Source organism: Lactuca serriola, chromosome 4, assembly GCF_051521515.1.
Source record: "Lactuca serriola cultivar US96UC23 chromosome 4, Lser_US96UC23_V15, whole genome shotgun sequence".
Classification (NCBI taxonomy): Eukaryota; Viridiplantae; Streptophyta; class Magnoliopsida; order Asterales; family Asteraceae; genus Lactuca; species Lactuca serriola.
Window position 1 is genome coordinate 167,539,067 of NC_136411.1, and position 72,089 is coordinate 167,611,155.

General features: G+C 36.1%; 3 protein-coding genes and 1 long non-coding RNA gene across 9 annotated transcripts; 2 read left to right on the top strand and 2 right to left on the bottom strand.

The window, feature by feature from the left end:
• The first annotated feature begins 22,473 nt into the window (after window positions 1-22,473).
• On the top strand, window positions 22,474-23,712 carry LOC145102901 (uncharacterized). The gene is made up of 2 exons (XM_079040413.1): window positions 22,474-22,729; window positions 23,246-23,712. Exons 1-2 carry the CDS (start codon window positions 22,591-22,593, stop codon window positions 23,524-23,526), a joined length of 420 nt encoding a protein of 139 aa, XP_078896539.1. The 5' UTR covers window positions 22,474-22,590; the 3' UTR covers window positions 23,527-23,712.
• Window positions 23,690-25,786, bottom strand: LOC145102900 (calcineurin B-like protein 10). Its single transcript, XM_079040412.1, has 9 exons — window positions 25,536-25,786; window positions 25,202-25,376; window positions 25,023-25,105; window positions 24,701-24,760; window positions 24,484-24,592; window positions 24,354-24,406; window positions 24,198-24,278; window positions 23,987-24,099; window positions 23,690-23,879 (listed from the first exon to the last, which is right to left on the bottom strand). Exons 1-9 carry the CDS (start codon window positions 25,563-25,565, stop codon window positions 23,825-23,827), a joined length of 759 nt encoding a protein of 252 aa, XP_078896538.1. The 5' UTR covers window positions 25,566-25,786; the 3' UTR covers window positions 23,690-23,824.
• Window positions 25,787-44,094: 18,308 nt separating this feature from the next.
• On the top strand, window positions 44,095-45,580 carry LOC145102902 (PRA1 family protein F3-like). Of its 4 annotated transcripts, none has more exons than XM_079040417.1 (2): window positions 44,095-44,768; window positions 45,367-45,580. In XM_079040417.1, the coding sequence occupies exon 1, from the start codon at window positions 44,220-44,222 to the stop codon at window positions 44,763-44,765; it is 546 nt and encodes a 181-aa protein (XP_078896543.1). In that variant the 5' UTR covers window positions 44,095-44,219; the 3' UTR covers window positions 44,766-44,768; window positions 45,367-45,580. The 4 variants fall into 4 exon arrangements, with proteins under 4 accessions (XP_078896543.1, XP_078896541.1, XP_078896542.1 ...); XM_079040415.1 differs by lacking the exon at window positions 45,367-45,580 and adding an exon at window positions 45,195-45,331; XM_079040416.1 differs by lacking the exon at window positions 45,367-45,580 and adding an exon at window positions 45,220-45,331.
• Window positions 45,581-48,902: 3,322 nt separating this feature from the next.
• On the bottom strand, window positions 48,903-50,921 carry LOC145102903 (uncharacterized). 3 transcript variants are annotated; one of them, XR_013706296.1, is made up of 4 exons: window positions 50,524-50,921; window positions 50,008-50,164; window positions 49,751-49,915; window positions 48,903-49,082 (listed from the first exon to the last, which is right to left on the bottom strand). It is a non-coding gene; the product is annotated as an uncharacterized LOC145102903 (long non-coding RNA). The 3 variants fall into 3 exon arrangements; XR_013706295.1 differs by lacking the exon at window positions 48,903-49,082 and adding an exon at window positions 49,208-49,410; XR_013706294.1 differs by lacking the exon at window positions 48,903-49,082 and having other exon boundaries at window positions 49,208-49,915; window positions 50,524-50,920.
• Window positions 50,922-72,089: the final 21,168 nt, after the last annotated feature.

Genomic DNA, 72,089 nt, shown 5'->3' on the forward strand with positions numbered 1-72,089 from the left:
GTTTTTCTTGCAAGGGTAATATATACAAATCTAGTTTCTCATCATTGCATAATCTATTATTAAGTGTCAATTGTTTTAGTTTATTCCTTTCAAATTCTTCGTCCATCCTTGTTTTCATGATGTTTCATGGATGTTATCTTTCATATCCTCGGTTTTTCAGATACATTAAATGTAATACCTGAGTTTTGATTGTGTTTTTCCTTCCATGATTAGTGGTTTTAAAGTCTAAGAAAAAGGTGGAAGTAAGAAGTGAAGCGAGATGCACAAAATGGAATTAATCATAAAAATTCGTCTGAGGCGTGGGGTGCCCCTTATAGGCGTGACACGTCCCTACGGATTGGGCTTAGGCCTTATGCCTCGAGATATGGTCGTATTTAAGAGCCTTAATCTCTAGGGTTTCGTCATTTTAAACATCCATCACCCTAGCACGCCTCCAATGAAACCATAGCCCCTTTTGAAGTGCTTAGAGCTCATCCTTTCTCCTAAACTCAATTCGGTGCTCTTATGGTGATCATGAGTAATGGGAGCATGCAAGCTTGGGCAAGGAAGCATTGATCTTGAAGAAGTCAGCCTTCTCTACACTTATGGACCTTATTAACCTCTAAATATTTAAGTTTTATTATGTTTCCTCTATAGATCTAAAAGTTGGTTGGGTTTCTGGTCCTTTTTAGTGAGTTTTGGTTCCTTTGAGGTTTGTTTATTGGATTTTGAGAAACTCAAGAGCTTTTTAATGATATTTAGGATCAAATTTGGTCGTTGGATGGAGTAAAATGTGAATGCAAGAGCTCTCTTTGCTCCATGCATTATCATAAGTGCATTTTGGTAACTTTTGTGAATTAGGGTTTTAGATCTTGTTTGTTTGGCCCATCCGAATGGATAAAGTTGGAAACTTTATCCATTAATACATCAAGGAGTTTCAGATTTGAAAATTATGGCTTCTGACTTTATAGATTCAGTTGTTTAATAAGTTTTTTGGGCTCAAACGCAAAGCGCCTCTGAGTTTTTCCTGATTTTGTGACTAAATTGTCTTGTAGTAAGCGATGAGCGCCTAGGAGGGGCGCAGAGTTCCCTTGACCATTTCCTTTGACTTTTTGATTTTTATCAAGTTTGACTTTGGGGATTTTGGGTTTTAAACTTAGTTTTGACCTTTGTTTGGTGTTTAGATGGTTCGTGAGTCCGTTCTATGCAAGTATTTGTGTATGTAGTAGTGGTTCTTCAGTTCCTGTTTAGGTGAGTCTTCTCACTATATTACTTATGTTATGATTGGATCCTATTTGTGTTGGATGCATGTGTAATACTATGACATGATTGAATGCTTAACTATACTAGTATGGTTTGCTTGTTTGCTTGTATGTTTATATGCTTTGTTGGGCTGATGACAAGACCGAAATAGGTCGTGAGTCATATAGGCCTGGTTGGGATGATGACAAAAGCAAAACAAGTCTTGAGTCAAACAGACCTGATTGTGATGATAATAAGACTGGAACAAACCTCGGGCTAAACATGCCCAATATTGGTATGTATATTATATTAAATGTTTTTCAGGTGGTTCGTGGGAAGGGCACTGTGTGACTGTACATTCACATTGAAGATATAATGTTATTCGATTTTTGTTGGTTTTTGTAATTTAACTTTGTTTAACCCTTACATTTTGAAACAAATGAATGATGTGGTATGTTTTCAAAAAGGGATTTAGATTATTTATTCTGATTTTAAAATGAAATTTTGTATTTGAAATTTAGGATGTTACACATAGGCTTAATGTCAATCAATGTCAATGATTGAATGTCTTTTAGAGAATAAGGGCTTTCTATAACTCATGAACAATGTCAAGTTAAGAGTTGAAACATATTTTTAACATCAAGTTTTAACGTGTTCAACGGGTTATGAGTTAGTTTACGAGTTCTGTAACTATCACAAAGTTTGAACTTTTAGGATTAATTACAAAAAATAAAAACATACATGATCAAAATTCTTGATTATATCAACGTATTTTAAAATGTTACTGATATCAGGAACCTCATGTCAATTTATTCACGATTATAGCAATGTAATTTGGATCTTACTTCTAATAAAACAAAATGTGTTTACTAAAATTTCAATTAATAATAAGAATTCAAGGTTTTTTAGAACTACACGTTAGATTAAAAAAATGAATAAGACTAACAAGAAACTAGCACAACATTTCAAATCATCAATTGTTATAACTTATAATGATAAAAAAAATTAAAGGAAGTTTATATAATACATAAAATGTTGACAAAACTGCAAAAATGGTCCATGTGGTTTCTCATTTTATGTGGTTATGGTCCAAACGTTTGAAAAGTTGCAGATTTGGTCTTCTTCAACAAGTTTTGTTATGGTTTTGGTCCCTCATCCGTTAAGTTACTTAAAATGACAATTTTACCCCCAGGGACCATTTTCACACTTTTGTCTTTTACTATACTATAAGAACCATTTTTGCATATATTCTTTTTTATTTTAATGAAGTATTATATATTAATAGATATTATTTTTAATATATAATATTATATATTAATAAAAATTTTTTTATTGGATTATTAATTTATTTTAGTTGATTTTTTAAAAAAAAATTATTGGAGTAATTCTTTTTTATTAAATTATTATATATCAACATATATAGTTTTTAATATATAATATTTATATCATAATAAATATTATATTATTGGATTATTAATTTTTTTTAGTTAATTTTAGTAATTTTTAATTATTTTTTATTGTACTAATATTTATAATTTATTATTTTCTTCATATACTAAATGTTGTTTTATTGGATTATTAATTTATTTTAGTTAATTATTTATTTTTTTTAATTTTTTTGTTGAAGTAATTCTTTTTTATTGAATTATTATATATCAGTATATATAGTTTTTAATATATAATACTTATATCATAATAAATATTATATTATGGAATTATTACATATTACGAAACATTATTTTATTGGATTATTAATTTCTTTTAGTTGACTATTTTTATAATTTCTTTTTGTTGGAGCAATTCATTTTTATTAGATTATTATATATCAACAAATATTATTTTTAATATATAATATTTACATCATAATAAATAATACATTATTGGATTATTAATTTTTGTAATTTGTTTTTTTTTTTTGAATTATTAATTTATTGAAATATTACTTTTAATTTATTATTTTTTTAATATAATAAATATTATCTTATTGGATTATTATTTTATTTTGAATGTATACTATTAATTGTTTTTAATTTTATTAGTTTCACCACAAAGTCATTGAAATATGTAAAAGTGTCGATTATCAACGTCAAAAATTAACAGGACTACCTCCAAACACCTTCATCGGAGGTTTAATAGATATCATACCCTATTTCACCTAGCGTTGTTGGTAGCCACCTGCTACAACCTCTTCATAATCCACTGGAACCCTTCATATCCCACATAATGCACAACAAACCCCGAAAACAATTATAAGTGGTGGTGGTGACCGAGTGATGGTGGTGGTATTTTCCCAATGGTTTCTCATTATAAGCTAGATTGAAATGAAAATGTTTCGCAACGATCCTAACGATTTCGATGATGAGAGACCACGATTTTGCGTATCACATGACTTTGTGGTGGAACCAATAAAATTAACAAGAACTATTATTATAATCCGATAAAATAATATTTAGTATATGAAGAAAATAATAAATTAAAAGTAATAATCCAACAAAAAATAGTTTAAAAAAAAAAAGAAATTATAAAAATTAACTAAAAGATAATAATAATCCAATAATATAATATTTATTATGATATAAATATTATATATTAAAAACTATATGTATTGATATATAATAATTCAATAAAAAATAATTACTAATTCGGTTAGCCTTCTACCGTTAAATGAAGGGTATTACTGTCATTTAACTATCCAAATACCTTTTATGAGGTTTTCTTTTATTTTATTTAAAAAAAATGACATTTAATATCCAAGGTCTCTTTTTTTTCTCTCTCTATTTCTCTCTCTCTCTCTCTCTCTCTCTCTCTCTCTCTCTCTCGTGTCTTCTTCCACCTGCACCCCCAACCCATCTCCACTTACTTTCTTCCTAGATGCAACAATCTCTCTACCCAATTCCGATCCCAAACCTTTGAAGCTTCGTCTACCTCCTAATCCTCCAATAACGAAATCCACCTTCTTCGTCTTCTCCATCAAGGTCTGCTACCAGGCTCCGACAAGTGAGATTGAGGTGTCAATGGTGGTTGCCCCCCAATCACTGTCGTATGACTAGATCTACGTCGTTGAGCGTCGATCGGATCATACTAGTCAATGATTTCATTTTCCCTTTTTTTCACGAATCATAACAAACAACAACTTGTATCATTGAATATAAAAGAAAACTATTTCCACTCACTAATAGGTGTGTGAGTGTGAAATTTCCAATCGCTTCTTGTGTTGTTTCTTCAGACTCTTTTCTGTTCACTTTCGTTCATCATTCTACTTTCATGTTCCTTTTCATAATTTGTCGCATGTAGATTGGATTTTGTTATAAGGAGGCTGTGATGATTTCGTTTTTTGTAGTTGATATGAGCATCAGATTGGGAAATGGTGAAATTTCATCCCATATCTTAGCGGGGCAACCGTTGTTGCAGCCATGGTGGTGTTGGCCCTTAATTTCTAGCCATCAAGGATATGTGGCAAGAGAAAGGCTTAATAGAAAGATTTCAGGGAGAGAGGAGGCCGTACAAGCAGTTTTCAGTCTTCTTCATATCCCGTTGATACTGGTTTGTATTTGATTACAGGGAATACGTTTTCAAAAAAAATGAGAGAGAGATTCCATATATGGGTTTGATTTCCTTGCTCTGTATTTGATTCCAAATCTGAGTATTTGTATCTTTGTGTTTATCATCAATTGGAGATATAAGTCATACCCTTTTCCCATCGTCTTCATGATGCCATATCACAGCCAACACCACCACCTGTAATCGATTACAATGGGAAAAGGGAAGATGGAGTTCCGATATAGGGCTAGGGAGAAACAAGTGGAGAACGAAATTTTGTTTTAGTGAAATTTTTTTGGATAATTTGGTTAGATAACAAAGGAAACTTTATTGAGAATTTCTATGGTTAAAGCACATATAGTTGGAGAGAGAGAGAGAGAGACCCCTTGAATATTAAATTTAATTTTTTTTCATAAAATAAGTGAAACCCTCATAAAAGGTCCCTGGATAGGTAAATGACAGAAATACCCTTCATTTATCGGTAGAAGGCTAACAGGGTTAGCAAAAAGGACCAAATATCAAGTTTTGAAAGCACATGGACTATCTATGATGTTTTTAAACCACGATGATTAAACTTCAAATCTGGAAAAATCACAGGGACCATTTATGATGTTTTTTCTTATTTCTATTAATTATTTAATGAAATTTCATTTATAAAATACAAATTTTATAACCACAATATAATATTTTCAATAGTTTTATTTTATTACATAATAATTTTTTTTTTTCGTATTTTACGTATATAAATGATAAAGTGATACAGTTGTATTTATATATTCATATTAAAATATTATTTGTGTTTAAAAATAAACTAGTTAAATAAAAATAATTTATAAAATATTATAGATAGACGGGGTGTATATAAATAATAAAATTTATAAAAAAAAACTATTTAAATAAGCTTAATCATTAAAATGGATTTTTGTTTAAAGTTCTAAATTAATAAAATAATAATATAACATTTATTTTGAATTATAAGATAGTTTAACTATAAAAAATTAGAGCCAGTAATAATCGATCCAATATGTTAACAAAATCTAAAATTAACAGGTTGGGTTAGGTAAAAATTATCAACTCGTTTTTTACTCCGTCAATTCATTTAACTTTAATATATATTTAATTTAATATTTATTTAAATTTTATCGTGTATTAATCAAAGTATTAATTTATAATTTATAATGTTGTACTATTGTTTATGTTTAAAAAAATTGAAATCCTAATTCTCATCAATTTTCTTAGCACCAACATATTAGCCACTCTCCAAAATCATTTCGCAAATTAAACATAAAAAACACCATTTTTACACAGAAATTCGATTTTGACACTGTGTTATTTTTTGTGTCAATTTTGACACTGTGTTTTCCAATTCGTTACAATTCTGACCACTTGACCGGTTAACCAGGTTACATGCTGACATGGCATGATGACGTGTCAGTTTTGATGACGTGGCATACTGACATGATATGCTGACGTGTCAAAATTGATTTTTTTTTCCACAAAAAACACTAAGTTTTCACTTTTTTTCGATTTTGACACTAAGTTTAATTTTTTATTTCAATTTTGACACTATGTTTTTTTTGTTCCAATCGAACATCATTTATCAATTTTTGTTCAATTTTGTCTATTTTCCATTTGAAACCGTATAAATATATTTTTTTATTACATTTTAAACCGTATAAACATATTTTTTTCGTTTAAAAACCACATTTTTATTTAAATACAAGGTGTTTTTTTTCTTACATTCAAAGCATTAGTTATATCATGAGAATCAAACTAACCATAAGCTTCTAATAAACCTTCAAACATATTTTAAAGTTGCATATTAATATAAAATATAATTTTTATATAGCTAATACATATTTATACATAAAAATATGGTTTGAGTGTAAAAAAAAATGTATTTATACAAAACTATGGTTTTTAAATGAAAAAAAAAACATATTTATACGGTTTAAATGTATTAAAAAAATATTTATACGGTTTCAAATAGAAAATTGTCAACATTGAACAAAATTGAAAAAAATGATATTCGATTTGGAACAAAAAAACATAGTGTCAAAGTTGAAAGAAAAAATTAAACGTAGTGTCAAAATCGAAAAAAAATGAAAACTTAGTGTTTTTTGTGAGAAAAAAATTCAATTTTGACACGTCAGTATATCATGTCAGCATGCCACGTCATCAAAACTGACACGTCATCATGCCACGTCAGCATGCAACCTGGTTAACCGGTCAAGTTGTTAGAATTGTAACAAATTGGAAAACACAGTGTCAAAATTGACAGAAAAAAAAACACAGTGTCAAAATCGAATTTCTGTGTAAAAAGAGTGTTTTTTGTGTCATTTACCCTTTTTAATGCTATTTAAAGAGTTTATATGTATTTGTGAATTATGATGGTACACTTGTCATACTTTGAAACTTTATATACGTTTGAAACTAATTTAAGTGGTGTAATATTTAATTGTATATATATTTTTTAATTTTAAATGGATTAACCCAAATTCAATCGATTTATGTAATAGATTGGGTCGGATACTATATAGATGACAACCTGTTTATATAAAAGATTGGGTTGGATAGGAAATATCAACCTATTCAAAGAGACTGAAAACTTAAAACCAATTAATAAATAAATTGAACCTAAATCCAACTCAGCTCGGCCTATTATCAGCTCTATTAAAAATGCTATAATTTTGGGTAAATTACATGGATGGTCCCTGTGGTTTGGGGTAATTTGTATGTTTGGTCCCTAACAACTTTTTTTAACTCGTACCATCCCTGTGTTTTGGTTTTGTTACGTCATTGGTCCCTGAATGACATAAAAAGACTATTCTACCCTTATATATATATATATATATATATATATATATATATATATATATATATATATATATATATATATATATATATATATATATATATATATATATATATATATATCTTTTTTAATTTTCTATTATTTTTGTTTATAATTTTTAAATTAAAAAAAATAAATTAATTAACCCCCTCCGTACCCCACTCCCACTTAATACCCCCTTCATTCACATGAAGCTTTCCCCCTTTCTTTCATCGTTAACTACACTCGCCGTCGCACCTCATACCTCGTTGGAATATTGTCGGGATCTGTGACATCCCCAATCTCATGGCCAGAAAAGACCGATTTGTTTATGCTTTGTTTTTAAAATTAGAGTAATCGTTTAAAGAAAATTGTTGCGGAATTTGTCCCCAAAATAAAAAAAATATGACAAGAATTTATCAAAGCATTTCTTAAAGAAAAGTATTTTCATTATATTACAAAATCTCGGGATGTCATGTTTCGATACAGACACATAAGCATAAACAGAACTTACATTTATTTACACTAATGATTTACATCTCCTTTATTCTCTCAGTGAATTATGTCTTCGTATTGATACCTGTGATACAAAGAAAACTGAGTGGGTCAGGCTTGGGAGCCTGGTGAGCATATAGGGTTTTTAACCCACAATAATACATTTATTATATTCAATTATCAACAATCAACCCAAATACCCATCCCCATTATCTTCTTTATTTATTAAGGTTTTACCCTAAGAATCGATTATACTTTCTTCATTCATTCCTAAGGGTTTACCTAAGGAACTGGCACACAGTCCATTTGCTACCACGGTTTATACAACAGACACTACGTCGCATAGTCACCAGGGTTCATACAATTGGCACTACGTCTCATAGTCACCAGAGTTTACACCAAAAGGCACTACGTCTCATAGTCACTAGAGTTTACACAATAGGCACTACGTCTCATAGTCACTTGGGTTTACACAAAAGGCACGAAGTCACATTGTCACCAAGGTTTATCAAATAGGCACGAAGTCGCATCGTCACCAAGGCTTACTTAATAGGCACGAAGTCGCATCGTCACCAACAATTTCATCTACCCATGTTCTACCCAACATTTTTGTAGATATAAATACAAACACAATTTAAATCATTTAACACCCGTATAAAAACATCAATTCCAAATCCATCTCAAATAGATAATTAATATATAACAAATAGCACGTATTTTATAAAATACTTCATATTTATGTGTAAGATGAAAGTGACTGTACACTCACTTGATCAGAAGATGATCGGGCAGCACTACGGCTTGCAGAAGTAGTGTTTCTCCGTAGATCTGGAAGATCTTCACAAAAACCGGCTCCTCGCGGGCAGCGCTTCGGCTCGGGAATAACGCTCTTCGGGATCCTTGGGGCTTCGGATCTTGCTTCGGGGCTCGAAAATATTACCGAGGCTTCGGGGTATAAACGGCACGCAAAACGAGGCAAAAAATAGAGAGAAGAAAGTGTTTGAACAAGAGAAAATGGTTGATTTCGAGTTCTATTTATAGGCTGAGGGTCTAGGATTACGCGGGGCGTAATCTCAAATTACGCGGGGCGTACTCAGTACGCTGGGCGTACTCGAGTTACGCAGGGCGTACTTTGACGTCATTGCGTGCGTCGACTGGTGGCGCTCGAGTATTGGTCAGACAAGTTGCATCTGACTGAGTACGCTGGGCGTACTCAAATTACGCTGGGCGTAATTGACTCGTCGAACTTCTAAATTGCGTAACTTTCGCATACAAGCTCCGTTTTCGACGTTCTTTATATCCACGCGAAGGTGAGACTACGCTCTACAACTTTCGTTTAGACTCTGTTGACTAATTTTGACTTTATTTTTATTATATTATTTTTAGTAGGCCGGGACTGGAAAACTCCGTTATAAATTCATAGCTTCTTCATCCGACGTCCGTTTTCGCCTATCTTTTTATCGTTTCACTACAATTGACGAGATCTTCGATTCTCGTTTAGATTGTTTTGGCTAAAAACCGCTCGATCTCAAATCGAGTATTCGGGCTGCATACTGCTAAGCTGAAACTTAGAAAAATCATAACTTCCTCATACGAAGTCAGATTTGGACGTTCTTTTTATGCACGCTCACGGTTTAACGAACTCTACAACTTTCGTTTGGATCACTAAGACTAAATATCGCTCTAACATAAATTCACTTTTTACGTCGCGTTGTGTCGTGCTGGTTCTTGTAACATCCCCCTCTGGCACGTATCACAATATTGTCCGCTTTGGGCCACTCGGCACGAGGACTTCCCAGGGGGTCACCCATCCTGGTACTACTCCCGCCCGAGCACGCTTAACTGCAGAGTTCTTATGGGATCTGCTGCCCTCACGGCTTTAAAACGCGTTGTGACAAGGAAGGTATCCACACCCCTTATAAGGAGTGTTTAGTTCTCCTTCCAAGCCGATGTGGGATCAGATCTAACCCACTTTCACCCCCATTATAGGGTTCGACGTCCCCGTCGAACACATCGACCCGTAACCTGGCTCTGATACCATTTGTAACATCCCCCTCTGGCACGTATCACAATATTGTCCGCTTTGGGCCACTCGGCACGAGGACTTCCCAAGGGGTCACCCATCCTGGTACTACTCCCGCCCGAGCACGCTTAACTGCAGAGTTCTTATGGGATCTGCTGCCCTCACGGCTTTAAAACGCGTTGTGACAAGGAAGGTATCCACACCCCTTATAAGGAGTGTTTAGTTCTCCTTCCAAGCCGATGTGGGATCAGATCTAACCCACTTTACTGTGACATCCCCAAAATCTCGGCCAGAAAAGACCGATTTTCATTTATGCTTTTAAATATTTTCAGAGTAAATCCTTTTGATTTGAAAGAGTTGCGGAATTTGTTCCCAAAACAAAACATGATAAAATAATATTTATCAAAGCATTTCATCAAGAGATGCATTTCATTATATAATCAAAACTCGGGATGTCATGTTCCGATACAGACCATAAAGCATAAACGATAAACATTACAAGTCATTCAACAAATATATACATATACAGACTTGTAAACAAAACAACAAGATGATCCATCCATCTTACGCCCTTGTGCCACTTCCTGTAATACAAATAAAACTGAGTGGGTCAGGCTTGGGAGCCTGGTGAGCATATAGGGTTTTCAACCCACAATAAATAAGTTATATTTAATTTCACCAACCAATCACTATCCCGATTACCCATTCCCGTTATCCTCACTTTACGTCCCTAAAACAACAACTATCTCAAGGGACCTAATCTAGGATTTTCATCGGGACGGACATCACTGCGAAGGGGTTTCCTCAACAATAGATATCCTAAAGGCAACCATGAGGGGGATAGAGTACACCGGTGAACACATCGTTCACAACACCTACAGGTTATGAACCTGCTAGTGTTCCACTGGACTGTCTAGAAAGAGTCTGTGGTCGTTATCCATACTCCGCTGAATAACTAGATCAACAACAACAACAACATCGAGGCCTCTCATCTGTTTATTACACACCAACTATCAACTCATGTTCTACCCAACATATTAGTAGATAAAAATATATATATTTTCATACGTAGTTTAAAGAAAACCTGTATAGCATGCTTTAATCAACACATATGTCACATAACAGATGAGGCACACACACATAACACATATCTCGTGAAGAAATAAGCAGATCTATAAGATAGAAGAGAGTGAATACTCATTCACACATAACACAACCAAATATATACACATATCACGTATCATTATATAAAATACTTCGTATTATTGTATTAGAAGAAATAACTACACACTCACTTGATCAGAAGACGATCCGACAGCACTACGGCTTATAGAAGTAGTATTCCTCAGCAGATCTGGAAGATCTCCTCGAAAATCGAACTTCTCGCGGGCAGAGCTTCGACTCGGGAACCGCACTTTTCGGGATCTTCGGGATCTCGGGACTTGCCTCGGGGCTAGAGTATGATACCGGGACTTCGGGGTAGCTTCGGCACGAAAAACGATGCAAAAGACTAGAGAGAAGAGAAGAAAATGAACAAGAAATGAGGCTGTCTTCGGATCCTTTATATAGAGGCTGGAACCTCGGAGTACGCGGGGCGTACTGCGTTACGCGGGGCGTACTGCCCAAAACGTCATTGCTTACGTATCCGAAGTGCTCGAGTGCGAGTGTCGACATCCCTCGGAGTACGCTGGGCGTACTCGAGTACGCGGGGCGTACCTCGGATCAGATCGGTGACTCCTTCGGATAATGCTTCCGAATTTCCAATTAAATTTAAATACAAAATATTAAATAAACTTCGGAAATTCATATCTTCTTCATACGAACTCCGTTTTCGACGTTCTTTATATCCACGGAAAGGTGAGACCATGCTCTACGACTTTCGTTTAGACTCCGTCGGCTAATTTTGACTTTATTTTTTATTAATTATTTTTAATAGGCCGCGACAGAAACTTTCGTTATAAATTCATAACTTCTTCGTTTGACGTCCGTTCTCGCCTAACTTTTTATCGCTTTGATACCAACAACGAGACCTTCGATCCTCGTTTAGATTGCTTCGGCTAAAAACTGCTCGATCTCAAATCGAGTATTTCGGGCTGCACACCGCTAAGCCGGAACTTCGATAAATCATAACTTCCTCATACGAAGTCAGATTTGGGCGTTCTATATATATTCGGAAACCTCGTTCCGACTACTACAACATTAACCAAAGATATTAAGTTTATTTTTACACTTAAATTTTGACGCTTATTTTTATTCTTAATTAATCAAACCACATAATTAAGCAATTAAGCACAAAACACATAATACTCAAATAATACACTTTTATTATTTCAAAACGGGTTACAAAGGTTAACCTAGACTATTATATTGCTAAAAACGGCAAGCCCGGAAACACAGGCGTTACAATTCTCTCCACCTTAGAATGATTCCGTCCCCGGAATCACACATCAACAAACAAATGCGGATAGCGACCCATCATGTCACTCTCCGTCTCCCAGGTGAGATTCGGCCCATTCGTGTGTTTCCATCGGACAAGCACTAACCCAACCATCTTGCGTCGCAATTTCTTAGTCTTTCGGTCAACAATTGCCTCTGGTTCTTCAATCAACCTTTTGTTCTCATCAATTCTCAATTCAGAAATTGGAATTATGTCGGGAACTTCTCCCGTGAACTTCCTCAAATAACACACATGAAAAGTGTTATGAATTCCATTCAGTTCTTCTGGTAGTTCGAGCTTGTAAGCTTGGTTCCCAATCCTCTGAAGAACTTTAAACGGTCCAATAAACCTTGGACTTAACTTTCCCCTTTTACCAAATCTTATAAGTCCCTTCCACGGCGAGACTTTAAGCAAAACCGAATCTCCAACTTCAAAAGTCATCGGTCTTCGCTTTTTGTCAGCATAGCTCTTTTGACGATCCTGAGCCGCTAACATTCTTTCCCTAATTATTTTCAACTTTTCAGCAGTTTGATGAACCAACTCCGGTCCCATAAACTGCTTTTCCCCAGCCTCAAGCCAACACGACGGCGTACGACACTTCTGTCCATACAAAGCTTGGTAAGGTGCCATCTTAATGCTCGAGTGGAAACTATTATTATAGGAAAATTCTACCAACGGTAAATGTTCATCCCAATTACCTAGGAATTCCAGAGTACATGCTCTCAGCATATCTTCAAGTGTTTGTATCGTTCGTTCGCTCTGACCATCAGTCTGCGGATGGTAAGCTGTACTTAAACACAACTTGGTACCCAATTCCTCTTGTAGACTTTTCCAAAACCTCGATGTGAAACGGCTATCACGATCTGACACAATCGTTAACGGAACATCGTGAAGCCTCACAATTTCCTTCACGTAAGAATTCGCAAGCTTCTCCATAGACCATTTCTCCCTGTCCGCTATGAAATGCGCACTCTTAGTGAATCGATCAACGACCACCCAAATCATGTCGTGACCATTCTTTGTTCTGGGCAGTTTAGTGACAAAATCCATAGCAATGTCTTCCCAATTACCCATAGGCACAGGCAAAGGTTCTAAACTCCCGTACGGTTTCTGATGTTATGTCTTGACTCTCGCACAAGTCACACACTCGGCCACATACTTTGCAACATCAAGCTTCATCGTCGGCCACCAGTAGTAGGGTTTCAGGTCCCTATACATTTTAGTGCTACCCGGATGAATCGAGTACATGGTCTTGTGAGCTTCTTCCATCAGAAGATCTCTGACTCCTCCTGTCTTAGGTATCCAAATCCGATCTTGGAACACCTTCAGTCCATGACTGTTTACACCGAACACCAACGTTTTGCCCAAACGTTCCTCCTTTCTGTCATTCTTCTCAGCAGCTTCGCTCTGAGCTTTCTTTATACTTTCCAAAATAGTTGAGACAACTTCAATTCTCAACGCTCTTGGCCTTTTCCTTTCGGGATTGACTTTCCGACTGAGAGCATCAGCAACAACATTAGCTTTACCGGGGTGGTAAAGTATCTCGCAGTCATAGTCTTTAAGTAATTCTAGCCAGCGTCGTTGCCTCATATTCAATTCTTTCTGATTAAAGAGGTATTGGAGACTCTTATGATCAGTGAAAAGTTTGCACTTCGTGCCATAGAGGTAATGCCTCCATATTTTCAGAGCGAAAACTACCGCTGCCAACTCCAAATCATGAGTCGGGTAGTTCTTTTCATGCTCTTTCAGCTGTCGAGACGCATATGCTATCACCTTTTCTCTTTGGGTCAAAACACAACCCAAACCAACACCAGACGCATCGCTATAGACAGCGAAGTCTTCAACTCCATCGGGTAGAGAAAGTATCGGTGCCTCGCATAGCTTCTCCTTTAGCTTCTCAAATGCTTCCTGATGCTTCTCACCCCAAGCATAAGTAGCTCCTTTGTGGGTCAAAGCTGACAATGGACTAGCGATCGAAGAAAAGCCTTGGATAAACCTTCGGTAATATCCGGCTAATCCTAAAAAGCTTCGAATCTCCGTGGGACTTTTCGGTTGTTCCCACTTCGTCACAGCTTCGATCTTCGCTGGATCAACCATTATCCCTTCTTGGTTGACCACGTGACCCAAGAATTGGACTTCACGAATCCAAAAATCACATTTGGAGAACTTAGCATACAACTTCTCCTTCTTCAAGACTTCTAACACTTCTCGCAAGTGTCTGCCATGCTCCTCCTGGCTTTTCGAGTAAATCAGAATGTCGTCTATGAACACTATCACAGATTTATCAAGGAACGGGTTACAAACCCTATTCATCAAATCCATGAACGCTGCTGGAGCATTGGTTAGTCCAAACGACATAACCAAAAACTCGTAGTGTCCATATCTAGTTCTGAATGCAGTCTTCTCGATATCTTGCTCTCTTACTTTTAGCTGATGATATCCTGACCTAAGATCGATCTTCGAGAAATAGCTCGAACCTTGCAATTGATCAAACAGGTCATCAATCCTCGGCAACGGATATCTATTCTTTATTGTTGCCTTGTTCAGCTCTCTGTAATCGATGCACATTCTCATACTTCCATCTTTCTTCTTTACAAATAACACCGGAGCTCCCCAGGGCGATGAACTAGGTCTAATGAAACCTTTGTCCAACAACTCCTGAAGTTGCATCATTAGCTCCTTCATCTCCGTCGGTGCTAATCGATAAGGTGCTTTCGCAATTGGCGTTGTTCCTGGCAACAAGTCAATACGAAATTCCACTTGTCGATCAGGCGGTAATCCAGGAAGATCTTCGGGAAATACTTCCGGATAATCACACACCACTGGAATATTCTGCATCACCTTCTTTTCCTTCTTAGCATCAATCACAAATGCTAAATATGATGTACATCCCTTGGTCAAACACTTTCTGGCTTTCATTAGAGAAATGATTCCAGAATTCACTCTGCGTTTATCTCCATACACCATAAACGAATCTTTTCCAGGCGGGTTTACTTTGACTATTTTTTTCTTGCATAAAATTTCGGCATCATTGACGCTAAGCCAATCCATTCCCAATACGATGTCGAAACCATTAAGTTCGATAGGCAATAATTCCTCGTGGAACTTATTCCCATTCAGATCAATTAAGATGTTTTTCATGCGATAGCTAACAGGTACAAACTTGCCACTAGCAACTTCGACTAATAAAGCATTATCTAGTCTAACAACAGGCAAAGCTAGCTTTCTACCAAATTCATGCGATATAAAGGAGTAGTTGGCTCCAGAATCAAATAAAATTTGGGCAGGCAATTCGTTAACGAGAAAGGTACCTGAAGCGACATCAGCTTCATCTTTAGCAGCTTCCAGTGTCATCTGGAATGCTCTCGCCTTTGGCTTTGGCGGAATGTTGGGTCTAGCTGCCTCCTTCTTTTTCGGGCAGTCCCTCGACATATGACCCTCCTCACCACAACCATAGCAAACTTTCTTTGTGAGGGTACACTCATTGGCATAGTGCCCTGGCTTTCCACACTTGTAGCATGTGTTCGCCACCTCACATCTTCCATGATGCTTCTTCTTACATTTGTCGCACCATTTCGCTTCACCTCCACCTCCCCTCGAACCAGACTTCGAGAACTTGTTTTTCTTGTTGGACCCTGAAGTTCCATCGAACTTCCTCTTTTCTCCAACATCTATTCTTTCCAGACCCTTTTCCTTCTGCTGGGCCTCCACATTCTTAGCTGCACGAACAGCCGTTTTCAGAGTAGTTGCCATTTTGACTGTCGGACCAAAGTCAGCAGGCAGTCCGTTAGCAAACCTCTCAATCTTGGAGAGTTCCGTTGGCACTAGGTACGGAAACAACTTCATCTTCTCAGTAAATGCAGTAGCATAGTCATCTATGCTCATCTTCCCCTTCTTTAAGTTTTGAAACTCATTGTTCAGATCAATCAGATCTATCTCCGAACAATACTGCACCCTTAACTGTTCCAAGAACTCCTCCCATGACATTTTCAGGGCTTCTCCTCGTGGCATAGTATCTGCCAACAACTTCCACCAACTCAAGACCCCAGTCTTCAGTTGTCTAACCGCAAAGACGGTCTTCTGTTTGTTGCTACAGTCGCAACTTTCAAATACCATCTCCATTTCGGAGATCCAATCCATTATCTCAACAGGCTTTGGGCTCCCAGAAAGACTTGGCGGTTTGGCGCCCAAGAAATTCTTGTACATACGCCCATCCTTGTTGTTTCTCCTTTCCGGATCGTTCCTTCGTTCCTCTTGAGTCCCAACTTGACTCACCATGCGACTATTGTTCCCTTCCTCCGATTGCTCGGGAATCAATTCCGGTTCCTCAATAGGTATGACAAGTTCATCCCTATTATTATGCAACATTTGTCGCATCTCCTCCCTTTGTTCGGCTAGCATAGCCCGAATCATGGCTTGCACCGCAGCCATTGTTATTGGTTCTGGTGCTGCTGCTACAACAGGTATTTGCTCAATCACTGGCGGTTGATTCCTGTTTTCATCTGCGTTTCCAACGCCACTCCTTGTTCTCACCATTTTTTGATCTACACCGAATAATTTCACCTTATTACTCCAAACGATTACATGCTAGTTCTAATATCGTATACATACGCTTAGAATCCTAAACACATAAACCTTCAGATCCGGTTGGCAACAAACCGTAGATCCGAACAAATAATATCATATATGGCAACATATAACATTTAGCACATAAAAGCATTTTAGGCAACTTTCCTAAAATAAACTAGTGCTCGTGTCTAAAATCCAACAGACACACATCTCATCATTACATTTAGCATTCTAAGTTTAAGTCTAGAAATCCTACAAATTCCTAGTTCGCTTAAACTAATGCTCTGATACCAACTGTGACATCCCCAAAATCTCGGCCAGAAAAGACCGATTTTCATTTATGCTTTTAAATATTTTCAGAGTAAATCCTTTTGATTTGAAAGAGTTGCGGAATTTGTTCCCAAAACAAAACATGATAAAATAATATTTATCAAAGCATTTCATCAAGAGATGCATTTCATTATATAATCAAAACTCGGGATGTCATGTTCCGATACAGACCATAAAGCATAAACGATAAACATTACAAGTCATTCAACAAATATATACATATACAGACTTGTAAACAAAACAACAAGATGATCCATCCATCTTACGCCCTTGTGCCACTTCCTGTAATACAAATAAAACTGAGTGGGTCAGGCTTGGGAGCCTGGTGAGCATATAGGGTTTTCAACCCACAATAAATAAGTTATATTTAATTTCACCAACCAATCACTATCCCGATTACCCATTCCCGTTATCCTCACTTTACGTCCCTAAAACAACAACTATCTCAAGGGACCTAATCTAGGATTTTCATCGGGACGGACATCACTGCGAAGGGGTTTCCTCAACAATAGATATCCTAAAGGCAACCATGAGGGGGATAGAGTACACCGGTGAACACATCGTTCACAACACCTACAGGTTATGAACCTGCTAGTGTTCCACTGGACTGTCTAGAAAGAGTCCGTGGTCGTTATCCATACTCCGCTGAATAACTAGATCAACAACAACAACAACATCGAGGCCTCTCATCTGTTTATTACACACCAACTATCTACCCATGTTCTACCCAACATATTAGTAGATAAAAATATATATATTTTCATACGTAGTTTAAAGAAAACCTGTATAGCATGCTTTAATCAACACATATGTCACATAACAGATGAGGCACACACACATAACACATATCTCGTGAAGAAATAAGCAGATCTATAAGATAGAAGAGAGTGAATACTCATTCACACATAACACAACCAAATATATACACATATCACGTATTTTTATATAAAATACTTCGTATTATTGTATTAGAAGAAATAACTACACACTCACTTGATCAGAAGACGATCCGACAGCACTACGGCTTATAGAAGTAGTATTCCTCAGCAGATCTGGAAGATCTCCTCGAAAATCGAACTTCTCGCGGGCAGAGCTTCGACTCGGGAACCGCACTTTTCGGGATCTTCGGGATCTCGGGACTTGCCTCGGGGCTAGAGTATGATACCGGGACTTCGGGGTAGCTTCGGCACGAAAAACGATGCAAAAGACTAGAGAGAAGAGAAGAAAATGAACAAGAAATGAGGCTGTCTTCGGATCCTTTATATAGAGGCTGGAACCTCGGAGTACGCGGGGCGTACTGCGTTACGCGGGGCGTACTGCCCAAAACGTCATTGCTTACGTATCCGAAGTGCTCGAGTGCGAGTGTCGACATCCCTCGGAGTACGCTGGGCGTACTCGAGTACGCGGGGCGTACCTCGGATCAGATCGGTGACTCCTTCGGATAATGCTTCCGAATTTCCAATTAAATTTAAATACAAAATATTAAATAAACTTCGGAAATTCATATCTTCTTCATACGAACTCCGTTTTCGACGTTCTTTATATCCACGGAAAGGTGAGACCATGCTCTACGACTTTCGTTTAGACTCCGTCGGCTAATTTTGACTTTATTTTTTATTAATTATTTTTAATAGGCCGCGACAGAAACTTTCGTTATAAATTCATAACTTCTTCGTTTGACGTCCGTTCTCGCCTAACTTTTTATCGCTTTGATACCAACAACGAGACCTTCGATCCTCGTTTAGATTGCTTCGGCTAAAAACTGCTCGATCTCAAATCGAGTATTTCGGGCTGCACACCGCTAAGCCGGAACTTCGATAAATCATAACTTCCTCATACGAAGTCAGATTTGGGCGTTCTATATATATTCGGAAACCTCGTTCCGACTACTACAACATTAACCAAAGATATTAAGTTTATTTTTACACTTAAATTTTGACGCTTATTTTTATTCTTAATTAATCAAACCACATAATTAAGCAATTAAGCACAAAACACATAATACTCAAATAATACACTTTTATTATTTCAAAACGGGTTACAAAGGTTAACCTAGACTATTATATTGCTAAAAACGGCAAGCCCGGAAACACAGGCGTTACAGTTCTGTCGCGAAACTTCGACAGGTCATAACTTCTTCGTTATAACTCGGATTTCGGCGTTCTTTATATGCACGAAACCTTGTAACATATACTATAACTTAGTTAAGACTATTCATTATAAATAATCTTTCATCAAAAATTCATTTTTGACGCCTATCTTCTCTAAATTGACTAGCCCTGATCTACGGGCGTTACAGGATCCTATACTACGTTGATAAACTTCCCACTACTCATGTGAACCCAAGTGCAAAAATACCTCCACCTTTATCATTTTTCTGATGAAATACGCCTCAATCTCTTTTCAGCGGAGATTTGCTTCAATCGGTTTCCAAAGTCTATAGTTTTGAGTAGGGGAAGATGATTGCCAAACTCGATGGCTTCAGAATTAGATGGTTTCCATAAGTCAGTCCTCCAATTAGGTTTCCAACAGAGCAAAAAAGAAACAAAGCATCTTGTATTTTGTTACCGATGCTTAAATAAGGATTCTAGAATTCGATGCTTCAATCGAGTTTTAAAACTCGATGATTTCCAACGGAGGAATCATCTCTCTTAATACTTATTACAGATGCGTCTAGATTTGAGTGGTCAGAATCGCCTCAGGTGAAAACGTAACCATCGATGAAACGGTGGTGCTACTAAAAACCTCTGTTTACTTGTGTACTTTGGGTCTTCTCTAAAACATCTGATTTTACAAAATAAAATTTGGTTGACGGTGAAGAGGGAGGAGAGAGGAGGGAAGATATGCAGTTTGAGGTAAAGATGGAGGTGGTCGGAGAAGATGACCGAAGTTGGTGGTCGGATATGGTTTTCCGACGATTGGACACAACAAAGGGGAGGGAAATGGACGGAGAGGGGGATATAATAGGGTGGAGGTGGGCCCCATTTGCATTAGTCTTTATTATAAAATAAAAAATAACAATTAAAGATTAAAAACTAAATGAGAAAGGGTATAATTGTCTTTCTACCTTGAACAGGGACCAATGGCGTAACAAAACCAAAACATAGGGATGTTACGAGTTTAAAAAAATTGTTAGGGACCAAACAGACAAATTACCCCAAACCGTAAGGACTATCCTTGTAATTTACCCTATGATTTTCATTTAAGAAAAAGAAAAGGTTTATTCGAAAGAAGAAAAAAAGTTGACAAAACTTCAAAAATGGTCCCTATGGTTTCCGAAAATATCAAGTTTAGTCCCTAAGTTCAAAAAACCTCACGGATCGTCCATGTGGTTTCAAAACTTTTAACATTTGGTCCTTCCGGCTAACTACGTTACAATTTAGCCGTTAAGTCAGGGGCATTTTTGTCATTTCACTACACAGGGACCATTTATGAGGTTTTTAATTACTTTTTTTAAAAAAAATAAATATATATATAATATTTAATATGTAAGGGTCTCTCTCTCTCTCTCTCTCTCTCTCTCTCTCTCTCTCTCTCTCTCTCTCTCTCTCTCTCTCCTGTTGAAAGCGTGCATTTCCAGAACTACAATTCATGGAAGAAAAACCCCAAATTTGTTAACTGCCCTAATTCATATCATCGACTCCTATCCACCTCCAAATGTTCCTCCACATCGCCTTCACGTGAAAAATATCTCCATCCCACATCTGTAATACTTGTAATTATAACATCTCCATCTGAATAATCTTTTCTTCTATAAAAGGGCATGATATCAAGCTCGTCTCTATGACATCTCAACCAAACTCCAACACAAGTCGAAACAACTGAGCATAAAACAACAAGAAAAATCGATAAAAAGATGATTTCTCTGTTCATGCGAGCTTCAAGATGGTTTCATTTCGATTGGGCGTCTGAATTGTTGAGCATGACTTTGGTTTCCATTCCTGTATACACCACAACTCCTACTGCGCAGTTCGTGTTCTTGAGGACACATCCACAAAAAACGATGTTGGAAAGGCCAAGTGAGACGCTTGAATTCTATTGCTTTGAGGAATTTCACAAGGACGACACATACACTTTTCTGATTCCGATGTCATAGTGAGAGGGATTCCCCACATGGATTCTTGGAAATTGGAGGTGAATAGAGCATGTCTTTGGGGTCTATGAGTGCTTTTTTTTATGCGTGTTTGAGATTCTGGTGGTGGTAGGTGTCTTCTTTGAACGACGGAGGGCGGAGGGGGGAGGCGCGAGACTTCATTAGCGATGCAATTAAGCTTTCCTTCATCTTCTTTACGGAATTTGTTTCTTGCTCTATTGAAGAGAAACCCAGATCGGAGGTCATCAAGATTTGATAAACCAAACCCTAGAGATGGAAACTTGTTGGAACTTGGGTGATTTAAGAAACTACCAAAATGAAAACATAAAAAATTGTTGGGTTCTTGAGAGATACGTTGATGAAAGGAATCGAAAGAATCAAAGAATCTAAAGATTTGGGGTTTTTTTTGGGGGGTTCCAAATTAGGTTTCAATTCATCTGTGTTTTTTTGGTGTTCCAGATTAGGTTTTGATTTTTTTTTTAGTTCTAAAGATGGTTTTTAGATTTATGAGTTTGTTTCTTTTATGAGTGTGTGTGTGTGTGTTTGTGGGTTTTATAAGAATCGTACAAATTTGGAGTGTGGATGTATGTGTTCTTGGTGTTAGAGAGAGAGAGAGAGAGAGAGAGAGAGAGAGAGAGAGAGACCCTTGCATATTAAATATTATATATTTATTTATTTTTTAAAAAAAAGTAATTAAAAACCTCATAAATGGTCCCTGTGTAATGAAATGACAAAAATGCCCCTGACTTAACGGCTAAATTGTAACGGAGTTAGCCGGAAGGACCAAATGTTAAAAGTTTTGAAACCACAGGGACGATCCGTGAAGTTTTTTAAACTTAGGGACTAAACTTGATATTTTCGAAAACCACAGGGACCATTTTTGAAGTTTTGTCAAAAAAGTTTATACAGTTTATCGGTGCAATAAAGTCATAAAGTCATCGGCTGCAAGAAGAAAAAAGAATAAAAAAGCGATCGTGGTCATATGTATTATGTAAGAAACAGCTCAACCGAAGAAACGTCTGTCTACCACATCTTCACCGGCGTCGTCAATGGCTACTCAATCTGCTACTTCTGCTTCTTCCTCTTCCAACATTCAGCCGCCACCACCACAACCACCCAAGGAGTCGCTCGGCCGGCGTTACAAGTTCATCTGGCCTCTTCTTCTCGCTGTCAATTTTTCCATCGGAGGTACACTTCATAAATACCTTTATATGCCTTTACACTCATACGTATAATAATCTCAGGTTTAATTGTTCTCCCTCCTATTTTATCTTCTTTAAATGAACAGAAAACATATTTAGGTTTTTCTATTCGTGATGCTAAATCTGATTATTTGCGTATGTTTTCGACTATCGATTACAGATTAGATTTGTCAGTACCTTTTGGCTTTTGGTATGCGTTCGACTTTGTGTTTGAAATTAGCATCGATGATTTCTTTCGATTTAGGTTTCAAAATGAAAATTAGGGTCTCTAGGTTCTTATTTTGTGTGTTCGACCAGAAGAATAAAAGGTTTGATCGACTCAAAATTTAGTCGATGTCATCCAAAAAGGCATCAACAATGGCGTCGATGACAAGTTAATTATTCTCGCTTATGATATTTATGCATTTTATGGCAAAATCTGAGTAGACCTTTTATGAAGCTGAATGATTCCAACCCCTTAATAAAGTAAAAACTAGTTCATGTCATTTATTGTGTTTTATAGCTTACCTTTTCACAAGAACAACTAAAGAGGAGAAGACAGAGGGAGAGGCGCCTGCAACTGCGGTTACATCCACTGCCATATCAACCGCCTCCGTGCCTCCTCCTGCCGCCCCAAAGCCTGTGAAACCAATCCCCATTGATGAACAGATAGAGCTCTTTAAGTGGATATTGGAAGAGAAAAGAAAAGTGAAAACAAAAGATCCTCAAGAGAAAAAACGAATCGATGAAGAAAAAGCCATACTCAAACAATTCATCCGCTCAAAGTCCATCCCCACCTTGTAGACATATAATACACTTGGAATTGTACATTTTGTAATGTTGTATTTTGGTTTATCCCTTACATATTTGGTTGAATGTTTGTATAGAGGTGTGAAAATCAGATTGTTGTTACTGTTGTTTTCTTCATGAAGTAGGTCATGATGGATTTATATTATTGAATACAATGGAAAGAAGAATGATGGTGTGCTAGTTTTCATATTAAAACAACAAATAAAACTTGAGTTCAATTTTAGATACAAAAACACAAACTCCATAAAAATGAGTATTAAAACTATCCAAAAAAAATGATTACATTTTGTTGTCAATCATCTACTCCTGTGTTGAATATAAAACTTGGAAACGCTGTTGTCACATCCCTAACAAATGAAGAAAAAAAAAATCAACATAAACTTTCACAAAAAAACACCCCGAAAACAAACTAATTACAGAAATACCCTCTCGGCCTGAAAAGTGACAATGGTACCTTAAAGATGGAAGAGTCATGTTCTTCAAGAGTTGTGGTCGTCGAATAACAAAGTTTCTCCACTCATCTTTGTTGATTCTTCCATCCATGTCAGCATCCGCATCAGCAAAAGTCTGAGAACAAAAGCACACAAGTCAAAATCAAAGAATGTGGATCTAATAACAACAAGAAGAAGAAATAGTAGTTGATTCTGAGAAGTGAGAAGTCTTGCATTATCGATTATCTCTTCAAGAATTTCTTCTGAAAGAACCATTCCGGTTTCCTTTAAAGTGGCAACAATCATTTCTTTAACCTGATAAAACATAAGTTGTTAATGAGTATAGACTAGAAAAGAGATTTCCAAATGAAAAAGAGAATAATAACTTACTTCTTCTCTTTCTATGAACCCTGTTCGTCTTAAATCATATAATCTGAAGGCAACTGCAGAAAGGAAAACATGAGAAAAGGTAAAAAAAAAATGATCCACCTGGAAGTGGAAGTAGGTTGTCAAAACTTACAATCAATTTTTTGTTCCATTGGGGCATGAGGATGGAAGATGCTTAAGACATGGACAAACTCCTCAAATTCAATAACACCATTTTGCTTCTCATCAAATAGATCAAAAACCTGGATATAAGTAAGAACATGATATAAAGATTATTGAATCTTCAATCAAAAAATGTCATCAATTTTGTCTAATTGTGAAGTAAATTGTGAGTTTAAGTAAGAATTTACCCTGTTCAAGAAAAGATTCTCTCCACCAGCTGAATTGAGTAAAGCTAATTGGAGCTCCTCCTTTATGTAAAGAAACAATAAAAACGTAAGGTGTTATTGCCAGTTGGAGCTTCTCCATAATCGTGCAATTTCTGTAGCTTTATGTAAACTCAATTACTACCTACAATTGAAAATACTTAGGTTTTGATGCTTTTGAGGAATGTTGCAATCAGGTGTTTAGACGAAGTAATTGAGAAGAAATTTGGTGAAATCAAGTGAGAAGAATGAAGATATTTGAGGTATAACTGAAGGAGATAGGAATAGCAAATAGCAATTAGCATACCTTGTGTATGAGCCCATCGGTTATGATCGAATTGCTCAACCGATTGAACAATTCGCGCAATGCTTCCACTTCATTAACCGAAACTGTAACAATTTCCAGTATTAGAAAATCCGAAACTGATCATAACATTCAGAATTTAGTAAGAAAAATTAGGAAGGAAATGGAATACGAAAACAGACATGGAGAGTTACGAGCGAGACGAGTGACGTCGTCAAAAGTGTGACCAGGCTTAACCGGAGAGCTTCGTCGATCATCGAAACAAGACGCAAAGCCGTAGATCAGAATCTCAAGTACCACCGCACACGGTATCAACGCCGCACATACTTTTTCCCCCACAGTCAGCGAGCTCGATCTCTATTTCTCCTAATCCAGATTCACATTTTCAATCTCATACATATACGATAATGAATAATCTCCTCAGTCACAAAATAAACAGATAGAAAGCAAGTGAGTTCGGATGGAAGGCGACGATTTTTATATATATAAATATGCTCGTAAGAGGAAGAAAAGTACCGAGGTAGACGAGCTCGCCGCCGCTCCCATGGTTGCCGGAGAGATCTCAAACTTCTCAGATTTGATGTTGTAGTATGATGAGATCAAGGTTCGTATGAATATGCAAAATTCGAATCCAAATTCTATACTTCAAGTTTCTTTTGGTGATCTGTGGTTCAAATGCATTCGTAATATCAAGATTTCGTACACGCATTCATCACAACACGTAACATAAAAAAAAAAGCCCTAGAAATTACTGAATGAGGATGATGTGGACCGACCGCTGTGGCCAATGAAAATATAATTGATACATGTAAAACAAAAGAACTTTTAATTTTGTTTTACATATTAATTTTTTATTTTTCGTTTTGTTTTAATGAGAGTGCCACACCGCTCCTTAATCCTTATATTCATTTTCCATTTCATGTTATATATAACACTGTAACTAGTTCCATCCAAGTTCTCCTTATGTTGAAGCCTAATACGCAGTAGGGCTGACAATTCTCGATACGATACGCGATACGACCCGCGACACGACACGAAATAAATGAGTTTGGGTTGAAATTTTCAACCCGTCAACCCGTTTATTAAACGGGTCATATATGAGTTTCTCAAAAAATAAACGATGTCAACCCGTTTATATTCTTAATAAAAAAATTATTTTATTTTTAAATGTATTTATGTATCAAGTATTAATATTTAATAAGTATTACAAAAATATATCATTTATTCATAGACCATTTGACTGTTTTGACATTATGACTCGTGGTGAATGGTCTAATGTCATAAGTCGTAAGCTATAAGACTAAGTTTGTAACATGTTTCTATGAATGTTTTTAATTTTCATTTGGATGTTTAAGACTTAAATATGTAAAATTCGGACCCATGAACCCAAATCAGACCCACGAACCCGCCAACATGTGAACTCGTTTAAATAAATGGGTTGGTGGGTCATATATGCGTTTATTTTCCATACCCGCCAACCCGTGACCTGTATATTTAAACGGGTTGTGTTTGGGTTGACATATTTTGACACGCCAACCCGCCAACTCACGACACGCCAACCCGAACACGACACGATTTGCCATACCTAGTACGCAGGGTGTAGTAAAGAGGTACGCGAGACGTACTCCCATAAATCTTTTTGGGCCTCGGGTCATATTAGGTTTTGAGCCATGATTAGTTGGGTTAAGATTGGGGAGGGTAAAATGGTCTTTTACTCTTTATAAGTGATACATGTATTTTATTATTAATATTATTATTTGGGAGGGGGGGTTAATGTCACACCCCAAAACCATGAACGGCGGAAACGTTCTGGGGTGGAGGACGTCATGTACAGTATCACAACAATGAAAAGTAGTAAACAAGCAACAACATCATCCATTGCATTAATAATATAATTTTAATACAAGTGTGTTCTGTCAAATTATGATAACCACTAAAGTATAAATCAAAATGAAAGATGAGTCTTGAACGAGCTCCATCTTCTCTAAACCTTGCACCGGTACCTGTTTATCGTTGACCTGAGGATACAAATTACTTTGAAAGAGAGTATCAGCTTTAAAGCTGGTGAGATCATAAGTATTAATGTGTCTTAATTTGTAAAACTTGAAATGAAAGACATGAAAATGTTTGTAGAACAACTACAAATGTTTGAAAAACCCTAGAAATCCCTATGATTCCTACTATTATAAAAGAGAATCTTCTACCAAGACCCAACTGCTCTGAATGTAGCCTTCTACCAAGACCTAACTGTGCTACTATTATTATTATTATTATAAGAAATTGTATCCTTTGGTACTAGGATACTCAAATATAATTCACCTCATCGATTATGTGAATGAGTCACAAGATAAAGGTAATAATATAAATAACCTAAGTATTACCCTTTGGTACTAGGGTAACTAATAGTGTTAACTGAAGACATCTGTAGATGTACATTTACCTCTGTTGCTAACAGTTGGGTATAGGAATAGTTAGTCCCTTAAAGTATACCTATAATGGTATCAACCGTTGACATCCGTGGATGTGCTTTTACCTCTATAGCTAACAGAGATTTTAGGAATGGTTAATCCCGCAACGTATCCTTTGGTACTAGGATATTAAATCCAATCTATCTCGTCGATTATGTGATTGTATCAGAAGGTAAACATAAGAATGAGGATTATATAACATAATCTATACATATAAAATGTAATAATAACTCATCATATATTATCTATGTAAACGTACTCATGTAAATGTAATCATGTAAATGTACTCATGTAAATGTAATCATGTAAACATATCTATGTAATAGTGTAGTAATGTACTGTGTGTACTAGCTGTAATGTGTGTTCTCTCTCTATCTAGCAAGTATTGAATCATGAATGAACTGACTCATTGTATGATATCGTGTTCTAGTAATAGTTCTAGTATCTTCCTGAACTACCCCTATGGTAGCTTACTAGTAATGTAACTGGTACGTATGAACATGGATGTATACCCTTGCTACCCAAGGGTATTGAATGAACTAGAAGAACCTTTATGACTATATATGTACACATGATATATAACTAATATTTAAATGACCTTCGGACGGGTACTCGATATCCCACCAGACCACATCTCAAGCGCGAAAAGGAAATAGGGCGGGCAGGCCTTCCTAAGCCTTTTAAACATTGCTTATATAACTATAAATACGTAGACATGCAATTGATAATATGAAAGCATAAAATAAGTTTTGTAAAACCTTTGAACATGATTACTATCTAAGAAAAGATCGACTTGATGTCAATCTATAAAACGGGTTGAAAACATGTGTTTGATAAAACAGTTTAAGTATAAAGAAACATTTGTTTGAAACACAATTGTAAATGAGTTTGAAATGAAACATACAATTTAAAATGAACAATTTAATAAGGAGTTTTAAACATATAAAACGTTTATGAAAATCATGTGAAGAAAACTGTTTGGTAAAACAGCGAATGAGTAGTAAATCATTTGAATGCTGCTTATTAATCACATGTGATTGATATAATAACTACCATGATTCTACTTGTATCCCCCCCCCATAAAACATTTAAAAACATTTAACACATTGATTAAGGGGTATGAACTCACCTGCAGTGAGTGGTACGGATGAACTGAAGATGTAGGACTGCTAGGTGTCAAGTGAAGTCTCGAACACACTCTATGATCCTAGTTAACATATAATATCACATATATGTAACAAATTAGTCTATAAACAACTAATAAACAAAGTCAAGACACCCTAGGACATGCTAAACACCTTTAACAAGTGTTATTAGCCTCTGGGATTGCATCTAAGTGTTGTAGGGAAAAGCTATTGTGTGTAGGGTTCAAGAAAAACTCCTTAATGGAGTTCACGGCCCTAATGTCACTAACAAATGAGTTTATGGTCGTAAACTCATGAGTTTACGGCCGTAAGCTCATACTTACATGATCATTTGATGTTTGAGGCTCTATAAGACCCTAAGAAGCATTTCTACTTAATGGCAAGGTCTTTGGAAGAGTTTAGGGCATCCTATAACTCCTTTGAGGAGTTCACGGCCCTGGGACCAAACCCCTTGGATATTACGGCCGTAATCTCCCTTGGAAGGGTGTTTTTGGTGATTTCAAGTCCCTAATTCAACTAAGAACTAATCTAGGCTAGTGTCCAAGGCTTTAGGAGAGTTTAAAGCACACTTTGGCCTTTTGTTTGGAGTTCACGGTCCAAGAACTCCTTGGGCCGTGAACACCTTACTCTTGGTGTTCTAGGGGTGTTTTCTAGTCCTAAACACATTAGTGTACAAGTCTAAACTAGTTGCATTGCAAGAGGAAGGGACTAGGGCACTTTTTGCCCTTGAAAGAAGGGTTTACAGTCCAAGAACTTCTTGGGCCGTAAACTCTTAAATCTAGATGTTTCCTTGTGATTTCTTGATGCTAAGACACATAACAAGCCTTATATCACTCTTAGATAGAAGGACTTACAATTTGTAATGAAAAGCTGAAGATCCTTGAGAGAGAATTCGGCTTTTCTCTAGTTGGAAATGTAACAAATGAATAAATATGGCTCAGAATCCTATATATACTCCTGGGGTTTTTGGCATAAAATAATTTTATTCAGGCATTGAACTCTAATATCATAGAGTGTTGGAATAATTGAGTTGCACAATACCGTGGTGCATCCTCTCTCCTGATATCCCATCCGGTGTAAATCCTGAATACTCAAACTTATACTAAAAGTCTGAAAATTTACCGCAACTGTTCTAACTTCTATTGACTTGATATTGTTGTACCGAATGGAAATTTCGGGTTGTCACAGTTAACTTCCTTTTAGATTTTCTGATTTTATGAACGCAACGAATATTCAAAAATAACATAAGAAAACAAGAACAGATATAACTTAATCAACAAGAACATAAGAAAATATAGATTTGATAAACAACATCGACCTATAGATTGAGTATCGATGAAAACAAATCAAGACCTATTGATTTGAGTTCGAATCAACCTAGAAAAACGCAATCTAGAATTGACAAATGATGGGTAAGAAACTTAAACGAAACAAAGTTCTTTATTTCAATATTCAGCAAAACATATATCCCAAAAAGGTTCGACTAAGGGTTATTTATAGCCTTACAAGCTATTACAAAAATAAGGAAACTAATAAATAAAAGGAACCTGTTAAATAAAAAGGACATTATTAAATAAAAGCTAAAAATAACTCAAAGTGTATATAGACTCTAAATCCACGCAATCAACCATGCAAATCCATTATACCATTGGTCCGAAGTAGCTTTCACACCCAACAGCTTATACCAACCCACTGGAACGAACATGTTAATAAAAGCTCATCAGAACCAATAAAAGCCCAATGGGTTCCGAGATTCGCAACCTGTCATAATCTGAAGTAGCTCGCGTTTGCAACAGATAGCACTCTGAGACTCACATCGCACTTGGACCAATTGCGAGAATCGCAATCGCAACCAAATAGCTTTCGCATCCACCAGCCGTTCGCATCCAATAATACTCCTTGGTTCGCATCGCTTCTCATTCCAAGGTTGGCATCGAATAACCACTAGTGAATGTGAAGGATTGCGATCGATCGCATCCAGCGGGTTCCAATCTCAACGTGACATCCTTTCGCATATGAAACTACTTTCGCACTCATCAGCATGTTCACATCCGACATCCTTTTCGGACTCTAACTGTAACATCCCAAGTTCGGAAGCAAGAAGTTGGAGGGTGCAAAGTGTAAATTAGGAAAGGGACTCGACGAGTAGGTCTGCTTACTCGCCGAGTCGGAGCGGGAGTCTGTCGCGGTTTAAGTGGCCAACTCGCTGAGTCGGCGGCTTGGACTCGACGAGTTGGTGCTGAAGAAAGAAAACCCTAATCCCGAGGGTTGCACCCTATTTAAAGGACTTTATGTCCTTCTCCCATCCTTCTAATCCCCCTGAGAGTTCTAGAAACCCTAATTTTCGTGTGAGACTTCATTGTTGAGGAGATTGGAACTTGGAAGAGGAATTTGGTGGAAGGAGCTTGAGAAATTAGAGGCTAACATCAAGGGGCTTGGGTAGATCCGGGATCTACTTCAGTTGGAGCATATATTGGAGTTAATAATCTGTTGCTTGGGCTCTTTTGTATCTAGATCTTTTATCATTTGAGATTTGGGGCATTTTTGGTATGATTGAGAGCTAATTTCGAGTTAGAGGCTTAGATCTGAGGTTGCTACTCCATATCTAGACTTATGATAGCCTAGAATGTCATAAAGTTTCCGTCATTTAGTTGTTGGTAATGCCCCTTTGTCTAAAACCCAAGCCCTAGTGTGTTTTGGGTATATATCTCCTTGGTTTCACGTAAAGGTTGCAACTTTATGTGAGGGTTAGATTGTAGAAGGGTGGATTTATGGATTGGAGCCCCTGCATGGCTCGAAAAGCCTCTGAATGGATTGAGAACTGGAGAGACTCGGCGAGTCACATGGGTGTACTCGACGAGTTGTATGAACATGTGCAAGGACTCGGCGAGTTGGAAGAACAACTCGGCGAGTCTGTTGAAGATTGCCTTGGACTCGGCGAGTCAGGTCGCAGAACCCCAACCTCTCTGGTTAAAGCCTTGGATTAAGTGAGTCGGTCGCCGACTCAGTGAGCTGGACATGATGGGACTCAGAGATCGTTGGACTCAGCGAGTCTTGGGACAACTCGGCGAGTTAAGTTGTGTTATGAGAGTTTTATGGGAATGGGAACTCGGCGAGTCGACGGGTTGACTCAGCGAGTAGAATCAACCAGGAAGGTTGACTTTGACTGAGGACTTTGACTTTGACCAAGAGTTGACCAGTTTGACTTCCAAGGGTATTTTGGTAATTCTGGTATTTATGGAATTGGTTCTTTGGTAGTGTTCTGTGGTGAAGTTTGTGTTGATGGTGGGAGCAGCTTGGTCTTATCTCTTCAGTCGGCAATTGCAGATGAGTTATCCTCATTATATCGACAGGGTCTACGGCACCAAGGCCGGCCCTTTATCGGATGGAAATTCGGGTATTGTTTGTTATGTTATTGCTTTGCTAGATCTGCATCCTGGTATTTAAGATGATGTTATGTTAGTGACCTGTTTAAGGTCGGTACCCGGTATTTAGGGTAATGTTATGTTATTGACCTGTTTAAGGTCGGTACCCGGTATATAGAGTGATGTTATGCTAGTGACCAGTTAGGTCGGAATCCTGGTTAGGATGTTGATATGCTATGTGATCTGTTAGACTGTTTGTCTAGTTAAGGATTTGTTATGTGATTAATTGTTTTATGTGCACATGGTTGTTTGACGGGGGTTGGGTTGAGACGGGTCATACTTTGTGCTGTAGGCCAACATACCCAGGACGGACCGGATATTCCGAAGGACCAACTAGCGGTCCAGATAGACTAAAGGCCCCAAGAGGGCGGACCAGACGTGCCGAGGCTCGGAGAGTGGACCAGGCCGATTGAAGGCCCGGTGTGGGCGGACCAGTCATAGTGTAGACTCAGAGAGTGGACCAGGTGGATTAAAGACCCGGTGTGGGCAGACCAATCACACTGTAGAATCGATGTACATGGCTAGACTCGGAGGGTGGACCAAGTGGACTAAAGGCCCGGTGCGGGCGTACCAGTCACACAGTAGACCCGATGTGCATGGCTGTTCTACTTGTGATATGTTATGAGTATGTTTATGTGTGGTTGGTATTTTTGGGGGTAACTCACTAAGCTTTCGGGCTTACAGTTCAGTGTATTGTTTCAGGTACTTCAGGAGATCGTGGCAAGGTGAAGGTGTGATCGTACCGCTCCTCATGTTTTACGATTTATGTGATATGGTTCTGGGAGATACTCTTTAAACTATTTTGAAAACAAGATGTATGAACTTAATGGTTTTTGAATGAGAAAAAATGTTTTAATTTGGATCGATTTTTATGGGTTTTACAATAACCATCGCATTCAAAACCTGACTTAGAAATTAAGCGGATGCCTATCGCATTCGCATCATACCCTCCTCCTTCGAAAGGAAGTGTCCTTAATTTAGGAAGGACCTCATAAAAATATTTTTCCATATGAACCTTCCATACGATCCTCCTAAGCTGGTCTCTTCTTTCAAATGAAAGATATCTCAAATCATATCCTTTCTTAAAATTAGTTTTAACATTATCAATCAATTCTTCTTTCTTTAAACTAACCATTTGCTTAGACTTAGCAACTCTCATGACATCAATCTCAATTTCTAATCGAACATTAAGGGCAACAAGTAATGTATAACGATGTGAAAGTGCTTCGGCATTACATTGCCTTTACCAACCTTAAGCACCTCAAAGACGCTTCAACGTCTTCTCTCCACACAATGATACCCTTTAAACAACTAGTGATTAGACTGCTTATTGTGTTGAACCTTTTATACTCCAAGGGCTCGTCCAGAACTTGATTGCTCCAAGTTGGACCTGATCAATCAACACTTCGACCTTCGCAATCACATACATCAAGAACATAAACGAATATTTCTCCTTATTGCCATAGAGTTTAAAATACTAAGCTTTACTTCGACTATATACCAAAATATTGTCCAAATATTTCATCACAAACCTGTTCAAAAATAATTTTAACACTTGTGAAAATCACTAACAATAGACATAAACATTTACGTGAGATCTGGTGTTGTACAAAAGGGTTATCCCATGATCAGTGTTCTTGAACATGAAAAGAGAAAATAATTGCAACATATGAACAGTAACCACACATTTTCCATTCACTTCAAGCAAATTCATATTTAACCAATCACAATGATAATGAGTTCCTTTGGATCGCAACAATGCAACTGTTCCAATCGCATCAACACAACTGATACGATCACAATGATGCCACCAATCGCAACGATACCACCATTCACAATGTGGCTTCTTCTCTGATCGTAACGATGTGAAATTTTTCTCCAATAAATCTCCTCCATGTATACTTGTTCTTCTTCAAACGACTCAAAGAGCTTGCCAATCGTGCCTTCCATTTGTGGATCGAAAACAACTTTCTTACACTCCCATTAGGACCTTGCAATAATTTAAAGGATTAACAGTAGGCATTCGAAAGAATGGATCATGGTTTTGTTTTCGAAAAGTGATGACCAACACGCCCCATCTTCATGGCTTACCAACTTAAAACTGTAACGCCCGAGAGTTAGGCTAAATGTTAAGGGGATAATAATAAAAAATATTTGTTTTATCAAATAATTAAAATCCTCAAATAGGATAAACTTTCTTCGTATGCGTATGCGTTACAGGTTATATAAATAATTATTTATTATATATGTGTTATGTGGACAAATATTATGAGTATGTAATATTTGTATAAATCTTGTTATAAACTTATTGAAAAGTGATAAAATAACATTTTTAAATAGAAGATTATCTAGGATAAATAGTTTTAACAAAAATTGCAACGATTGTAAAATCTCAAACTATATAAGAAGTATTTGTCTAAATACATTTAAGGGTGAACCCAAGTAGTGAAACGATAATTTTTTCGTTATACCCGCTTTTTGATAATAATTGACAGAGTACTTTTTACAACGTTAGTTATTGATTATAAATTTGGATAATATTTTATTAAAGCATACTTATACGTAAATAGATAGACGAATATGATTTGATATAAAAGAAGTTTATAAAAGCTTTAAAAGAGTTTTCAACAAGTTTTGAGTATAAGAAATCCTTTTGGATGTTGTTTTCACATGTAAATGGTTAACACAATTTCATTGTGTTCTACTTGTATCCCCCCTAAAAGCATTTAAGAAGCATTTAAAAGTATATTTGTAGGGGTATGAACTCACCTATAGTGAGTGATTCGAATGAAAGATTGATATAGGATGCTAAGTATGCCAAGTGAAGTCTCGATCACAAACGGATCCTATTAAGCATATAATAACACATATATGTATACAATTAGTGTATATAACAACTAACATGTAAGGGGAAACCACCTTAGGAACTAGGAAACACTTTCAATGAAGTGTTAGAATCACAAATGATTGATTGAAGGGTGTTCACAGCCTTAGAAGGGTTCATGACCATAGAACACATGATGTGTTCACGGCCGAAGCTTGATCTTATGAAGGGTTCATGGTCCTATCATGCATCTATGAAGGATTCACGGCCCTATGAAGGGTTCACGGTCGTGAACTCTTGAAGATCTTGCAAATAAGTGTGGTAATCTAGGGTGGAATCAAGTGTTTCTAATGGACAACAAGAATATGGATGAGATACTTACTTTTTGGAAGCCTTTAGAAGTGTTCACGGTTGAAGATAGTTGAGAGAGAAAGGGGTGTGTTCATGGCTAGAGTTGAAAAAGTGAAGAAAAATGAGCCAACATCATATATATGGGAGTTGTTCACAGCCAAGGATGGGTTCACGACCGTGAACTCCTTTTTTATGGTGTTTCCGGCTCGATTGCAACTCTAAGAACTCAAGCTAACACTTCCTAACACACAATTCTTGAGTGTACTAGGCTTAGAAACTCTCAAAAAAACCCTTAACAAGGCAAAAAGGTAACATAAACAAGTCTGACTTTTGATTGTATTGATTGACTTTACAAGATAGAGATTTCGGGTTGTCACAAAACCCTCCAAGGTCTTACACCCAAGTGCCTCGGGAAACCCCCAAGGTCTTTCATGCAAGCACCACAAATACAACTAGCATACCACATAACAAATAATCAAATAACACATCACATAGCAATAATGGGTCGGTCTTGGTGCCTTCGACCCATTGGTATGGTGAGGAGACTCACCTCTCAAGAAGTGTTGAACTGATATGATCAAATCCCGACTCACAGCTCCAAACTCAACTGCCTACAATCACCATGTGGCTAACTTCATCAAATACCAAATGACCAAAATACCCTCAAGAGTCAAACTTGGTCAAAGCCAAAGTCAACGGTCAAGGTCAACAATCCATGTTGACCCAACTCGTCGAGTACAACTTACTGAATCGTCGAGTTCTTTCAGAACTCAGAAACCATGAAAACTCGAGTCAACTCACCAAGTTGCTAAGCAACTTGTCGAGTCCACGTAGTGTCCAAAAGATCGGGAAAACCTAACCAACTCGCCGAGTCCATGTAGTGTCCAGAAGATAGGGTAAAAACCTTGAAAATTAGGGTTTTCCTATCCAGCACCTACTCGTCGAGTTGGGCCTTCTAACTCGTCGAGTAGACCCTTTATCCCTCGTCTATAATGATTACTACTCGACGAGTTGGAGCTCCCAACTCGCCGAGTCCCAGTCTAAAACCCTAAATATTAGAGAAATAAATAATACATGAAACAAGCGTTATAGGGGGAGTAACTTCCTTTTACATTTTCTGGTTTTATGAACGTAACGAATAGGGGTGTGTATGAGGCGGTTTGATTCGATTATTAGTTAAAACCGAACCATAACCATTATGATTGGTTAATATATTTTTATAGCCATTGGGTATGGTTAATGGTTTTTTCAGTTAACAATTTTTGTTAATGGTTAATAATGGGTAACCATAATGTTCAAAATAATATAAATGGCAAGAGTATATTGACATAAAAATGAAAAAAAGTATATAAAATAGTCTTTGGCTTCAATGTTTGTAACCTAGCTTATAGTAATAGAATAAAATGTGTACATTTGATACTTAGAGTGAGATAACACATAGTCACATTCAAAATAAAAAACATTCATTAAAAATATAAAACATTAAAAAAATTGACATTACTAATTTCATATATTGGAGTATTAACATTAAAAGAGCCAAACATTCATATTATGTGTTATCTGGATAAACAGAACAATCACTCATATACATTTAATGTGATTAAGTCAAAAAATAGTAAATAAAAAAAGCCAAAAAAGTTCAAAAAATTCATTCTTAATATATCACAGAGTCAAGAAGAACCAAAAACTTAACTTACCTAGAAGTCTTGATTATAAAGTCAAAAAATTCTTCGAATATGACTATAAAGTCAACACATTCTTCGATTAGGATTATGAGTGTGAAAATTAAACTAATTATGAATAGTGTTTACAAATTATAGAATTTGCCGATTACGAATTACAATATTAATCAATAATCTAACTCAATGCATGATTGGAAGATTGTGTGTGTTTGCATGATCAACCTTTACCTTTGATGGTTTGATTGCTCGTTCGTCTCCTGATAAGTGAGGATTAATCGATTATAAATGATTCTTCAATAAGTTTGACAATATTATTTTATATATAACCTATGATTTTTATATATCTGTATATCTTATCTTATTAAAATATAAAGTTAGCGGTTCGATTAATATTGGTTCGGTTAACCTATAAAACCATAACCGAACAGTTAGTTATCGGTTAACAAAAATTAGAAACCGAACCAACGGTTTTTAAAATGGTTCGGTTATATTGATTAATTTGGTTTTGGTTCGGTTTTATGGTTATTAGGCTCGCCCCTAGCAACGAATATTCAAAAAATAACATAAGTAAACAAGAACAAAGATAACTTAATCGACAAAAAAAGATAGATTTGATAAACAATATAAACCTATAGATTAAGTATCGATGAAAACAAATCGAGACCTATTTGTTTGAGTTCGAATCAACCTAGAAAACCCAATCTAGAATTGACAAAGGACGGGTAAGCAACTTAAAAGAAACAAAGTTCTTTATTTCAGTATTCAACAAAACATATATCCCGAAAAAGGTTTGGCTAAGGGCTATCTATATCCTTACAAGCTATTACAAAAATAAGGAAACTAATAAATAAAAGGAACCTATTAAATAAAATGGAAATTATTAAATAAAGTCTAAAAATAACTCAAAGTGTCTATAGAATCTTCCAACTCTAAATCCACGCAATCAACCATGTAAATCCATTCTACCATTGGTCCCAAGTAGCTTTCACACCCAACAACTTATACCAACCCATCAGAACTCACATGTCAATAAAAGCCCAATGGGTTCCGAGATTCGCAACCTGTCATAATCTGAAGTAGCTCGTGTTCGCAACTGATAGCACTCCGAGACTCGCATCACACTTGGACCCATTGCGAGAATCGCATCCAAGTACGAGATTCTCAATTGCAACCAAATAACTTTCGCATCCACCCATCGTTCGCATCCAATAATACTCCTTGGTTCGCATCGCTTCTTATTATGAGGTTCGCATCGAATAACCACTGGTGACTGTGAAGGATTACGATCGATCACATCTAGCCGGTTCTAATCTCAACGTGGCCTCCTTTTGTATACGAAACTGCTTTCACACTCATAAGCCTATTCCCACCCGACATACTTTTCGGACTCCAACCATTCGTATTCATAACAAGGCTTAGAACTTAAGCGACTACCTATCGCATTTGCATCATCCCCTCCCCTTTCAAAAGGAATTGTCCTCAATTCAGCAAGGGCTTCATAAAAATATTTTTCCATATGAACCTTACATACAATCCTCCCAAGCTAGTCTCTTCTTTTAAATGAAAGATATCTTAAATCATTGCCTTTCTTAAAATCAGTTTTAACATTATCAATCAATTCTTCTTTCTAACTAACCATTCGCTTGGACTTAGAAGTTCTCATGAAATCAATCTCAATTTCTAATCGAACATTAAGGGAAACAAGTAATGTATAATGATGTTAAAGTGCTTTGGCCATCACATTTCCTTTACCAAATTTAAGCACCTCAAGACTGTTGAACATCTTCTCTCCACACAATGATACCCTTTAAACAACTAGGGATTTGTCTAGTTATTATGTTGAAACCTTTTATACTCCAAGGGCTCGTCCAGAACTTGATTGCTCCAAGTTGGACCTGATCAATCAACACTTCCACCTTCGCAACGACACACGTTAAGAACATAAATGGATATTTCTCCTTCTTGCCATATATTTTCAAATACTCATCTTCACTTCGACTATATACCAAAATATCATCCAAATATTTCATCACAAACCTATTCAAATTTAATTTTAACACTTGTGAAAATCACCAACAATAGACATAAGCATTCTCGTGAGATCTGGTGTTTTACAAAAGGATTATCCCATAATCAATGTTCTTGAAATTGAAAGGAGAAAAGAATTGCAACGTATGAACATTAACCACACATTTTCCATTCACTCCAAGCAACTTCATATTTAACCAATCGCAATGATAGTGAGTTCTTTTAGATCGTAACAATGCAATTGTTCAAACCGCATCAACATAACATAACTGATCCGATTGTAACGATGCCACCAATCACAATTAGGGCTGATTTTGGTTATGTTTAGTGTGATGAGTCATGGTGTCAACAAATTGAGTGTGTGATTTTTTTATCATCAGATTGAGGTGAGTCTCCTCACTGTACTTGTAGGTCGAAGGCACTAATGCCGACCCACTGAATTATGTTGTAGGATAGTAGATGTCTTCGTGACACTTACTGATATGCTTGTATGTGCTTGTTGTCTTCGTGACTCTTGCTAGTATGACTGTATGCTTAGTAAGGGTGACATAGACCCGTATCGGTTAAAAGATACCTAAGGATTCAAAAGGGACTCGGGGAGTCGGAAGAGCCTCATGGATTCGAAAAGGACTCAACATGTTGGAAGGGACTCACGGGTGAAATAGACCCATTACATTTTTAGATTGATATTATATGTATGTGTGATGTTTATGGATGATATGTGGTATTTTGGGGAAATCATTAAGCTCTGTTCTTACCGTTTATATTTAAATGTTTTTCAGGTACTTCCGGATCAAAAGGGAAGACTCTAACATGATCGCATCGCATCAACCCGTGTTTAGTATTTATGATTTTGGGATTGTACTCTGATAACTATTTTTCCACAATGTTATACTTTTGATGGTTTTGGTTGACTTAAAATTAAAAATTTTTATCTAGTATTTTTTGGATGTTACATATTGTGTCTTCAAAAGGTAGGGACGCCCTAAGACCCAGGTGGCAGAGTGTTTTGGGTTGGGTCCAAATGGGCCACATCAGCTCCCTGCAAAAAACGAGGTGACCATAACACGTTGTCTTATGGTCTTACGGGTGGTAATGTGTTGGTTGTTTTGTTTTCGGGTTCAATATTTAATTAAATAAGTTAAAAATCCCAATTCAACCCAACTTGATTAACTAAATGCTCGAATCGTGTGATTATCAATTACTGACATTGGTAAGCAAACGATTCCCCTATTTCCAGTTGATTTTATTCAACGATTGACCGAATGAAAATATTAATAAATAATAAATTGTATGAACTTAGATCAAAATGCCCAATGTGATTGAAATTAAGTTGACTTGTTTGTTTTTTTAAGTTATTCATCAAAATGACCATAAATGTTAGACTCATATACCTAGATAACGACATAATGTCCATTTACCCAAAAACGACCATTATCCATGCGGACTAGTGATATAATCGTTCTCAAGTTTTAGCTTCATATTTATGGGAAAATGACTTAGGAGGGTAACTACCTCTTACTTGTGTTCACATATTGGCAACTTCTTCTTTTTTGTACATAATAAAGCAACTAACTTGTTTTAACTGTTTAAATTACACCAATATTACCGGCTAATACCTGTTTGAACCGGTAACTCAAAGGGAAAATGACTTCGGAGGGTAACTACCTCTTATCCGTGTTCACATATTGACAACTTCTTATTTTTTGTACATAAGAAAGCAACTAACTTGTTTTAACTGTGTAACATCTCAAAAATCATGACCAAAATTTTCGTTTTTAATTTAATACTAAAACCATAATTGTCAAACCATTAATTTAATACTCCAGCATCGGGCCCTGCCCGACATTAGGCCCCGCCTGGCATAGAGCCCCGCTCGGTATACAGATCTGTCTCTCTTAGGCCCCGCCTGCTAAACACATACAATCATATAACATGCTAACACATAAAGAAACATACTTTACTGTATCCTAGTCCTAAGAAACATACTCTGCTAATAATGAGATACAGAACATCGTCCGTACTCAACTGGTGATGAGATACGGGACCTCACCCACACTCACCTCCATACCAGGAACATACAAGTATCACACACACAACAAGTATAATCTAACATGCAAACATTCCTCGGACACCCGCCCGACATCGGACCTTGGTCTGGAATAACATACTAGCATACAATGCCTAGGGCTAACCGCCGAGTCTTCCTACTCATAGACTACATGAGCTGGCATTGTGGCCTTAGACCCATTCACACAGTGAGGAGACTCACCTTGCACTGCTGAATCCCTGGCTGGAACTAGCTGAGTACGGACGAAGTTTTGTATCTCATTATTAGCAGAGTATGTTTCTTAGGACAGGGATACAGTAGAGTATGTTTCTTTATGTGGTAGCATGTTATATGATTATATGTGTTTAGCGGGCGGGGCCCGGAGACAGGCGGGGCCTAAGAGAGACAGATCTGTATACCGAGCGGGGCTCAATGCCAGACAGGGCCCGATGCCGGAGTATTAAATTAATGGTTTGACAATTATGGTTTTAGTATTAAATTAAAAATGAAATTTTTGGTCATGATTTTTGGGATGTTACACAGTTAAAACAAGTTAGTTGCTTTCTTATGTACAAAAAATAAGAAGTTGCCAATATGTGAACACGGATAAGAGGTAGTTACCCTCCGAAGTCATTTTCCCTTTGAGTTACCGATTCAAACAGGTATTAGCCGGTAATATTGGTGTAATTTAAACGGTTAAAACAAGTTAGTTGCTTTATTATGTACAAAAAAGAAGAAGTTGCCAATATGTGAACACGGATAAAAGGTAGTTACCCTCTTAAGTCATTTTCCCCACATTTCTCGTGCATGCATTTTATTATTTTTGAAACTACTTTACATTCGGTCGGTACATAAAGTACTCATGAATGAGCTAGATAAGAACTCACGAGCTGCATATGGTTTTGTATATATAGTAACATTGAGGACGAGCAAGAATAATCACTGCAATATAAACAAACCAGAGACCGAATCGACCGTCTAGCTGGTTCGATGGTTTTACTGGTTCAACTGGTCTCATAAACCGAAAAAAACCGGATGATGTCATAATTATATTATTATTAATTTTAATTATATAAAAAAATACAAAAAATAAAAAAATAAATATTTTTAAAGTTCCCGGTTTTACCGGGCCAATTTTTACCGGTTCACATGAATACCGATTTTTTAGCCTTTAAGAACTGGATCCTGGACCGGTTCCCAGCAGGGACGGACCCAGGATTCTGTAGTAGGTTTTGCCGGTCCGTAACAGGTGTTGTCGATCCATAGTAGGTGTTGCTGGTGACACATTTTATAGTAGAAAAAAGAAAAAAAATCGAAAATTTTGCACTACGTCGGGAAAAAATAGGTGTTGCCGGTGCCACCGTTGGCACCATACTAGATCCGTCCTTGGTTCCCAGTTGAACCGGTCAAACGGTCTGGTTTTCAAAACATGGGTAAAAACTTTATTAAAAGATTTATGTTGAAGAATAGAATGACAATAGAGAAGAAGATGATGATCTAACATCTATCATTGATTATACATTTATATGCAAGTAAGTGACAAATGATCTTCGATTTTACATTTTTTTCTCTTTTGCTGAATCACTAATTATCTTATGTGTTCGGTATTGTCCTAGTGAATTAACATGCACCACAGGCTTGCGTCACCGATTGAGAGGATTGTCAATGACTACGTGTTTGCCTCTTTAGATGAGATTACGTTAACACCGAAAACAATTGTGTAGAATAATCCATGCTTTCTTGATGTTTAGTATATAATATTTCAGGCACCTTCTATATATGTAAATTAAAAGGCTTATAAATAAAAAACTTATTTTATGTCCATAATATAAAAGTTTTTTTAATTTTTTTTTTGTAGGGATCCTATATAAATTGTTTGTCTACAGTTGATTGAAAAGATATTAGACTCACTAAATCATTGAAAAAACTTATGACAAGAGGTTATTAATTAACAAGCTCCATAAAGACTTAGTTATAAAAAAGCTTGCTTTTTGGATGATAAAAACGGTTGCAAAACTAGTCGACTTAAGAAAAAAAATAAGCACTTTTTACAAAAAGGAGTCGATTAACTTAGTTCTAAAAAAGCTCATCTATTAGTTTTTTAAAATTTCATTTTCAAATTTTGTGAGCTTTTTGGATGATAAAAACGTAGGCCTGGTAATGGAACGGGTTTTGACCCTGATCCGATCCAAACCCTTAACAATAATATGGGTTTGGAGCATAGTTTTGATCCGTTTACCCGTTAACGACCCATACCCGCTAACCCTTTTATTAAAAGGGTCGGGTATGGATCATTACCGATCCGCTCCGTTTAAAACCCGCCCCATATAAATTTTGGAAATATAAATTTATATTTGATATTGCCTAAAGTTTACATTAAATTCCAATCAGAAGTCCAAAGAGAAAAGGCCAAAGACTAAATTGTTTTTACATAGAACTCGATGACTCAACTTCTAGACTTCCAGTCTTCTCCCAAGAGTCATGATTTCATTTCATTTATATTTCATCATGTAATCACCAATTTAATTTATAAATCAATAAAGTCATTTATCAACCGGACTAAAGTTTGTAATTACTATTCTTTATCAATGCAATCGACGATTAAAAACCAATTGGAAGTAACTAAAATAATGATTTTAATTCCAATAGAAAGTCCTCGAGTACATAATGTGTTTTTTAAATCAAAACTTAGTTTTATTTAATAAATGTGATTTTATGATTTAAGTAAAATGTGTTTGATTATTCAAAAAACTTACGGGTTACGGGGCGGGTTTGGATATCTGCTGATTCGGTGGATAAGGGTATGGGTTTGATTATTTAAAACCCTGCGGGTTACGGAGAGAGTTTGGATCGGATTTTGAAATTTGTTAAAATGGTTTGGATCAAGGTCGATTCGCTCCAAACCCGCCCCATTGTCAGGTCTATAAAAACGTTTGCAAAACTAGTCGACTTAAAAAAAAAGCATTTTTACAAAAGGAGTCGATTAATATAGAATCGTTAAGAATTAACAAGTTAAAGAACATTTTATAGGGATCAAATTCGAAAAAAAAAGATTATAAAGAAACCGGTTTGTAATTAAGTCCTTAATAAGATACCATCAGTTGTCGCAATACGGCAAATAGTTATCCAGCATACACGACAGCTTGAACTCCCCAATTACTTGTCTACTACCAATAAAATCCACGCCCTTGCCCTTCCCGGAAACCTTCTTCAGATCACCGGCGGCAATGACGACGTACGGCACGATTCCGACGTCATCAGGCGGAGGTTCAAATCTCGAATACCTCTCTCGAGCTAAAGCACGCATAAAATCTGGATTAGGCACGCGGCGTTCCTGGAAAGAGATGTTCAATTTCCGTTCGGTTGACCTTCCTCATGGCGTCTCCGATGCGTTTTCACGAATCAAAACAAACATAGGTTACTTCCGTATGAACTATGCGATACTCGTGCTGGTGATTTTGTTTCTTAGTCTGTTATGGCATCCGGTTTCGTTGATTGTATTCGTGGTGATGATGGCGGCTTGGTTGTTCCTTTACTTCCTCCGTGACGAGCCTCTGGTGATTTTCCACCGTACAATTGACGACGGCGTGGTCCTTGTGGTGTTATCGGTTGCGACGATACTTTTGCTGTTGTTGACCGGCGCAACGATGAATATAATTTCATCGATTCTTGTCGGATTGGCTGTTGTGGTGATTCACGCTGTTTTCAGGAGCACTCATGATTTATCCTTAGACGATGAGGCAGGTGGCTATCTGGCATCTTCTTCGTCTTAGAAGGTAGATTCGAAATAGTTTGCGTATAATCTGCAACTCTTTGTTTGTTTGTTTGATTGTTTTTGTTACTGATTCGTTTTCTTGGCTTCTGTTACTCGTTAATTTTGGCACGAATCTTTTGTACCTATGTCGCTATTTGTGTCCATTTGTGTGAAAAGCAAACTTCAATTCCTTCCACTGAAATTAAGTTCTCCATTTCTGCTCAAGCCATACCTTCAGGTTGAGTCTACACTCTTCACTGCACATTTTATCATGTAATCAGTGGCAATCAGATCAGGATATGAACTTTTTTTTATAGCTACTTGATTTGAAGGGTAAAAAAGACATGAAGCATCCTTTGATAGAATTGAATTACAGGCTAGGAAATTAGTCAAAACATCTAATCTGTTCTTGTTGATTTATTACTTTGTTTGTTGTCTGTTGTTGTAGTTAATTGTATCAAACCCAACTACAGGCTTTTCTGTGTTGTTTTTATCTGCTGGGGTGGTGCCTACCAATGATTTCTTTGTCCACCAACTTCATTACTATGCAATCCGTATTAAATCTGACCAAATTGCCCTTCCTAATTCCTACTCTTGACAACTCATTTTTGTTCTACTAGTCTTTTAATGGCTCATCAACAGTCAACGCTACTACAAAAATGCATTGCAAGATCCTTTTATTTGTTTAAAAGATATGGTTGGTATCATGTGTATTTTTCTAGTGGTTTGTTGTCCACTTTTGTAAGTTTTTTTAAGATAATAATTTTTTATGATTTAAAATGTATTAACTTTAAAAAAGTTGATAGGTTATATTTTGTGATTTCAGATTTAATATGTTTCCTTTGTGTAAACTCTGAGGACAATTGCACTAGTTTTATTTGAATTTAGGGGTTGTGTTTGTAAATAAAGCTTGATATATGATATGATATATCTTAGAGAATCACAAAAATTGCCAAAAATTAGGATAAGCTTTTAACTTATGGCCACATTTGCTTAATTTCCTTCAAAATTACCATCTATCTTACTCTTCTCTCACTCCCCTACCTTCAACAACTACTTTTAAATTCACACAACAATATTTATTTCATGATATGCAACAATTTTATCCTATACAAAACCTAACCCTAACTCCATTCACCAACTTCTGGCCTCTTCCCCAATAATAATAATGTTGAAGGAACCATGGATCCAAAAACTGTAATAATCAGATATTTCATCTTTGGATTCATCAAACACAGTCAAGAAGCAAGAGTTCAAAGAGATTAACGAAGACTATCTTCCGTACAAGTCTTATGTTGCACTGATTTGATTTTGTCAGAGTATAGTTAATGTTGTGTTTTCCAAAGTCTTTAGAGAGTTGGATCAAAGAATTCCTGAAAAGAAAAGAAATCCCCAAGAGTTCAATTGGCTTATAGACTTTCATATTCATCACTCTAAAAGGAAAAACAAAATCGTTAAAAAAAACGAAGCTTTAAACATGCCGACTTCTATCTATGCAACATACAGAAGAATAGGAAAGAAGAAGAAGTCACTTATGCGGACTTCAAAGACATCAACCCCGAAGACTTGAATGAATTGCCAAAAAGTTCAATGTCAAAGCTGAAAAATACACTCCAACTTCAAACTTCAAACTACCATATATTCCACTCATAGAGTTTTTGGAATCATTGCTTTTTGATATCACTTTCATTGATGGTGAACTTTGCCAAGTGTGTGATCGATGATATTATAAGATCGAAGTATGCCAGCCACTCCTCGTTGAAGGAGTTAATGCATGACTGGCGAAGAGATTGTGTCTTGGTGTGTTAGCAAAGGTCGGAGAAATGGAGAGTGAAACAAAGTTGGAGAGAATCATCCTTGAAGACATGTAGACAGAACTTTGGTGTGTCTAACACATAAGTTGAAGCTTAACGAATTATTTATCATGTACAATCTTTTATAATATATTGTCAGGGTGAAGTTATGTGTATTGTCCACCAAACCTAAGGCTATAAGGTATGTTCTGAACATCTCATTTATGGGTGAAAATGATTATTCATCATCATCATACATTTTCGCAACACATTTACTATTGTTTGGGGGGGGGGGGGGGGGGGGGAAGGGGTGTCGTTCACTAGTGAACTATGCTATCAATAGCGGTGCTATAGCGACGCTATAACATTTTGCGGTGTTACTGAACCGCTATTTTGAAATAGCGTTTACAAATAGCGGTGACGCTATTAGCGGCGCTATTGACCGCTATTTACCGCAAAACTCATCAGCGCTATAGCGACGCTACACCCGCTTTTACAATTTCGTACATATTGGGCTGCTTTGACAAAGAAAAAAACGATTGTGTGTTATTTCAATATTAAATCTTTATTTTTTTAACTAGTCCACTACACTTTTTGTCTTAATAAGTCCAAATAATAAATATAATTAATTATAAACTACAAATCAACAAATGACAACTTCCATTTCTCGTCTGTTTCAGTACTTAGGAAACCACGAACGACTTGAGCTGTAATGACATTTTGACACTTTTTAATTTCCATATAACTATATTAGAATATTATATATAGATTATGTTATGTTTTTATATGAATTTTTATGATATTAATTTCATATAGTATTAATAATCAAATATATAAATTTTGTATAAATATATAATATAAATTATACATAATATTAAAAAACCGCTATACCACTGCTATACCACCGCGATAACCGCGATTTCAAATAGTGGAATGTGACCGTTATTGAAATTTGGACCGCGATAACTGCTTAGCTAGTGAACAAGAGAGATAAAGAGGGGAGGGGGTGTTGTTCACTAGTGAACAAGAGAGATAAAAAGACAACCAGAAGAGGGATACAAATAAATGTTTTTGATCTGATGTGAGAACCCGTAATTAGCTTCAATCCTCACCACCACTACACCCATTGGGAGCAGTGTTCACTAGTGAACATCTCCTGCACATAGGATCCACATAGTGTTCCTATGCGTGAAGACACATCCATACCTCATGGCCTAAGCATGCCTTCACTTTGTATGACAAGTTATGTGTGTACTATAAATAGGTTACTAGGGGATATGAAATAAGTACGTATTAATTAGCAGTGAAATACACGTCATATCATTTAGCCGAACTTGTGTTGTTTTCATTTGATTATTCCTTTGCTTGCAAACTGTAATCATAGTTCTTAATTCTGCATTGTTCTTTAAATATTGTTGTGATCCTATTATGTTACTTATCATTCAACACTTAATATTATCGTTTGAGCTTAAACGATCCTTAAACTGTTTTTTTCTAAACTCAACAGAGAGTACACTGGAAAAGTTGTTATATTGTCAAAAAAAATATCGGGTTTAATACAATAAAATGATCAAGAGAGAATTCTTTGATTCTTGCGTTTTCGTTAGGGGTACTTGAAGCCGTTGTTGTATTGTATGTTTTGATCGAGAGAGATTTCAAAATGAATTTTGGTATGAAAATTAGGAAATTTCTAAAAAACGCCTAAAGATGGTGTTTGTTTTTTTTTTGGAAAAACTATTTTTAGCACTTATATTTGTGAGTAGGAAAACATTTACATCTACATGTTCTCACATAATGTTTCTTTTTTAGAAGGGCACATATGTCAAAACATGTGTTGCATCTTCTCTAAAAAGATATGGACCAAAATCTATGAATAGAAATACATTTTTTCGACAAACATCTTAAAAAAATTCTTTTACAAAAAATCCGTAACTTTTAAACTTGGGCTCAGCCCATGCGATAAAAACTAAGTTGTTTGACTTATTATTTTTATACAAACAACTTGCAACCCAATTATTTATCTTTATCAATTACTCTAAATATGGAATAACACGATTCATTTGCACAAAAATAGAGTTGAAGGTTTAATTGTCGATTTCAGTCTACTTTTTTATTATTATATGTTTGTAGTTTATGTTTATCTACTAGTTATAATTTAAATTAAATTATAACTAGGGAAGGATCCCGCGTTGCGAGGGTTAGAACGTATTCAATTGTAAAACATGTTAGTATCTGAGACTATTTTTTATATATTTATGCATGAACAACGGGTTCATTATATATGCCAAAGCGTTTGTGTTTTCTGGGTGTGAGTCGTTGTAGACGTATGCTTCCAATAATATATAAACACCATATCAAAGCCACAATAAACACATATACATCAATATATAGAATCATGTAATTGATTTTCACATACCAGTATGTATACAATTAATAAAATCACAAATTGTCATATCTTTATAACTTTCCCAATGTGTTATCCTATTAGCTTCGTCACAGAAAGATATTGAAAGCAATTGTGGCTCTTTTATTGAAGAAGAGATCTATCAAGAAAAAGTTATGACCATTACTAAGAAATTGGAAAGAAAGTTGCAAATAATACAACTCTAAGTATTATAAAATTTCATGAAGGAGTTGTGAACATAGATTTTTCGGTACTATTCAGAAAAAAAGGGAATATAAGGAAGGAACTATATTCAAAATTGTCAATACAACATAAAGTAAATATTAAATACCCCTATGCATAATGTCTCAATAAAAGAAGAAGATAGCAATGAGCAACAACATTAAAGCACAAGTAATTTATCGTTCCTTTTTCTTAATAAAATAGAGTAACTTTTTCCATTTGAGGTCCAGTGTAAGCTAAATTACCTGCCAGTATACGAAATCAACATAAACCACATATATCACCTGCATCAACCAATGCTATCGTAGAGGTATAAAATATAGTGGGATAGGAATCTTCAAAGAAATTAATTTTTTGTTTTTAAGCAAAATGGATAAATGTATTGATTTTATTTTATTGTTTTGTTTTCTAATTATAATTATTCTCAAAGAGTATGAAAACACTAATCTTGGATGCAAGTAATATCTGAAGCATGAATTTATAAGAAAGTAATTTTAAAGTGAAAACAACAAAAACAGAAACCAAAATAGAGTTCAAAAAAAAATCTAAAGAAGTAATGAAAGCATAGGTCCGATTACACTCTACCTCTTCACATTAACTTTTCTTTTTTCCCTGTGGATATTCAACACCTTCTTTACAATCGTTTGTTCTTCAACCAAAAAAGCCCTAATTATCCTATAAATGCAACACTTGAGCAAATAATCCATTAATTAAGTGAACAATTACCTTTCTCTTATAGCACTCCAGCACCTACAAAAAATACACCATCATACGCACATTCACTCAACACAAAAACATACAATAAGTTAAGATAATGAACAAAAAAACGCAAAGTATATTACCTTTAACATCAAACGAATCACATTTAGCAGATGTATTTATTCCAAAACGCCTTCTCTTCAAGCATACTGTAAATTTGTCTCATGACATCAATGTCTGAGCTGGGATCAACTTGCCCACTTACATGAACAATATCATTGTCCTCAAAACAACGTACAACTTTGACACAAGTAAATGAGAGTTTCAGAACACCAAATATGATATTTGCAGGTTTAGGTTGGGACATAACTCATAACATATTATGTATGCAAGTAATTGATTCATCAATGATCATGAAAGTGGAATTGAAAGAAAAATCAAGCAGATAGAATGGTTCAACTACCTACAGGTACTCTGATTATCAGATTTCCAATTTCAAATTTGGAAAAAATCATAACAAAAATATATTTGAAAACTAAACCCTAATTATTGAATCGGATGTGAATATCTTCTGTAAATTCAACTATTACAGAAGAAGAAATAAAATAATATCAAATATTAGATCCTCTTTTTGAAGGAGAAGAAGCCAATGGAAGTACCTGTGAAGGCGTAGACATTTTATAATGAATCCCTTCGGCATTTTTGCCCTTATTACCATCCAATATTACAAATTTACCATCTTCCTCTTTCTTATTCTCTTTGGTATCTTGATTCTTGATTAAACTCGCCCTGTTCTCAGATTCTAATTCCATCAATCTTCTCAATAATTTTCTTTCTTCACCGAAACCCTTCAATGGTGGATCTTTTTGTGCGGGCTCTTGTTGTTTTTCATGATTCTCACTCTCATCAGAAGAATCCAGTCGGTTAACCGTCACCTATGTTGAGAAAGGGTGATTCTGCACTTGTAGAAGAGAGTGAAGCGAGTTGAAGTAGATAAAAATGGTACAATCCGAAAGACAAAGACCACTATAGAAGAAGAGACGGTGGGAGGAGAAGAAATAGATAAGTGGTAGGTGGGGAATATTACTTAATATTATTAATAATATTAAGGTATTTAGTTTTTCGGTATAATTAATTTTTCGGTATATTTATATCTGGGTAATTTTTTTTTTTTTTTTTGTACATAACTACGTATCTAGGTAACAAATTTGTTTGAAGTGTTCACATATGATCATTATGACCTGCTATAGCAGGTTAAATCCTAGATGTAAACGTTTTCAACAAATTCGTTACCTAGATGTGTACAAAAAAAATAGTTACCGAAATATGAACAAAACGAAAAGTAAAAAATTAAATTACACGAATGGTCCAAGTGGTTTGGGGGAATTTGTGTTTTTGGTCCCTAACTTATTTTTTTAACTTAGATGGTCCCTACTGTTTATTTTTGTTGCACATTTGGTCCCTGTCATACCTAAAAAAACTATTGTGCCATTATTAATATTTTTTTAATTAATTTTCTTATTTATGTATTTATTTTTTACATATTTAAAAAAATTAATAGACCACACATATTTGTATCTCCTCGGATGATCCATATTGTTTATTTTTAATTAATTTTTTTTTAAACTCGGATGGTCCCTACTGTTTATTTTTGTTACACGTTTGGTCCCTGTTTTACCTAAAAAGGCTATTTTTCCCTTATTATTATTTTTTTAAAATAATTTTCTTATTTATGTATTTATTTTTTATATATTTAAAAAAATTAATATACCCCACATATATATATCTCATCACCGTAAACCTTAAACCACATTTGAGAAATTTAATTTGGGTCTTACCGGTTACCATTTCATCTCTCATCCTCCCCATATTCTATTTCTTTTCCATCTTTAGTAACATCGACATCTTCACCATCCTTTTTTTTGGCACTTCAACTCTGGCAAACCAACACCATAACCTACTGTCTCTTCATCTTTAGTGGGTTGTGGTGTTGATTTGACGGAGTTGAAAGACCGAAAAAGAAGTGATGATGAAAACGTCGATATCACTAAAGATGGAAAATAAATAGAAGTTGAGAATGATGAAAGATGGGATAGTGAGGAGATACATATATGTGGGGTCTACTAATTTTTCTTAAATATATAAAGCATAAGTACATAAACAAGAAAATTAATTAAAAAAAATTAATAAGGGCACAATAGTCTTTTTAGGTAAGACAGAGACCAAGTTCGTAACAAAATTAAACAATAGGGACCATCCGAGTTAAACAAATAAACAGTAGGGATCATCCGAAGAGATACAAATATGTGTGGTCTATTAATTTTTTAAATATGTAAAAAATAAATACATAAATAAGAAAATTAATTAAAAAATAAATTAATAAGGGCACAATAGTCTTTTTAGGTAAAATATGGATCAAACGCACAACAAAAATAAACAGTAGGGACCATCTAAGTTAAAAAAATAAGTTAGGGACCAAAAACACAAATTCCCCCAAACCATAGGGACCATTCGTGTAATTTAATTTTTACTTTTCGTTTTGTTCATATTTGGGTAACTATTTTTTGTGTACACATCTAGGTAACGAACTTGTTGAAAGCGTTCACATCTAGGATTTAACCTGCTATAGCAGGTCATAATGGTCATATGTGAACACTTCCAACAAGTTTGTTACCTACATGTGTATAAAAAAAGATAGTTACCCAGATGTAAAAGTACCAAAAAGTTTATTACCTTAATAAGTCATATTCCTGTGGTAGGTGAGTCGGTGTCGGTGACACTAATCTCATTATTTATTCTACTGACGACGGTGAGTCAAACTACGCTCCTCCAAATTTCAGCCGTCTAAACTCCACGTTCTTTCGATCTGAGCCACATAAACTCGATTTTGGCGGTTTTTTGCAGTTCATCGCCTCCTGATTCTTCTCCCCACGATTCTATACGATTGCGTCTCTACCCACGTTCTACGCAATTGCCGGTTGTCTTCTCAAGAAGCAATTCAATTGGAAACTGCATTAAACTGCAGCACGCCTCCGACTTTTACCCTAATCCGCAAATTGGTTTTAATCAAGAACTGCACCACACGATTCCATGATTGCTAGAAATCAGGTGGTTTTGATTAACTGTCTTATCTATATAAGAGTTGAATTTCACTGTAAATGCTTCAATCATAGTTGAATTTCGCAGTTATGTAACTTCTGCTTCGATTCCTCCCACGTTCTTATAGTTATTGACCCATTAGTCCTACAAATCAGCCTATTGAGGCCTATATAAGAGTACTCTTTGAAGTAATTTTGTTAATTGATTCTATTGCTTCACCGAATCATGGATCAGGCGATGTTCTTCATCGACAAACTACAATCAGCCAAAATTGCACCCTCCTTCTTCTTTGCATCAAGCTCCAGGTTCGCTCTTTTCTTTCCTTTTCTTTCTTCTTCTGATTCGATCACATTGATCGCAGGTAAGTTTCAAGGAATTCGAATTGGTATACCCCCTCCACTCCTTTTCAATCGATCATATGTTCCTCTTCACCCTTATTATAATTATTATTTGGCAGATGTGGTGCAAATCAAAAGATGTTGAAAGGGAAATGGATTTCTTGGAACAATAAGGTAACGACTAGAAGCTTATTAACCTAATTACCCCTTTTGATAGACTATTTGTTCTATGTAGTTAGATTTGTAGCTCAAGAAGTTGGAAACCAAAAGTCTACCAATGATTCTGCTATGTTTTGATAGATTCATGGGAAGTGGATATCAACTGAAAGGTATGAAATTAGGTTAGTAATTAAAATTGTCATCAATATACACCCGTAACATCAAAGTTGCTGATTTCGTTGTTGTAGAATTCGAAATAGTTGAACATGTTGCCCCATTGAGGTAATGGCTTTTCTTTTTAATAATTATGTCGATTTTTTATACTTTGTCTTTTTCATGTTGATTTATCTTGATAACCTTTACAGATTGGGAATAGAAATTGTTAGCAGGTATGCTGAAACCAATTAATAGAAGGAAATAAACCTGAAGATGAACTTGAATAAACAAAAGAACGACGAAAAATCCAAGCATCTAATTCCACGCCTAAATGATGAATGAACCCATCTTGGAAGAACCATATCAGGTAAGTTCATTGTACTTTTTTTGTCAATTTTTTTGTGAAACATCTTCTTATAAAAGATCACACACTTAATTTTGCTGAATTCCAGTAAAGTGATATTAATATTTAGTGTGAATATTGTCACACCCCAAAACCAAGAACGGCGGAAACGTTCTGGGGCGGAGGACGTCATGTACAGTATCACAACAATGAAAAGTAGTAAACAAGCAACAACATCATCCATTGCATTAATAATAGAATTATTATACAAGTATGTTCTATCAAATTTTGATAAACACTAAAGCATAAATCAAAATGAAAGATGAGTCTTGAACAAGCTCCATCTTCCTTTCTCCTTGCATCGGTACCTGTCTATGATGACCTGAGGATACAAGTAATTTTGAAAGCGAGTATCAGCTTTGAAGCTGGTGAGATCATAAGTATTTTAGTGTCTTAATTTGTATGTAAGAATTTGTAAGTATTGAAAATGTATATGAACTGTAAGTATGAAAATGTTTGTAAAACAATTGTAAACGTTTGAAAAACCCTAGAAATCCCTATGATTCCTACTATTATATAAGGGTGTCTTATACCAAGACCTAACTGTTCTCAATGTAGTCTTCTACCAAGACTTAACTGTTCTATATGTTCATGTCTTGTAAAAGTGTGTAATTTTCCCAAGTGTAACTATCATTATCAAAATATAGTTTTTACATTTATAGTTTAAGTGAAAAGATCACTAAATATGTGTACATGGAAAATTAATGTAGTACTAAATCGTAGCGCTATAAGAACTACTGCTGTACTAATTACCTTAAACCAGATTTATATTAAGGCATTATGTGATAAATTGCACCATACTATCGACTAGTAACAATGACATATGAATGGTCGTAATAACGGAATGACGTTTGGCACCCGTAGACCTGCAGGTCCGGCTGTAGCTAGCAGCAAGGTGTAGGATTGTCAATCCAGTATAGATCTATACGCAAACTCACGCTCTCCCTCCAAGAGACTCTGGCTACAACTCGGTTCATGTCATTTAAGTCATGCTCCGATTTAAATCACAATAATTAACGTATTCTTGTATATGTAATGTAATGAACTGTTCTAGCTGTAATGTACGTGCTCTCTACCTAGCAAGTATATTAATGTAATCATTCTAGTATAGTTGCATATGTTCTCTTCCTCGTAGAGTTGTATATGTAATGTACTGTAATGTTCTAGAAAGTATTGACTCATGAAAGAACTGACTCATTGTATGATATCACGTTCTAGTAATTGTTCTAGTATCTTCCTAAACTACCCCTATGGTAGTTTACTAGTAATCTAACTGGTGCGTATGAACATGGATGTATACCCTTGCTACCCAAGGGCATGGGATGAACTGGAAGGACCTTTTATGACTATATATGTACACATGATATATAACTAATATTTAAACGACCTTCGGACGGGTACCCGATATCCCACCAGACCACATCCAAATCGAGAAAAAGGAAATAGGGTGGATAGCCTTCCTAAGTCTTTTAAACATTTATTATATAACTATACATATAGAGGCATGCAATTTATAATATAAAAGCATAAATAAGTTTTGTAAAATATTTGAACATAATTATTATTTTCAGAAAAGACCGACTTGATGTCAATCTATAAAACAATTTGAAGGCATGGGTTTGATAAAACAGTTTAGTATAAAGAAACATTTGTTTGAAACACAATTGTAAATAAGTTTGAAATGTAATATACAGAGTAAAATGTACAGTGTAATAAGGAGTTTAAAACATATAAAATGTTTATAAAAATCATTTGAAGGAACTGTTTGGTAAAACGGCTAATGAGTAGCCAAATTATTTGAATGTTGTATATTAATCACATGTGATTGATGTAATAACTAGCATAATTCTACTTATTAATCACATGTGATTGATATAATAAGTAGCATGATTCTACTTGTATCCCCCCCATAAAACATTTAAAAATAGTTTAAAACATTAGTTAAGGGGTATGAACTCACCTGCAGTAAGTGACTGGAATTGAACGGACTGTTATCGTAAAGAAGGATCGGGCAAGTGCTTGGTGTCAAGTGAAGACTTTAGACACACACAATGATCCTAATTACATATGAAGACATATGTATATAAATAATTAGTGATTAAAACACTAATTATACAAGTATAAACATTTAAACGCGAGGAAAACACTTTTGGTCAAGTGCTAGGAGGCTAATGGGTTGCAACAAAGGAGTGCAATACCTCAAATGGGAGTTTAAGGTCTAATGACCATATTCTTTGGAGTTTACGGCCTAGGGGAGTAAAATCCTGGCCGTAAACTCTACATTGAGTCATTAATTGAGGCTTAAGGTTGTTACAACTCAAGTAGTAATTGGTTCTAAGGTTTAAACAAGTGTTTGTGTGTCATAATGAAAAGACCTTAGATCAATCAATTTATCAAACAATGACAGTAAATAAGAACAACAAGAATTAACAAAGAAAAACTTTCACTAAGAAAGATAATCTCACAAAGAGATTATCGTGTGCACAAAGCGGCTATTAGGGTTTGTGAAAGGCGTAGCCTATTACAAACTGATACAAAAGATTATATACTACTATTCTGGACAATCCCTATAAATCAGGGATATGCCAGCTTACTAATTTACGCTAACTATGGAAACAAGATAAATACAAAATCTGTTACAATGCACTGAATAAATCTAAATACACTGAGCTATTGAAATGCTGATGCTGATGCTGAGATATGTGCTGATGCTGAAAGATTTATTTCAAACATCATCATATTTCAAGGTTTGACCTTACACATAATAACTCCTTTAAGGAGTTTACGGCCTTGGGACCATATTCCCTTGGATTTTACGGTCGTAAACTCCCTTGGGAGGGTGTTTATGGTGTTTTCAAGTCTCTAAATTAACTAGGAACTAAACTAGGCTTTTGTACTTGGCTTTAGAAGAGTTTATGGCACCATTTGGCACCATTTTATGGAGTTCACGGCCCTAGAACCTTTTGGGCCGTAAACTCCCTTACTCTTGGTGTTCTAAGTGTGTTAGCTAGTCCAAAACTCATTTAGGTACATGCCCAAATTGGTCTCTTGGCTTACGGAAGGAGTTAGGGTGTCATTTGACCCCTATATAGGTGTTTACGGCCCAAGAACTTGTCTTGGCTGTAAACTCCTCAATACTAGTGATTTCTTATGTTGTCTAGGCTTTAAACACTTTAGGGTACTTGTCTAAAATAAAGTCTAAGCCTTAGGTGCCTTAAAAGCACCATTTGAGCATGTTACAAGGGAGTTTACGGCCTAAGCTCTTATTGGGCCGTGAACTCCTAAACTTGGATGGTTCTTGGTTGATTTCATGTTCCTAACACACTCCTATACAAGTCCAAGGTAGTTACTAATCACGGGGGACAATCTAGGCTTAGTTTCGGGAGTTTACCGCCCAAGAACACCTTGGGGAGTAAACTCCTAAATCGGATGATTTAGCTATGTAATCTATGTTATGAACACATTTAAAGCTTTCTAACACTACTAGAAAGAGTTACTCACAATTTGGGATAAAAACCCGAAGATCCGTGAGAGAGAATTTGGCTTTTCTCTAATTGGAATTCAACTAATGAACCAATTTGGTTCAGAATTCTATTTATAGTCCTGAGATATTTTTGGCAGAAAATATTTTTATTCCTGGAACGAACTCTAATATCCTAGAGTATTGGAATAACAGTGTTGCACAAAACCCTAGTGCATCCACTCTCCTAATATCTCCTTAAGTGTAAAATCCTGAAAACTGCCAAACTTATACTCGAAATCTGAGTTTTCACTGTAACTGTTCTACTTCTATTGGCTTCAAATGGTTGGTTCAGAATGGAAATTTCAGGTTGTCACAAATATGAGCATTTTCTTTCAAGGGTATGTGCACATAGTGTCATCTGTTGGGTGGAGAAGATACAATGTTTGAAGGCATGGACATGGTGGAAGCAAGGCATGAGGTTGCATTTTTAAGGCGAAATGGTTACAGCTTCATGACTTCCCCTTTTAGAAGACTCTTCACCTAAATTGTTGATATAAGTCTCCGTTTCTAGTTGTTGCCATTGGATTTAGACTCAAATTTCTCAAGGTATGTTTTGCAAATCCCAAACACTACTTCAAAGTTCAAAGTAGGAAGTAGTTGGTATTCATTGTATCTTTTGGAGCAAATATAAAAAGGGATGTTTGGATTTTCTTTTCTTAAGTAATTATTATGATTTCAAGAATTACAATCAGATAATAATTTGAGAAATTTAGGGATAATATGATACTTTTCCATTTATCCTACAATAAATCTGATTTTGGCTCTAAAGATTCTGTCATGATGACTTCTTATACTGGAATTGTTCTGAAAATATCATAACCTCTTTTAGATGCTATTATTGAGAAGAGAGTATCTCTTTCTGAATGCAACAATACCGTAACATCCTAAATTTAAGACTATATTATTAAATTTATAAGATAAAAGGGAAAATGGTAGAGAAAAGTCATTAAATTTGCTGGGAAAATTACCCTAAGTCAAGGGAAATAAGGGCATTTTCAGAATTTTACCAAAACTAGGTGGGGTTTTGTCACATGATGTTAATAAGATAAAAGGCAAAATGGTAGAGAAAATTCATTTAATTTGCTTGGAAAATCACCCTAAGTTAAGGGGAATAAGGGCATTTTCGGAATTTTACCAAAACTAAGTCGGGGTTTTTTTTTCACATGATGTTAATAAGATAAAAGGCAAAATGGTAGAGAAAAGTCATTAAATTTGCTGGGAAAATTACCCTAAGTCAAGGGGAATAAGGGCATTTTTGGAATTTTACCAAAACTAGGTAGGGTTTTGTCACATGATGTTAATTTGTTGCTGCCCACATCTCCCCAGAAAAGCTACAATATGGTAGACCATCACCATCCATTTGAACTTTGAAGAAGATGACAATGCAATGTAAGTTTATGTTAATTATTTTCTCTTACTATTTATTTTTGAATTTATGGCACTTTAGTTGCATTGAATCTGATCTGGTGGGAATAAAAAGATGAGACAGAAATCGATTAAGTTAACTAACCATTTTTCTTACTTTTAAACTGTGTTTAATTATTTTCCAATTTTGTCTATCAAGTATCATGTTTTTTCTTTGGGTTTGTCCATGTGATCGAATTTTGAAATACAAATTGAATTCAATCTTAAAATTAATTTTCTTTAAGTCGGAAAAAAATATTATATTCTATTGGTTACATCATAACCAAACAAAATTAATTTAGATATTTAGTTCAGTAATGATGTTTATTTGTCTTATGTTTCATATTTTTTTGGTGAAATTTGGTGTATATAGTCGGTTAATGTAACTGAACATGCAGAAAAATAGACATGCAAGAAATAACAAGGTACTCCATTCAAATGTTTAATATAGCATTTTTTTATTATAACGTTGCATTTTCACTTTTTTCCACACTAACACATTGCTATTATGAGCAAAATACACATATAGAAAGGAAAAAATGTTATAGAACAGTTATTAGAAACTAAACATCAATGTTATTGCAGGATATGGTGAAGGATCAAGTGATTCACATTTTTACTCCTGAGAAACCAGTTGTGATGATAAAAGTTTTGTACTTTTTTTTATCACATCGTAGTCGCACAAATGGCAGAATAGAAATAATTAAAGTAAAAAAATCTATGTTTGTGTATCATTATGATGTTTTGTTGCTGGGATTTGTGGTAATAATACCCTTATAATGTTTTTGTTTTACCTTTTCTCTATTAAGTATAGCCATGATTAGTTTTTAAGAAAGATCTTAGAAGAGTGTCAGGTGAAAGTTTGAGGAATTTGTATTAGACTAGTCTGTTTTTGTAATTATGTTATATTATGAGTTGGTCAAATGTAATGTTGTTTTGTATATATATACACCGATATCAATGAGAGGGGGATTGATTTTGGCCTTATCACATATTCTATTATGGTATCAAAGCATTACGTCCCTTCCTAATTGGCGCTAACCTTAAACGCCTCTCTCCCTCTCTTCTCATTCTCCTTCTTTTGATCACCTCCACCACTCTTTAATGACAGGACCGACAACCCCCTTCATCCTGTAGTCATTGTCACGAACATCAAGAATTACATACGAATCCTCCTTGATACGGATGACAACCAATACATATCTTGGGCCAAACTTTTCAAGATACACTATCGTGCGTTCCAGGTTCTTGATCATATCATTCCACCTGCTTCATCTACTTCTGCCAAAGAAAAAGATCCTAAAGACGATGAACAGTGGTCACACCTGGATGCCATTGTGTTACAATGGATATACGAGATGATTTCTAAAGATCTCCTCATAACCATTCTCTCGCCAGGAACCACCGCTTTCGCCGCCTGGAAGGCCATTGAAAACATCTTTATAGACAGTAAACTAGCTCGTGCTCTCCACCTTCACCAGAAATTAGCAAATGTCAAGCTCGAAAACTTTCCTAACATGGTGACATATTGCCAAGAAGTTAAAAATCTTTCTGATCAGCTAACTAATGTCGAGGCTCCTGTAGACAATCAACGGCTTGTTCTACAGCTTATCTCCGGGCTCTCGGATCAATACGACAACATCGCCACTCTTCTCCAACAATCCACTCTGTTACCCAACTTCTACACCGCCCGCTCTAAACTTTGTCTCGATGAAACCAAAAAATCGTTGCATAACCCACCCGTCACCGCCCTCACCGCCTCCATCACCGCACCAACAGCGAACGCCGTCGGCACAACTTCCTCTGATCAGCGAGACAACATAACATATTCTCAGTCGCAGCAGCCCCGGTCCTCTGGTCGGGGCCATTCGGATGGATCTTATCGTGGGCGGGGTCGAAGTGGACAGGGCAGAGGACGGGGATGCGGATGTGGGCGCGATTTCTCCTACTCCCAACAGCCTCCATGGTATTTCTGGAATGAACCAACATGGACCACTCCACCGCTCCTTATCCCACTGCACCACAATAGCGATACCCGATGACACGCCCTCTTGCCGCTGGCATTCTCAGACCTTCTCCGGCACATGCTTACACCTCAGAAGCTTCGTACAACCCTACCAAAATTAAGCAAGCCATGCATACCATGACACTCAACCCCGACCCCAACTGGTACGCTGACACGGGCGCGACAAATCACATGGCAAACATGACAGGTAAAATCTCAACTTATTTCAATAATAACGGACCAAACCATATCGTTGTTGGCAACGACTCTTACATTCCGATACATGGCTCCGGACACACCACACTTCCACCCCCTTCCCTCCTCTCAAACTCTATAATATCTTACATGCTCCTCATCTTATTAAAAACTTGTTATCTATTCATCGCCTTACAACAGATAATTCCGTTGCTGTTGAATTTGACCCTTTTGGTTTACTTGTGAAGGATTACTGAACGCAGATTCCTATCCTGCGATGTGATAGCACCGAAGATCTTTACCCTCTCACACAACCAAATGCACAAGTTACTAGTCCATCTGCTTTTGCTGCTCTGTCTCAAGACCTTTGGCGTCGTCGTTTGGGACATCTCGACTCCTCTTCTTTACACATTTTTAATAAAAACAACTTTATTTCTGTTCGTTCTTTTTCCAATAAAAACATATGTCAGTCTTGTGTGTTTGGAAAACAAATAAAATTACCTTTTTATGCTTCTACATCTTTTAACTGTATACCTTTTGATATTGTCCATAGTGATCTTTGGACCTCCCCCGTGCTTAGTTCGGGAGGTCACCGCTATTATGTCTTGCTTATTGATGATTTCACAAATTACCTATGGACTTTTCCCCTGTCTAACAAATCACAAGTTTTCTCCATCTTTCTTGCTTTTCACAAACATATCACCACTCAATTTGAACGCCCAAAAAAAACCTTTCAATGTGATAACGACATAGAATACAACAACCAATTCTTTCACAATTTTTGTACATCCAACGGCATGGCTTTCCGATTCTCTTACCCTCACACATCACCTCAAAATGGAAAAGCCGATAGAACCATTCGCACAATTAACAACATGGTTCGCACCCGACTTTCTCATGCCTCTTTGCCCACCTCCTTTTGGCACCATGCCATTTAAATGGCCACATACATTCTCAACATACTTCCACACAAAACTAAACACTATTCCGCCCCTACCTTTTTCTTTTTCGCAAACACCCCACATATAATAACCTTAAAGTCTTCGGTTGCTTATGCTTCCCTTTAACACCTTCCACTTCCATCAACAAACTTCAAAACCGGTCCTCCCCATGTGTGTTTCTCGGATACCCCTCCAATCATAGGGGGTACAAATGCTATGATCTTTCTTCCCGTAAAATCATTATCTCTCGACATGTCATTTTTGACGAACATGTTTTCCTATTCGCCAAACTCCATTCGTCTCCACCAACATACAACTTTCTCCATTCTGACTTACATCATACTGTCTGGGATTCAGTTTCTTATCCCACCGCCCAAACTACATCGTCCCCTCCTATTCTTCCTCACACCTCTCCTTACAGCAGCCCACTACCCTCTTCCTCCCAACCTACAACCCCACCTCCTTCCACCACAGTCGGCGTACCACCCTTACTCCACACCTACTCACGACGCTGACCATCACACACTCAGTCGACTACTACCCAAACACATGTCGAGCCTTCTCCTGACTCCCCTCCTCATCTACCCACTTGCACCATGACCACTCGCAGCATGTTTGGGATCACCAAAACAAAACAACTCACTTCTCTTCACACCTCCACTACCACTACCACCGCCATAGCTCCCTTACCCCGCAATCCAACCGAAGCCATGTCCGTACCGAAATGGAACCATGCCATGACTGACAAGTTTAACGCTCTTATCGATAATAATACTTGGGATTTGGTACATCGGCGTCTAAATATGAATATTATTCGCTTCATGTGGATTTTTAAGCACAAAACTAAAGCTGATGGGTCACTAGAGCGCTACAAAGCGCGCTTGGTTTGTGATGGCAGGTCACAACAAGTGGGGATTGATTGCGATGAAACTTTTAGTCCGGTAGTAAAACCAGATTCCATTCGCACGGTGCTTAGCATTGCTTTACATGAACGGTGGGTCATAAACCAACTTGATGTAAAGAATGCATTTCTTCATGGACACCTTTCTGAGACAGTTTTCATGCACCAACCTCTTGGGTTTCGGGACTCTACGCACCCTAATCATGTTTGCAGGTTGAAGCGCTCACTTTACGGTCTAAAACAAGCACCCGTGCGTGGTACCAACGCTTCACTGACTATGTTACCACTATTGGTTTTCAACATATCACATGCGATCACTCCCTCTTTATTTACCGCCACGGCCCTGATATAACATACCTTCTCCTTTATGTGGACGATATCATCTTCACCGCCTCTTCTACGTTATTGTAAACTTGACTATTTTCTTGTCTGTCATCTAAGTTCGCTATGAAAAACCTTGGGCCCTTACACAATTTTCTTGGAATTTCTGTCAAGCGAGACGTTGCCGGCATGTTCCTCTCTCAGGAAAAATATGCCCAGGATATCATTTCCAGGGCCAAAATGGACAACTGCAATCTAGTACAAACCCTGGTCAATATAGCAGGAAAACTAAGCAATAACGCAGGAAGTCTTATCGATAATCCCTCCACCTATCGTAGCCTTGCTGGGGCTCTTCAATACCTGACTTTCACCAGCCCCACATTTCTTATGCTATCCAGCAAGTGTGCATCACATGCACACCCCAAAACATGCTCATTGGGATGCTCTCAAACGCATTATCTATTATGTTAAAGGCACCGTTCGCATGGGCTTACACATGTGTACGAGCTCCCCAGCCAACCTCGTCTCCTACACCGATGCAGACTGGGTAGGTTGCCTAGACACCAGACACTCCACTTCCGGCTATTGCATTTTTTTAGGGGACAACTTGGTCTCCTGGTCTTCCAAACGCCAAACAACTATCTCTCGCTCCAACACCGAGGCAGAATACCGAGGGGTCGCTAATGTCGTAGCTGAAATCTGTTGCCTGCGTAACCTATTACTTGAGCTTGGTATGCCACCAAAACACATGTCACTGGTTTATTGTGACAATGTCAACGACATTTATATCTCTCAAAACCCGATTCAACATCAACGCACAAAGCACATTGAAACCGAAATTCATTTCGTTCGTGAAAAAGTGCAACGTGGCCAGAATCGGGCGTTACATGTGCCCTCCCGGTATTAGTTCGCTGACATCTTCACGAAGGGCCTCCCACGAGTTTTGTTTAATGATTTTCGGTTCAGTCTAAGCATCCATGAACCTCCACCTTAGACTGAGGGGGTATATTAGACTAGTCTGTTTTTGTAATTATGTTATATTATGAGATGGTCAAATGTAATGTTGTTTTGTATATATATATTCACCGATATCAATGAGAGGGGGAATGATTTTGGCCTTATCACATATTCTATTAATTTGTATAATCATTACGTGGTTATTTGTAAAGAATGTGAAAATCTTTTTATAATAATTTTTAATCATTTATTTTTAATTGCTGATTAATATCCTTTAATGACACTCATTCCGATATCTAAAATTATTTGTATAAGTTGCACAAATTGGTAAAAGAATACAGAAACATTGTTACATAAATAAACATTTAATTGGTGCCAACTACTACATGGTTACCGGTGAAGATGACAATGTAGGGTATAAAGCTTTGTTTCACAATCAAAGATTGAGATTTCAGTATACCGACCTAACCTAATACAGTAGGGTATAAAGATTTGTTCCACACTTTCAATCAGATTTTGAATCCATTAAAATGCTTAATAGATTAAGCACTTAGTCATGAAAGTTGTTTGTTTGAAATAATAGCATTGTACTTATTTTCAATAAAATTATGTTACTTTTTCTTATTTAAACATTGTACTTTCAAATATAGCATCATACTTTAAATTTTAATTGTTATTTTCGAAAAAAATTATGTTATTTTCTTATTTAAGCATTATACTTTCAAATATAGCATCATATTTTAATTTTAAATTCATATTTAAAAAAAATATATGTTTTTTTCTTATTAAACCATTGTACTTTCATAGTACAATGGTTAAATAAGAAAATAAAAAACCAAATTAAAAAAATGAAGATTTAGAAATGAATGTTAAATATATTATTAGACAAACAAAAAAAGGTAGCTTTTACAAATCACTATTTAAAATTATAACAAATTCCTAATTTGTTTTAATGATTTTGGACCATTTTACCCCTTATACGTCATTTATGATTTTGGACCATTTTACCCCTTCTCTCCCCATTTTTATTGAAATGATTATCTGTTGCCAAAGAAAATATAAATAAGAAAAAAATATAATTTTTTTTTGAAAATATGATGCTACATTTGAAAGTACAATGCTTAAATAGTTAATTGTTTTACCTTTATTTAAAATACAGATGTGATACATTGATTTATAAAAGTACTTGCATATATCTAATAAAAGTAGCTTTGCAGGTTTTGTTAGCAAAACTCATGTTTTTCATTGGCACTAATTTTTTCACTCCTACATGCTAATCATTTGTTTTCTTTAAATTATTTATAATATTTGAGTACAAAATTATTGTTGAACTTGCAATTCCATGTGAGAAACCAGGTTTACGAGTGTTTGAAGGATTCACAGTGAGTTTTCATCCAAGATCATGGGAAATTGGGAGAATTTATATTATATTTTATAATCATGATTAATTTGAAGTTATGTTGTGAGAATTTATATTATATTACAGGTAAGGAGACGTACCTCCATTTTTTCGTTCTTTAAATTAAAGTTTTGTTAGAAAAGTACTATTTTACCCTTTGTTTACTTTATTGCGGCTTTGATACAGACCAGAGTGATGAATCACTCTATATGACAGCAATTGCATCCCTTTCACATTAAGTAAAAAAACTATTTTAATTTTTAATTTTTTTAATTGGATTCTATTTTAATTTAATTTTTTAATTGTTTGTAATTTTCAAGGTTTCTCCAGAGACCAGTTTGGATGTTAATTTTTCTGGTTCAGGGGCAACCGGGTTGTCTTCAACATTATTGAACATTTATTGGAGACATACAATTATTTTATATTTCATCATGAATCGGTTTTTAATAAAATTTATAAAATTTCAGGTGAAACCAGTGAGAATCCGTAAAAGTAAAATACTTGTATTATTTTTGTACAATTATAACATATTCCTAATTCGTTTTAATGATTTAGGACCATTTTATCCCTCCTGCATCATCTATGATTTTGGACCATTTTGCTCCTCCTCCCCCATTTGTATTGAAATGCTTATATGTTGCCAAAGAAAATATGAATAAGAAAAAACATATTTTTTTTTTGAAAATATGATGCTATATTCGAAAGTACAATGCTTAAATAGTTAATTGTTTTACTTTTATTTAAAATACATATGTGCTACATTGGTTTATAAAAGTACTCATATAACCGATTCATTCTTACCCTTCTCATCCAAACGCAATAAGAAAATAAAAACAGAGGATTTATACCCCCTGCCAAATTAATCAGACAAACAAAAAAGTACATATTATTTTATTAGTTCTTGATTTATCTTTAATAACCCATCCTTTTATTACCATAATCAACAATGTACTTTAAAAATCAAAATATATGTATTACTTTTTACAATTATAATAAATTCCTAATTGATTTTAATGATTTTGGACCATTTTACCCCTCCTGCATCATTTTTTTTATTTTGGACCACTTTACCCCTCCCCCCATTTGTATTGAAATGTTTTCATGTTTTTTATCTTGTCTGATCCACACTTTCAATAATATTTTGAACCCATTAAAATGCTTAATATATTAAGCACTTAGTTATGAAAGTTGTCTGATCCACACTTTCAATCATATTTTGTCAACTTGTCCACCGGTGAAGGACGGGTATGACACTAGTTTTTATTGGGTCACAATAACGGTGGAACATGTTGCTCATAAAACACGTGGAAAATATTGGATTTGATGGCAATAGAAAAGCAACACAAAACCACACGTAGATGGTAGAGAAATATATTAAAAGAAAACCACAAAAGAAAAAAAATTGGTCCAATAAGAACATAGTACTGTTGACCAAGGAGTTTAGAATTAGTATGTATATAAATAATTAATATTTGCAGTATCCTATTATATATTAAGTTATAATGATTAATCATATTATCAATTTTATTCTTTATGTAATGAAATCATATAAAAAGTTTAAATATATATTAGAAAAATCAAAACATGGTAACATATTTTATAAAAAATTATAACTGAAATACATATCTTACAAATACAAATATTCATAACTAATTCAAATTCAATATATAAAAACAACTAATTTTTTTATTATTTTATGATAACATAATTTATAATATTATTGTAATGAAATGAACCCCACGACACAATTGGTAGTCATTTGAAGGCTTTGAGGAGTGGTTCCGACAATGTCGGCCGCACCTCCTCCAAAACATTGCTCATATCAGCCAAACATTTGTCAAGAGGAGTGAGGCCCAAGAAGATTGTGTCGAGCGAAAACATTTTTTTTGCCTTATGTAGAGAAGAGGAGGCGGTGTACCTCGACATGCCAAAATCCACGTCGCAGGTGCTGAGTTTCTTGCCGACCCATTCCTTCCGACCTAAAGGAATTTCAAGCAATATGGTCATTTTGTATAATGTTTATTATGTTTTTTGAAAATTGTTTTTCATTCTTTTATTTTGTTATAAGTAATTGGCACAACTAGCCCGTAGTTGGTAGTAGATAGTCGGAAACTATAATTTTTAGACAAAATTGCAAAAATGGTCCTCGTGGTATGCATTTTTTTGATGTTTTAGTCCAAACCCCGATTTTTTTGGATTCGTGGTCCTTTTGGCCATGTTTGTACGTAAATTTGGTCCCTCATAAAATTGAAATGACTATAACGCCCTTCTGATATATTTGTTATGTTTTTTGTATTTAATTTAAATGAAAAAGAAAATAAATAATTAGTTTAGGTCTCTCTCTCTGGGCTTGATTTTCTCATCTTCTACGTCTCCCTTGTCAAAACAAAAGAAAATTCAACAAAAATATTTCATCTGTATCCACCACAAAGAGTTTAGAATGCTTCTTAATTAATTTAGCCTCTAACATGAGGCATGGTGAAAGTATCACATACCACCTACTTCTAGCCCTTCTTCTAGTAGCCATCTTCATCTTCATCTGCTTAGTTATCTTTATCATATGGAAGAACAATAAGAATGCAAACTCAAATGAGAAAGTCCACAAACTCAAATGAGGCAGTCCTAACCTTCTCTACCTATTTCCACCGAGAACCCGCTGTCAAACACCTCCAAAATTGTTGTTGTACTATCCCGATACCCCTTCACAGCCCTCTCAACGACTGTCATCTCGTTTGTCTCCTTCCCCTGTCGAAGAACTAAAATCACCAGTGATGTTTTCCCGGTTCCCCGTTGCCGTCATCTTGTTCGTCTCCTCCCCCTGTTGTAAGACATTATTTGTTGTTAGATCTTATCATGCAATTCCAATCAACAATCCAATTTCGAAACCCTAAAAAAGTTAACAACTAAAACCCAATTCTTACAGTTTTGTGCCATCGATCATTGAGATTAACATTGACCTTGTAGTGTAGAAGAAGCTCTACAATCGAATCATGACCTTCGCTGCCAGCTAGATGAAGAGCAGTTATGTTATCATAATCCTGCACATTAGGCAAAATGCCCTCCCTCAACATCAAATTAAGCCCAACCCTATCACTTCTCGAAGCACGACTGAGAAAGTTCCTGATTCTTTGCATTTTAATGTCATCTATGATGTTTTCTTGGCTGGATTGATACGTCATACCTGATGAAATCAAGAAACCATAAATTGCCTATAAATTAACAAACAACATTAGAAGAATTGATGAGTAGCTAATCTTATGAATGTGCGGGAGGAGGAAGTAGACGACAGTCGTGTGGTGAGGGGGGAAGGAAGAATCATCGATGATGATGGGTTATTCGAGGGTGGAGATCATCGAAAAAATTGAGTGTTCAGTGGTTTATTTGAGAGGATCGATTAGAAGAGAGAGAGAGAGAGAGAGAGAGAGAGAGAGAGAGAGAGAGAGAGAGAGAGAGAGAGAGAGAGAGATTTCTTAATTTTTTTAATTACAAAAATAAATAAAAAATAAAAGAAAATGAAAAAGAAATACCTCAAGGGTATTTTAGTCTTTTTAGTTTTCCGAGGGACCAAAATTACAAGCAAACCATTTTTGCAATTTTGTTGAATTTTTATTATATAAGTGTTCTATAAAAATAGTTGAAAGTTTTTGACATGTAAAACTACAAAACAACACCTGTTTAAAAGCTAAATGTGAAACATAATAAATAAAAGGGACAATTCTTGAAACTGAATAAAAAGCTTAAAGTTTTTTTTTCTTAAACGTTACATGAAGTTGCTTTTAGATTTGTAGCATTTTGGTTAAACTAAAACCTAAAAGCCTGTACTACCAAACAAAGCTTTTTATTTAAACCAAATATTTTGTAAAAAGGTAGAAACTAGAAGCTCTTATATGTTCGTTACCAAACATGCCAGTTGTTTATTTTGCCATACGTAATTAGTATGTTAAATATTGTTGTTGAAATTATATATTGGGATTTGAATATCTTTTAAATAAAATAAGGAAAATGTCACTATAGCCCAACGAACTTATAACTTTTGTTTGTTTGTTTTTGTTTTTGTTTTGTATTTTTTGCTTTCTAAGGGTACGACCTTAGTTTTTACCGACTTAAATGGGACGTTTACCTAGTTTAGCAGGTTTTCGTGCCAAGTAAGTTGTCTACTAGGATACCGAGTCCACGTCATCGGGTTATCGAATCCACTTAAGTTTTTTCTTCTGCCCTAACAGTGGTTGTTGTCCCTTTGATTATAAAGGGAGGATGTATTAAACAAACCCTAATAGTTTCTAACCTTTTTCGACCAAACACTTCTCGGCAAGCTCTAGACACCACTTTCTTCACTTTTATCCATGGCGGCTACCCCACCACATTCACTAGACTCCATAACTGACGGACATGGCCTAAACACAATTTATTTGCACTCGATTTTCTGCGACCACGGGAAGAAGATAACAATTTGTAGCACCTGATTCCTGGTATGTGAAATTTATCTAAGCGTTTTGCATTTTTAGCCTTGGACTCGGCGAGGTGTAGGCCCGACTCGCCGAGTAGAGATGGGATATGGAACACGTTTAAGTTGGCGACTCGGTGAGTCCATATTCTGTACTCAGCGAGTCCCCGCTGTCTGATGAAACCCTAAATTCCAAGCGTTTGCACCCTATTTAAACCAACCTTATGCGCCCCAACCTCGCCCCCTTCACCCTCAGAGCTCCCTTTATCGTCCAACCCTTGTTCCTTGTGAGATTGAAGTGTTTTGGTGTGTTTCTTGAAGATTTTGAGAGAAATGAATAGTAGATCAAGAAGAGAAGAAGGAGGCCAGACATCTTGGTGTTATTTCAAGTGATTCCCTTCACGTAAAACTCAGTTTCCCTCTGTTTCCATGCTTATAGTCCCTTATAGCTCCATTAAAGTCCTTCTTGAGCCATTTCCAAGCTTGAGTATGATTTAGGATCTGTAATAAGTTGATTAACCTTTAGATCTAGGCATGATTGAGCTCCAGGAGCTCGGATCTATTGCCTTTATGGAGCCATATTGCATGAAAGCCATAGATCTACTCTTTTAGTGCATTTTGAGAACTAAAACCTTCATTGGTGTTTATTTACACGTAAAGTTGGAAATTTACGTGTTAATCAAGCCCTAGAAACCCATATCTATGTATGGCATGAGCTGGATTCAAGCAAAATCGAGTATATAGTATTTGCATGTGAAAGACTCGGCGAGTCGAATCGCGAGTCCTCGGGTTTTCCCCTTTTTGTGTTTGCGGAGTGGAATAGTGAGTCATGGGGTGTGACTCAGTGAGTCGGAAGCCAGACTCACCCATGAAGGAACTCGGCGAGTCAATGCCCTGACTCGGCGAGTTCAAGGCAATCTTCTTGCCTCAAGAATAGACTCGACGAGTTGTTCATACAACTCGGCGAGTCTCAGCATAGCATGTTCTTCGGATGAAGATGAACTCGACGAGTTGTTCATACAACTCGGCGAGTAGGATGAAGTACTATTGGACCTTGGGTTAGAAGGAAAACTCGTCGAGCCAATGCCTAACTTGACGAGTAGAGATGGGGTTTTGGTCAGACAAAGGGATAGGGACTCGGCGAGCTGGCAGGCCAACTCGGCGAGTCGGGTCAACTGGAAGTTGACTTTGACTTTGACTCTTGTCTTGGTTAGGGGTAAATGGTCATTTTACCCTGAGGCCGATTAGCAATATTTGACTGGGTGTTTTGTGGGGATTTTAGCCGGAGGACTTCCAGGGCAGCAACAGCAAAAGACAGTCAGTTCCCACGCAGATCAACATCTACTTTGAGGTGAGTTACCTTCCAGTAGCGGTGGGTCTACGGCCACGATGCCGGCCCACCAGTAGGAGTTGTACGTTAGATGATTGTCTTTGTGATATCATCTAGGTTTGCTACTACCTGATATGTTATATGCTGGCATGATATGTATATGTGATAGTAGTAGAGTTCGGTTGTTAGGACCGAAGGGTAGGTCAGACACCCCAGATATGTCTGACAGTATGTGATGATATGTTTATAAGCTGGCATGATATGTTATATGTGATAGTGGTAGTAGGAGGGGAATAGTCCCCAAGTTCGGTCGTTAGGACCGAAGGGTAGATTGGACACCCCAAATATGTCTGATAATATGTTATGTTATGATATATGTGATAGTAGCAGTAGGGGGTGAAATAGTCCCTGAGGATCGGTTGGTAGGACCGATGGGTAGTCAGCACCCCATAATGGCTTGACATGGGTAGTCAGCACCCCAGAACGGCTTGACACGGGTAGGTCGGCACCCCAGAATGGCCGTACCGGGTAGGTCGGGCACCCTAGAATTGCCCGACAGTATGTATGATATGTGATTGTATGGTATGTGGTAAGATGGGGGAACTCACTAAGCTTCGTGCTTACAGTTTTCAGTTTTGGTTTCAGGTACC

Excerpts from the sequence above, each read along its gene's own strand:
- LOC145102901 (XM_079040413.1), top strand. The coding sequence starts at position 22,591 with ATGGCTACTCAATCTGCTACTTCTGCTTCTTCCTCTTCCAACATTCAG. Across the intron at positions 22,730-23,245 it reads TGTCAATTTTTCCATCGGAG|CTTACCTTTTCACAAGAACA; the intron begins GTACACTTCATA and ends TGTGTTTTATAG.
- LOC145102900 (XM_079040412.1), bottom strand. The coding sequence starts at position 25,565 with ATGGGAGCGGCGGCGAGCTCGTCTACCTCG. Across the intron at positions 25,377-25,535 it reads CGGCGAGCTCGTCTACCTCG|AGATCGAGCTCGCTGACTGT; the intron begins GTACTTTTCTTC and ends TAGGAGAAATAG. Across the intron at positions 24,593-24,700 it reads AGAATCTTTTCTTGAACAGG|GTTTTTGATCTATTTGATGA; the intron begins GTAAATTCTTAC and ends ACTTATATCCAG.
- LOC145102902 (XM_079040417.1), top strand. The coding sequence starts at position 44,220 with ATGACGACGTACGGCACGATTCCGACGTCATCAGGCGGAGGTTCAAAT.